This window comes from Impatiens glandulifera, chromosome 7 (assembly GCF_907164915.1).
Source record: "Impatiens glandulifera chromosome 7, dImpGla2.1, whole genome shotgun sequence".
NCBI classification, from domain to species: Eukaryota; Viridiplantae; Streptophyta; class Magnoliopsida; order Ericales; family Balsaminaceae; genus Impatiens; species Impatiens glandulifera.
Genome location: NC_061868.1, coordinates 5,994,500 through 6,066,588, shown reverse-complemented (window position 1 = coordinate 6,066,588; position 72,089 = coordinate 5,994,500). Strand labels below are relative to the sequence as shown.

The 72,089-nt window shown below is 31.0% G+C and overlaps 5 protein-coding genes across 5 annotated transcripts; all 5 read left to right on the top strand.

The window, feature by feature from the left end:
• Positions 1-38,809: 38,809 nt before the first annotated feature.
• LOC124944556 (glycerophosphodiester phosphodiesterase GDPDL4-like) lies at positions 38,810-48,249 on the top strand. The gene is made up of 10 exons (XM_047484844.1): positions 38,810-39,099; positions 40,335-40,628; positions 42,090-42,205; positions 42,308-42,806; positions 43,420-43,458; positions 43,616-43,897; positions 45,222-45,364; positions 45,616-46,099; positions 46,936-47,006; positions 47,749-48,249. Exons 1-10 carry the CDS (start codon positions 38,991-38,993, stop codon positions 47,965-47,967), a joined length of 2,256 nt encoding a protein of 751 aa, XP_047340800.1. The 5' UTR covers positions 38,810-38,990; the 3' UTR covers positions 47,968-48,249.
• A 3,157-nt stretch (positions 48,250-51,406) lies between these two features.
• LOC124946236 (glycerophosphodiester phosphodiesterase GDPDL3-like) lies at positions 51,407-56,673 on the top strand. Its single transcript, XM_047486803.1, has 9 exons — positions 51,407-51,448; positions 51,534-51,957; positions 52,046-52,158; positions 52,241-52,742; positions 52,842-52,880; positions 53,282-53,563; positions 54,463-54,605; positions 55,229-55,712; positions 56,119-56,673. The coding sequence occupies exons 1-9, from the start codon at positions 51,407-51,409 to the stop codon at positions 56,415-56,417; spliced, it is 2,328 nt and encodes a 775-aa protein (XP_047342759.1). The 3' UTR covers positions 56,418-56,673.
• A 951-nt stretch (positions 56,674-57,624) lies between these two features.
• On the top strand, positions 57,625-59,636 carry LOC124946235 (exopolygalacturonase-like). The gene is made up of 4 exons (XM_047486802.1): positions 57,625-57,756; positions 57,838-58,149; positions 58,815-59,330; positions 59,409-59,636. Exons 1-4 carry the CDS (start codon positions 57,625-57,627, stop codon positions 59,634-59,636), a joined length of 1,188 nt encoding a protein of 395 aa, XP_047342758.1.
• Positions 59,637-61,488: 1,852 nt separating this feature from the next.
• LOC124946131 (putative MO25-like protein At5g47540) lies at positions 61,489-64,539 on the top strand. Its single transcript, XM_047486697.1, has 11 exons — positions 61,489-61,956; positions 62,028-62,189; positions 62,255-62,373; positions 62,489-62,563; positions 63,127-63,220; positions 63,323-63,382; positions 63,647-63,715; positions 63,777-63,875; positions 63,964-64,008; positions 64,084-64,186; positions 64,318-64,539. Exons 1-11 carry the CDS (start codon positions 61,693-61,695, stop codon positions 64,401-64,403), a joined length of 1,176 nt encoding a protein of 391 aa, XP_047342653.1. The 5' UTR covers positions 61,489-61,692; the 3' UTR covers positions 64,404-64,539.
• A 3,934-nt stretch (positions 64,540-68,473) lies between these two features.
• LOC124945711 (probable cytokinin riboside 5'-monophosphate phosphoribohydrolase LOGL10) lies at positions 68,474-69,797 on the top strand. Its single transcript, XM_047486191.1, has 4 exons — positions 68,474-68,757; positions 68,836-68,964; positions 69,038-69,222; positions 69,296-69,797. Exons 1-4 carry the CDS (start codon positions 68,581-68,583, stop codon positions 69,642-69,644), a joined length of 840 nt encoding a protein of 279 aa, XP_047342147.1. The 5' UTR covers positions 68,474-68,580; the 3' UTR covers positions 69,645-69,797.
• The last annotated feature ends 2,292 nt before the right edge of the window (positions 69,798-72,089 follow it).

The window sequence follows — 72,089 nt, the reverse complement described above, 5'->3', positions numbered from 1 at the left end:
ATTATATAGTATTTTATTTTTTCAATATAAAAACATTAATTCTCTTTTAATTCAAATAATAAGTTAATATGAAAATTTAATATATAAATAATACAAAATAATAAATAAGATAATTAAAATGTTAAATAATATAACTTTTATTTGAAAACTTAAAATCTCAGGAAAAAAAAGCAATAATCATACAACATTTTAAGATAATTTCGTAAATATTTTGAGTTAATATAACAATAAATAAATAATATAGCAAGTTGAACCAACTGACTAAACAAATTTTTACAAAATATTATGAACGATAGTCAAATGTTCATGTGACAGTTGTAAGCAACTCCCAATTTTTGTTTATAAAATGATAAAGGTCCATCTACCAAAATATTGAAAAATATGTATAAATCATGAAAAGATACTTCTAAAAAAAATTGATTGAAAAATCAACCTCTTATTTTGGAATTGTGAGACCAGTAGCCGAGTCTTGAACTTGGGTCGTTTAGGTGATATGCGGAATTTATTACCACTATATTACTACTACTTATACTACATGAACTTATCAAATTAACTATATTATAGGAATCAGCCGGGCCCAAATCCATGCTTGCCCCGGTTTGGTTCTGCCACTAGGCGCAGGCAACGACAGGTTTTTATCCACGTCCCTTTTTTTTACTATAATATGAAATCTACACTTTGACACCTGAGATTCTGTAACGAGTAGATAGTGCAATTTGAGTGACATTTTATTCGACAAATGAAAAACAATTAAATGTATGATGTTTTTATTTCTTTTGTTGATATGGATAGGACATTATTAATTTGAGAAAAAAATCACCAATATAATTAGAGAATATGAGTAATAATCAATCCATTAAAAATTGTGAGTGTTATTTGAATTTAAAATATAGGTGACGACAAATTTAATCTAGCTAAATAAGATGTCGTAACAAACAAAAATACACGATAACTCAAATATAAGTGATAAAAAATAAAGACTACAAGTAAAATATATAGAACTTCTTATTTTATATAAAAAAAAAAAATTGTTACTAAATAATGAGGTTCCAATTGAAATGTTGACAAACTTTAATTTATATATATTCAAAATAAAAACATACAAGATATTCACTAGTTGAAAAGCTCAATCATAACTGCATGATTAAAAATAACAAACCTAAATAAAACCAAATAAATTTTACATAAGAACAATTCAATTTTTTATTTTTTTTATAAAGAATTCTAAATTAACTCTAAATTTGTTAATCAAATAATTGATATACATCTTAATAAGAGAAATGATTTGGGAAAAGAATTTAAGTAGGAAATTTGAAAAGAAATGAAGTACAATCTTATTTGCTGAAAAATAATAAAAAAAAAATATTTTTCTCTCTTCACACTTTTATATTTTTTTTCTCATTATCTCTTCCAAATTTTCTCCCCTTCACTCCTTTATTAATAATTAGTAGCTTAAACACAACAAACAATAAAAAAAATACAAAATAAAAATCCCTTTTAAAAATTAATAATACCAAACAAAACCCAATAACAAAATAAAAGGATAAATTGAGAAAAATTACCTTCTTCACAAATATATATATACCTCCTAGGCTCTTACTAATCAATCCAGATCTTCTGCTACCGATTCCTGTGTTCCCCTATTGCGGACCAATCAAATTGCAACATTATTATTATATTAATAAATCAATCTAGGTAGGAGAAGGGGAGGGAGAATCCGGAATCCGGGTTTCATTCCGGATTCACCCCAGACGCCGTTAACGGAAGGGCCAGTTAACGTACGGAATTAATATATTATTCATATGCTCCAGCGAAGATCACTTCTCTCCAGGCCCCATGTGAGAGGGAAGGGTGAGAAGCGAAGGGAGCGAAGATTTCCCCGCCTAGGAGCCCTGTCCTTAATGTAAACCTCCCAACTCACCCATGAGAAGACCGTTTGCCTGTCATGAAAATACACTTACCGTTGTATGTAAAGACCAAAATTACATTGAATTTTATATTTCTGTTTATTAAATATTAATTCAATTTATTAAAAACGACATGCAACGAATAAATCTTCGCTTCAATTATTTCATTCTTATTTTTTATTTACGGGGAGACGCTCAGGAGCTAAGAAATCTTCGATTCAATTATATTTAACCTGACATGCATATAAACCCCCCAACTCACCCATGAGAAGACCGCTTGCTTGTCATGGAAATACACTTACTCATGTATGTAAAGACCAAAATTACATTGAATTTTATATTTCGGTTTATTAAATATTAATTCAATTTATTAAAAATGACATGCAACGATAAAATCTTCGCTTCAATTATTTCATTCTTATATTTTAATTTCTTTATGAAATGTTACGAGCATACGATTTGCATTATTAAATATTAATTAAATTTATTAAAAATAATATGCAACGAATAAATATTCGCTTCGATTACTTCATTTTAGTTTTAAATTTTTTTTGTAATTTTTATTTAAGAGGAGATGATTTGTAGCGAAGAAATATTCGCTTAAATTACATAATTTAATATTTTAAAAATTTTCAATTTTAAATTTACGAGGATACTGTTTAAAGCGAATAAATCTTCGCTTCAATTATTTTTAATCTGACGTTCATGTAAAACCCCCTTCCCTCCCATGAGAAGACCGATTACCTCTCATGTAAATACACTTAATGAGGGAATTTACATGCAACGAATAAATCTTCGCTTCAATTACTTATTTTTATATTTAAAATAATTTATGAATTTTTTTACGAGGATACGATATAGAACGAATATTTCTTCACTTCAATTACTTATTGTTATAATTTCAATTTCCCGCTACAATCCCACTCTTCATTTTCATAAGCAACTGTTCATATTCTTCAATCTCTATCTCCCGGCGATCATCAAATATTCAACGTTGAAACCCTAGAGAGTTCTTCTATTCTACAAGGATTTCTTCTAAAAATGTCAGAAAACCAAGGCAACAACATGGAAGTGGATACCTTCGACTCCCGAGAGGTCGTTTTGTCAGTTTGTAACAGCATAAACGAAACGAAACTGCCCCCAATCCTGTATCCAACGTCAATCCCCACAATAAACCAGAGAGGTAGGTTAATCTTATTGTGTTTATATATTTTCTACTAATTTTACACCCGTTGATTCCATTTATTTAGTTGAATACTGATTTATGTTATTCCACCTAAAATAATGACTTCGAGGTTTAACTTGGTTACATATGAAAGGAAGAGGAAGAGAAATACGAAGACGAACACGAAGACGAATACGAAGTCATCAACTGCTGAATCAGTTTTCACAGTTGCTATCGAAGCTACTGATATTGCTGCAGGTACTACACATGTTGATGAGATTTTACCACCACCTTTTCCCACCCAAAAAACCAATGTTATTCCTACATCCACTCCACTAGTCGATGAAGAGTTACCAGCACCACCTCCAGAAACCACTAATATTGCTCCATGTACTACACCAGTCGATGAAGATTTACCACCATCTCCCCAAAAAACCAAAACCATTAAAAAAGGAAAGTGGCATTTCTAACAAGATCATCCCCTCATGGCCTTTATCAAATGATTCCTAAATTGAGCGTAGAACAGAGGGAAGCTGTGAAGAAAATCGGGTTTGATTCTCTTCTTACATTGGGTGTCTCCACTTGCCTAGGGAATTTTTCGAGACACGTAATCAAATCTTTTGACCCGGATAAGAGTTCTCTGGTATTGGCCAACGGTGAGGAGATCCTTATCGATGAAGATCTCGTCCAGCTCGTGATGAACCTCCCGAGAGAGCCAATGAACGTAGTTGAGTCCGCTGGGGGGACAAGACTAAGGACCCTGATTTTTTTAATTTCTTGAGGGATTGGAAGACCAGATGGACCGGGGAAGACTCAAAAGCTCCTGAAACACTTTCTATGATACCCAAGATATTAAGTAACACAAGTGCAGACAACGATTTCAAAATCGACTTTGTTGTCTCAAGTTTTTTATGTCCAGTTCAAAATTCACGAGCCAGGTAAACATGTATTCAAACCTATTATATATCTAATTGTATTGTGATTACTCACACATGTATTTTATTCATTTCAGGTTCAAAATTCTCAAATCCTTAATGGATGTTGATAACATAAAGGAGCTGAACTGGTGTCACTTCACACTACAACGGTTGGTTGAAAGTGTAAGAAGTTGGAAAGAAAAAGAAAGTAAAGATAAAATCCATATTTTGATGGACCTATAACCCTTTTATTGGTAAATAATTCCTCTCTTGTATATGATTTATAGGTATCAAATATTTACTAACATGTTTCCCATTCCTTTACTTTAGATTTACTACCTAGATGGTGTTTTTGTGGTAGGTGTACGTCAGCCTTATGAAAGGAAATTTCCAATCATCTCTTGTTGGGATGACGTCACAGTGTTAGAGTTTACCACCTTAGAAGCTCGTGCCGGGGGCTTTGGGCTGGGCAGGGCAAGGGCGCGCCTAGCAGATAAAGAACCTGAGAATCCAGTTCATTTGGTGGAAGTAAATGAAGACGATGATGAGGTATGTGGAAACAAGAAATTGACTCACATTTGTCTATAGTTTCTTGTTTTCGAGACTAATAAAATATGTTTTTCATAATCTACAGATGTTGACATCCAAAATCTTGCAAACTTTTAAAGATACAGCCCAACATCTTAATTACCTATCAGGGGAGTTGGAGAAACGCAACATCGATCCGAAGCCTTTTTTTAGGCTGGTTTTCTGAACCTAAGAGAGTCTGAAGGGTTCATGATACACTTGAAGGTGGTTAATGATGCTGAGGTTCGTGTAAGTGGGGAAGATCCTCCAAGTGAGGCACTTGGGAATACTTTAGAGAGTGCGGGCTTGAAAATCAGTAGTCCCCTAGTTGAATACACCTGTGAGAATGCAGCTGAGGAAAATCAACATAATCCATCACCCCGTGCAACACTGAATGAATTTGAGGATTCAGTTGAGCACAATGAAGATAATCCATCACCCCGTGCAACACCGAATCATTTTAAGGATTCAGTTGAGCACAATCAAGATAATCAGTCACTCCCTCTTCAACCGAAACATCTTGAGGATGCAGTTCTGCACAATGAAGATCAATCACTCCCTGTTCAACAGAAAGATATTGAGGATGCAGTTCTGCACAATGAAGATCAAGCACTCCTTGTTCAACAGGAAGATCTTGAGGATGAAATTCTGCTCAACAAAGCTTAGTCACCCCTTGTTGAACCAAATGATAAGGGTGAACGAAAGAAAGAGGTTGAGGAAAACAAAGCTCAGTCACCCACTGTTGAACTGAATGATCAGGGTGAAGGGAAGGAACAGGGTGAGGCTTCTAAAGCTGTTGAATCTTTTGAAGATGAAGATGATGGGGGGGACGCATCAACATTAAAGACTATCCTAAGAGGAAGATTACAAAAATTCCCGTGCACCTTCGATCCCCTTACATGAAAGAGGTTGTGGATAAGTTGGACTACAAAATAACCAACAAGGAACAGAGATTGGCCGATTTTGTGTTTTCTGAAGACCTGGTTGAAAGGTAAGTTACTTAGCATGCTTTTAGAAATTTGAAATATGAAAGTAGTTATGTTCTTCTAAATGAATCTATTTTGCAGTGACGTTCTGTACGAAGGTGCACCGGGTAATATTACCCGTAAACTATTTCAAACAATGAAACTGCAGGAAGAAATTGCGAGCGAAGTGGTGGACGCTTGGGCCATACTTGTGCACTACAAATTCAGTAGGTTTCCAAGGCATGAACAACGAATAATTTGTTTTTCATCAATATCACATGTAAGTGCTTCTCTTGTTTTTGTGCTATGTATCCTTTAATGTTCATGACTTTGATACTCTACCCTTATTTTGCAGGTTAATCTTCAGTATGATTGCACCTTATTTTGCGAATCCCTTGAAGAAGACATGAGAAACTTCAAGGTCATAAAAGAAGACTTCATTTTAGCTGACCTGGTATGTACATATCCCTCAATTCCAAGTAACGAGTATGCAATCAAATAATAAATGTTTGTGTTCTTTTTACAGATATTCCTACCTGTCGTCCATGCCAAACATTTCTTTCTTGTATGTGTGAATATTGCCGCTAAGCGAATCGATATACTAGACAACTCCGGTCGTCCGCATAAAATGAAAGTTCTAGACAAGTATACCAATTTGAAGAAACACCTCGATAGTTTTGGGACTTTCTTGGAAAGGCAAGGCCTAGAAATAATTGCTGCAAAAGTTAAAAAATACAGGATAACGACCCCAAAGCTGAACTGGCAAGACAATACAAACAAGAAAGACTGTGGTGTATATTTAATGAGACATATGGAAACATATAGAGGAGCGGTGAAGGATTGGGGTATTGACATCAACGAAGAAAATGTAAGTGTTGTACCATATGTTAGTCTATGACATTTAACAATTTTATATGTTCTTATACTTTCTCTTGTTCTTTTGAAGGCCGAAGAAGTTTTGAGTACATTGAGGATCAAATATTTATACAAAATTCTTATGTATGAGCACAATGTCAATAGGTTTAAGTTAAAGAGGGCAATTAGATCAAGATTTTAGAGATTTGTATGTGTTATACGGAATTATACTTGTATAGTAATTCTTATGTGTAACTGGTCAATTGACATTAGTGTACTAATGTAGTTTATGGAATAATAACTTATAATTTATTGATGTTTGTTATGTCTTTTTGTACCCATATTTTTAAAATCAGAAACGAAGTTATCTTCGTAACTATATGTTTTCAAATTCATAAACGAAGATATGTTCTTAACAATATATTTTCAAATTCAAAAACGAAGATATCTTCTTATGTCTTCTTGTACCCATATTTTTAAATTCAGAAACGAAGTTATCTTCGTAACTATATGTTTTCAAATTCATAAACGAAGATATCTTCTTAACTATATATTTTCAAATTCCTAAACGAATATATCTTCTTATGTCTTCTTGGGTACAAGCCATATTTTTAAAATCAGAAACGAAGATATCTTCGTAACTATATGTTATCAAATTCATAAATGAAGATATCTTCTTAACTATATGTTTTCAAATTCCTAAACGAAGATATCTTCACAACATGTAATGCCCCTACCGGAGTTATGTAAGGATGTGAATTCATGAATGAAAAATCATTTATTACATCAACTACTGTTGATAAACATCATCACTCTCACACCCTCACTCTCACTCTCACTCTCACTCTCACTCTCACTCTCACTCTCACTCTCACTCTCACTCTCACTCTCACTCTCACTCTCACTCTCACTCTCACTCTCACTCTCACTCTCACTCTCACTCTCACTCTCACTCTCACTCTCACTCTCACTCTCACTCTCACTCTCACTCTCCACTCTCACTCTCACCTCTCTTTCTGTTTTGACACTCTCCTTCCCAAATCTCTCTCTACCGGTGTCTACACTAGATTCATTCTCTTCATTCATTTAGTGTAATACTCATAAGATGGAGGTAGAGATGGACTCAGACATGCTGGTTTTATCGCAGCAACATCTGGAGCGATACTTAAGTCTGATCAACGATGACCCTATCCCTTTTAGTGTCTATCATGTAGATGAGATTCTATCTCTTTTACGAATAAACGTTCACGACGGAATGATGGCCCACATGCAAAGTAGATGAAATACGCACTCTCGTTCTTTTGTTATTGGGGAAATGCACATATGCCTGACGATTGAGGACTTCGTTTCAATCCTTAGGTGTGGGAGTCTTGCACTCATGATTTTGCCTGTCAATCATGAACCTAATAGTGCATTCGAAATTTTCCAAAGCTTCTATGGAGGTACAATGTTTGACGCTATTTTGTTTACCCTCCAACATGGATTTCTCAATATGACAAACATAGACGAGTACATTTGGCGTGTCCAGGGAGCTGAGAGGACCATCAGTCACACACAAAGAAAACTAATCATGCTTGTGGTTCTTGCTCATTTTTTTTGTGTCCGACTGCAGGACGACGACCTTCGGATAGGCTCCTGGAGGTAGTTCATGCACTGATGGGAAACGCCCCAAACATGGATAGTCTTGTACTTGCTGAGACATTACTTGGTCTTAACGAATTTATCCCAGAGGCAAATAACTATTCCCGCCGTGGATCACCTTTGGTTCTTTACCTCTGGTTGTTAGACAAATTGCATTGGTTGCCCCGTCCTTCAATTCCCTACCCTTCCTTTGCAAATCTGCAATTGCAAAGGGTCGCTGAAATTGTGCTTCAGAATTCTATTTCTGATATTCACCCAATTCGGTTCATTGTTCCGTAGTATCTCTTTAGTCAAATGATGTACGAGATGAGGGTTCTCCATTCATCATTGTGTTGGGCCTGGAGGGAACTACCTCCTACTACACAACTGTCATATATAGACAATTTGGCCTACAGAATCCCCTACTTTCGAATGGACTGAATCCTCCGGAGGACTTGATGCATATTCCTCATCATCTTTACCTAGAGTACGCATCAATAATAGATAATTCTTTTATGGTTTCATTCCCCAATCGATGGATCAATGCTGTGAACGAAGCAATTCAGCTATACATTCCACCCGTCATCGAACAAGAGGTCGTGTCGATGACAGGACCGATTGACGAGTCATCCTCTGATGAATCAGACTAGAGCTTAATTTATATTTTGAACCGCTATTTGGTTGCTTAATCTGTGTAGTAATTATGTAAACGGATTATAAAATGTTTTTGTGTAGTAATTATATTCTGAAGTTATATAAATCGAATCATTGTCATTATGTTTGATTGTTTAATTGCAATTTGGATGTCATTTTCAATTCAAACTATAATGTAAAATAACTAATGTGTTCATGTAAACCCCTTATAATGATATATCGAAGCGTTGTTCGCTTCATAACACCGTATCTAATCAGTAAATCGAACGAACATATCTTCGTTTGTTTGTTAGTGTATTACTTTTAACCAGGTGTTTGAAAACGAAGAATAATTCGCCTGATAATTTTATTTAAATAATATTGTATTTGTGACACGTTCATGTAAAACTGTAATGATTTTATGAACGAAGATTGATTCGCTTGTTAGTTTGTTTATTAAACCAACCAGTGTTAGGAAACGAAGTCCAATTCGCTTGTTACTAAGATTTGACAACGACAACATTGAACGAATATGGATTCGCTTGTATAATAAATCTCATCCATGGTTAAATGATTGAAGAAGCGCCAAAACATTTTACATTACATGTCCCTTCAGATTACAATTATGGCAATGATTGCAATTATGGGAAACGTGTACTTAGCCAGAATTACATATTATAATACTTTCTTATTTATTCATTCGTTATTTTATAAATGTTTAATGAAATCTGAATGAAAATATATATAACAAATATTTTTTATAATTCGATGAACAAAATTTCATTACAACGTTTCATAAACATTTCTACGTTTCATAAACATTTCTACGTTTCATAAACATTTCTACATTATAATAATATTCATCTGCATCTCCAGCTTCAATGCATCTACATTGAAGCGACCACAGCGGATCTCTCACGCATAACTGTGGTCATACACCTGTTGAGTTATCTCTTGAGATGTTTTCCATCCCAAGGAATCTCCAAAAGTTGGCTCTTCCCACCAGCAGTGGACACGTATGATCTTCATTTGATCAGTAGTTTCTACTTGAAGTATGAAGAATTTGTAGTAACTGAAGATGTTTTCCACGAGTTGATCTTCATTGAAGAAGTTTTCCACCACATAGAATCTCCCAAAGGATAGATCCCAACAAAATATCTTAAACAAACACACACTCTCAACAACAATGCTCATGCTCACGAATTTCATGTGGACCAAGATTGTTTATGTAATCCCTACATTTATAGCAAATAGAAAAGTTTATTTTAATTTTTTTTATATCTATGCATTCAAAAAAAGTAAATTTCTCGTGATCAAATATCAAATCGGATCAGTTTGCAGTCCTTTTGTCACATCATTCATAAATTATATTTTATTATTGAAAAAGTAATAACAATAGCATTTGTGTGTTTTTTATAAAATCCCAAATTTTATCAAAATCACGCTCAATCTTCTAATCATAAAACAAATAATTCAATATTTTAATTAACATTATATTAAATAATAAATCATTTCTATATAAATAAAATTATATTTAATAAATAAGTATAAAATTATATTAAATATAATATTATTTCTATATGAAGAAAATTATATTAAATATAAATAAGATTTAAAATATATTTAATTAAAAAAATTCAATCGAAGCGCCAAAACATTTTAATAACCCACAAATTACCAAAATTAACATGAATTTTATATTTCCGTTTATTAAATGCTAAATAAATTAATTGGAAATGACATGCAGCGAAGAAATCTTCGCTAAAATTACTTCATATTTATGTTTTAATTTTTTTTAAATTTTTATTTACGGGGATATGCATTTTCTAAAAAGAAAATTTCCCGTGAATCAAAAATCGAATCGGACCATTCTGCAGTCCTTTTGACAAGACACATCATTCATAATATATATATTTTATTAATGAAAAAGTAATCACAATACCATTATGTACTGTTTGATCTTTGTGTGTTTTTGTATGAAATCCCAAATTTTTTCAAAAAAACGCTCAATCTTCTAATCAAGAATCAAATAATTCAATATTTTTATTACCATTATGATATTTCTATATAAATAAAATTATATTTAATTTAATAAATAAGTATAAAATTATATTAAATATAATATTATTTCTATATGAAGAAAATTATATTAAATATAAATAAGATTTAAAATATATTTAATTAAAAAAATTCAATCGACGCGCCAAAACATTTTAATAACCCACAAATTACCAAAATTAACATGAATTTTATATTTCCGTTTATTAAATATTAAATAAATTAATTGGAAATGACATGCAACGAAAAATCTTCGCTAAAATTACATCATGTTTATGTTTTAATTTTTTTTTAATTTTTATTTACGGGGAGTCGTTCAGGAGCGAAGAAATCTTCGCTTCATTCCTTTTTTACCTGTCCTACATGTAAACCCCCCAACCAACCCATGAGAAGACCGTTTGTCTGTCATGGAAATACACTTACCCTTGTATGTAAAGGCCAAAATTAACATGAATTTTATATTTCCATTTATTAAATATTAATTCAATTTATTAAAAATGACATGCAGCGAATAAATCTTCGCTCAAATTACTTGAAATTTATTTTTAATTTATTAATGAAAATTATAATTTAGAGGAGATGATTTACAGCGAAGAATTCTTCGCCTCAATTATTTCTAACCTGACGTTCATGTAAAACCCCCTACCCTTCCATGAGAAAACCGTTTACCTCTCATATAAGTACATTGACGCATGTATGTAAAGACCAAAATTACCATGAAATTTATTTTTCCATTTATTAAATATTAATGAAATTTATTGGAAATGACATGCAGCGAAAAAATCTTCGCTCAAATTACTTGAAACTTATTTTTTAATTTTTTACTTGAAACTTCATTCATATTTTTAATTTATTAATGAAATATTTTTTTACGGGGATATGCATTTTCTTAAAGTAATCATCAAATATCAAATCGGACCAGTCTACAGTCTTTTTGACAGGAAACATCATTTATAATTTATATATTGTTAATGAAAAAGTAAAAACAATACCATTAGGTGTTGTTTGATCTTTGTGTGTTTTTGTATAAAAACTCAAAATTTCTCCAAATACACGCTCAATTTTCTAATCATAAATCAAATAATTCAATATTTTAATTAACATTATATTAAATATTAAATTATTCCTATATAAATAAAATTAAATTTAATACATAAGTGGAAAATTAAATTAAATATATTATTATTTATATATAAAGAAAAATATATTAAATATAATTAAGATTTAAATTATATTAAATTAAAAAAATAAAATAAAGCGCCAAAACCTTTTTGTCATGTCAATTCACATGTCTTGTATGAAATAGTCTCAGTCTGTGTGAAACCCGTATACGGCAAGTCATTTCAACTGCTACCATCCAATCAAATGTCAATCCTTCAGATTGTATTATATATGTTAGATTTATTGATCGAAGATTTCTTCGCTTCTTCCGCATTTAAACGCGAAGAGTTGCTCACCTTTTCGAATGTCTTTTTTTTTCATAATGCTGAATCATATAAAATATTTCCTGAGCGAAGATATATTCGCACAATCCGGCGTTCAACGCGAATATTACTTCGCCTATTCGAGTATCTTTTATTCTGATAATGCTTAATTATATGTTAAATTTCATGAGCGAAAAATGTTTCGCCTCATATGAAGTTCATGAAAAACTACTTATTCATGTTTGTAAAAATCGAAACGGGCTCATGAAAATACATTCACACTGAGCACGTATTTAGAAAAAAGAATATCTAAAGCCCGACTCTGGTCGTTATACACCCAGGTTACTCTGCTATTTGACCTAGCGCTGTCGTCTTCGTTCGTTCGACTCCGAATCCATTTCTCTTCCGGTTAGTATCTTCTGCGACTGCAAAAATGGTAAGAAGTGTTGACGGTTGCATGCGTGGGTCTTTTTCGTTTGCTTATTTGAATTCGTTTGAATCTAAATGTGACTCTATCATTTCAGAATCAGGATTCCGATAAGCAAATAGTTCCATATACTGAATCGACGACGGAAGTTAACACACTGAGGTAATTACGCTAATGTTATAAAATGTACATATTTGCTTATTTTTGGATTATGTAGTTCATCGAATTTTTGGAATAAACGTGTGCAACATGTTAATGTAGTGTTAAACAAAGGAAAAGAAAACCCGAGGCATCAGGCACGCCCACGACACCATTGGATACTCTGGCCACAGCTGCTAATGAAGCACTTAATGATAACCAGGTTAAGAAGAAAAGAAGAAAGACTCGTGACCCTGATGTTGATTTTAAGAGCAGAACCTCTCCATCGCGCCTTCATTACCTGGTTAACAGGTTATCCGAAGAACAGAAGGATGTTGTGATGGACATAAGATTTGGTTCCCTTCTTTCACTAGGCATATCAAAATGCCCTCTTGAATTCTCACGGTGCATTGTGAGTCTCTTCAATCCCAGAAGGAGGAGCATCGTCCTACATAGTGGAGAGAAGATGCAGATTGATGAAGAGGATGTTCAATGTGTATTGAACATCCTTAGAGGGGAATTAGAAGTGGTAGAGTGTTTAGGAATTCGCACGGACAACAAGGAGTACAAGGACAATCTCACGGCGTGGAGAAGAAGATGGGGATTCGAGAACAGTGGAGGTCCTTCTACCTACAAAATGCCGGACAAAATTCTACAGAATACAGCCGGAGACAGTAACTTCAAGATGGACTTCGTGGTGTTTGTGGTATCTAGTTTTTTGTGGACATCCCAAAATCCACAGTGCAGGTATACCCAAACAACTTAGCAGTAATTCTGTAATTTCATTTAGAACTTCACTGTCATGTTAAATGATTTAAGGCACTCCTTTTTTATATACAAATTCAAAGTACTGAAATCCCTACAGGATGTATCTAAAATCAAAGACTACAACTGGTGCAAGTTTACTTTAGATGGACTAGTTGACAGTGTTTATAAGTGGAAAGAAAAAAAGACATCATATTTCCATGGACCATTAACGTTTCTTTTGGTGAGTGTAGAAATTTATTTGTTGTAGGTTCTAGCTTCATAATTTTTCTTTTAGTTTAACGTAATATATATTTGTTTATGCTAATGTATCAGTTGTGCTACTTGGACCGGGTGGTTGAGTTCAAGGTAAACAGTCAGATCTCAAGGAATTTTCCTATTTTGGGATGCTGGGACGAGAAGAAGATGTACGACAGGGTTGATTATGAGGCTGCCTAGGGGGGTTTGGACATGGTAGGGTAGTTGCTCGCATAGCCATTCTGAATGAGCAACCACCGATTCAACAAAATGTGGAGCCACCACTACCACAAGCTGGGGATGACATGACATCCAATCTTACTAAGCAGCCACCAATTCCACAAAATCTTGCATCATGTTTGAGGAAGGTTGCGGCCGCTGCAGACAAATTGGCACAAGGGGCTAAATATCTAAATGAGATGCACCAGATTAACGCAATGTAACTTGTACAATCCGCCTTTGAGCCATTTGCCACTGTACTAAACTCCCATTCAATCTTGAGGGAAGGCTTACAAAGGAGCTTGGACAAGACAAAGCATCATCAACCAAGAGAAAAAGGCATTACCCCCAACACCAAAACCAACACCCAAGCCAAAGTCAACACCCTTCCTCCCAACACCCATGCCAACACCAAAGTCAACACCACTCCAACATCCCAAGCCAACAAGAACACCATAACCCCCACCACCGAAATCAACACCAAAGCCAAAGCCAACATCCTTCCTCCCAACACCCAAGCCAACACCAAAGACAACAGCCCAAGCCAACAAGAACACCATTCCTCCCAACACCGAAACCAACACCAAAACCACCACCACTCCAACCGCCCAAACCAAAGCCAACACCCTTCCTCCCAACACCCAAGCCAACACCAAAGCCAACACCACTCCAACAGCCCAAGCCAACAATAACACCATTCCTCCCAACACCGAAACTAACACCAAAACCACCACCACTCCAACCGCCCAAGCCAAAGCCAACACCCTTCCTCCCAACACCCAAGCCAACACCACTCCAACAGCCCAAGCCAACAAGAACACCATAACTCCCAACACCGAAACCAACACCCAAGCAAAAGCCAACACCCTTCCTCCTAACACCCAAGACAACACCCAAACCACCATCACTCCAACAGCCCAATCCAACAAGAACAACATTCCTCCCAAAACAGAAACCAACACCAAAACCACAACCACTCCAATGGCCCAAGCCAAAGCCAACACCATTCCTCCCAAAACAGAAACCAACACCAAAACTACAACCACTACAACCGCCCAAGCCAAAGCCAACAACATTCCTCCCAACACCCAAATCACCATCACTCCAACAGCCAATCCAACAAGAACACCATTCCTCCCAAAATAGAAACCAACACCAAAACCACAACCACTCCAATGGCCCAAGCCAAAGCCAACACCATTCGTCCCAAAACAGAAACCAACACCAAAACCACAACCACTCCAACCGCCCAAGCCAAAGCCAACAACATTCCTCCCAAAACAGAAACCAACACCAAAACCAACACTCTAACAACCCAAGTCTTGCCTCCTACCCAAATTATTCAACAAACAGAAGAAGCTGGACCATCAAAGGCCTTAAATGTCTGCAGAAAAGTCCCCCGAAATTTGAAAACGGATTGGTTAACCGAGGTCATCAACACTGAAACCAACAACAACTCCCCTTCATTGGCGATAGTAAAAATTGAAGAAGAATGCATCTCAAGTCTACCACTGCCACTTCAATCTGCCTCGTCTCGTCCACAAATGACATTGAATGAATGGCTTGGAGCATTGAAATTGCCTCTAGTATTGAAAACCCCATATTACAGTAAAATGTTTAGGGATGTCAAAGAAATGACAAACATTCAGAAGATTTTTGTGGGTTTCATATTTGCGACAGGACTTGATAAAAGATAATGTTTCCTGGACATTCTTACTTATTCCTAAAAAATATACTTTGTACCCCATTCTGAAACATATTTTCTGGTTTTATGCAATGAAATGTTATTTTTGGGTGAGAGACTAAGTCTACACGTGACGCGCGGGGATATGCTTACAATGGCTAATCAAACCTGGGTAGACAGTATGATTATTGACGTTTGGTCGTACATGTTGAACGACTTCTGTAAGAGAAATGTAAAACGTCGTTGCAATAAGATTTTCTTCACAACCACGGTCACCGTAAGTTGTACTAGCACTATTGCTTATCAATTATGTTATTCGTGTGACACTAAAGACTATGTTGTAAACAGATTTTCGTGCAAGTGGGATAACTACCAAAAAAGAATTCGATGATAGGTTTTATCGTGAAGGTCGGGCTTTCCAGATTTCGAAAAGGGACCTCTTGGATGTGGACCTCGTAAGTACATCTCTCGCTGTGATATCTTATAATAGCATGTACACCTCTATGCAATCTTATTTATTTTGATTCTATTCACATATGTTTTTCCCAATCATTGATGAATCTCATTTCTACTTGGTTTGCTATAACTTCATACAAAAGGAAATTCAAGTAATTGACAACAGGGAGTCACATATGCAATCGCCATTCGAGAGAAGATATAAGAATGTCAAAATCTTGGTATGACACTAAAATTTGTTTTTGAACTAGTTCAATGATTGAATTACTGTTATCACTAAATTACATTACATCATGTTGTTTGTAATTATGTATCAGGATGACTACATTCAACGGTTTATGAACGACGTAGACCCCGTTCTTACTGAAAAGTATGGCAGTTTGGAAAAGACATGTTTGAAATTGTCATGGCAGGATTCCAAGAATTACATTGACTGCGGCATTTTTTGCATGAGACACATGGAGACGTATGAAGGTCAGATGAAGGGTTGGAAAAGTGGCTTCGGCGTTAAAAAAAATGTGCGCGCACAAATAAAGACCTTGAGGATGATATATTGTTGGCGTGTCATTGGCTCTGAGCTCAACAGAGCCAGGAACAAGGTCTACGAATCTTGCAGTAAATGGATTAGTCAATGAATTTGGAAATGTATACAAATTGTGTAATTAAAGTTTTCAAACAATTTTAGTTGACATTTGTACAATAATGAAGATGCATACAGATTGTGTAATTAAACGTTTCATATAATTTTAATTGACATTTGTACAATAATGAAGATGTTGTGTAATTAAAATTTTCAAATAATTTTACTTGACATTTTTACAATAATGAAGATGTATATATACAGATTGTTTTTAATGAAATTTGATTTTCAAATACTTGTTCATTTATGTATTAAATAAATAAATTAATTGAAAGAAACATGAAGCGCATAAATAATCGCTTCAAATACTATTTTTTATTTTATAAATTATGATGAAATTTTAATGTAAGGAGTCGAGTTGGAGAGAATAATTCTTCGCTTCAATTATTTGTTTTATTTTTTACAATTTTATATGACAACTTTTCATTTAGAGTAATCGAATTGGAGCGAAGAATTCTTCGCTTCATGTTATTTTAAACCTGGCGTTCATGTAAAACCCCCACCCCACCCATGAGAATCCGGGTTACTTCACATGTAATTACACTTATTCTAACATGTAAATACCAAATTTTAAAAAAATATAATACTTGTTTATTTATGTATAAAATAAATAAATTAATTGAAAGAAACATGAAGCGCATAAATAATCGCTTCAAATACTATTTTTTATTTTATAAATTTTGATAAAATTTTAATGTAAGGAGTCGAGTTGAAGAGAATAATTCTTCGCTTCAATTACTTGTTTTTATTTCTATAATTTTATATGAAAACTTTCATTTAGAGTAATCGAATTGGAGCGAAGAATTCTTCGCTTCATGTTATTTTAAACCTGGCGTTCATGTAAAACCCCCACCCCACCCATGAGAAGCCGGGTTACTTCACATTTAATTACACTTACTCTAACATGTAAATACCAAATTTTACAAAAATATAATACATGTTTATTTATGTATTAAATAAATTAATTAATTGAAAGAAACATGAAGCGAATAAATATTCGCTTCAAATACTTATTTTTATTGTAGCGAATAATTATTCGCTTAAATTTTAGGTTTTTATTTTTAAATTTTTAATGAAAATTATAATTAAGAGGAGTCGACTGAGAGCGAATAATTATTCGCTTCATTTACATGTTTTAATTTTTAGAAGGAAATTAGTGTTGTCATTCATTTTGTATTACATAAAAAACATAGCATGCATACATTCTACCTTGTTCATGGTTTCAAATCAAATATACATACATACAAATACATATTAGATTTCACATGAAACTGGAATTCGATAGTTGAGATGACAAAAGAACAGTGAACGGAGTATTGGCGTCCATGCTGAAACTTTCGTCCCATTGTTGAGGAGTTGAGAACTGAGGAGTTGTCGTTGGCATTGCATTTGATGGCTGGAACTGTATATCAATTTAAAAGTATGTTAATAAATGAAGAGTAATAACCCAATTATTAGTAAAGAAGTTAAGTGAGCAAATTCATACCGGATTTTGTGATTCGCTTGTTATTCTTGTTGATTTTCTTTTTCTTGAGTTCTTCTCTAGTCCACCTTTCCCTCTCTTACCAGACTTTGTTGGCTTCTTAGTTTTGATTCCTTTCGCTTGAACATGTGCACCCTCGGCAGAACATGATACACCAGTTGGTGGAGTTTGCATATTTATACTCACTTGTAATTTTTTATCCACAAACTTACACTGGCTAAGCATAATTTCTTTGACATGCCTATACGTGTCATCTCTTTCGGCTGCCTTTGTAAATAAATGCATGGACAAGCCACACAAATCTCTGTATCTTATGTTATGAAGCTCACTCGGATCAACATTACTATTGTCCACGATTGGATCAGTTCCAAATAATCCATCTTTTGTTGTTCTTGTCCACCTCTTCAATATCAACGCAGGAGGAATCTTCAACACGTCAATCGTAGTGAAAATCTTTAGGATGTGAGCACACAAAATCCCGCCAAATTCAAATTTACAGCAGCTACACTTAATATTCTTATCATCATTCTTATGAACTGTAACTGTATGAGAGCATCTCCTAGTGTGGGGGGTTTACCTTATATTTTCTGTGTGTGTCGACATCCTCTAACATTTCTACACCACAATCATGCGACATAAACCATTGTTGTTCAAAGCACTTAAATACCTCTAGAGTGTAAACTTTGCAGGCATCCTTTAAGATCAAAACTGGATAGTTCAGACTTGGTTGGCTGGTAATTGATTTGAAATCAGCCTTCAACACATCATATCTTCTTTCATCGATTAGTCTTTCAAAGTGTTTGAGAAATTCTAAAAACTTGTGTTTGTAGGAGCAGTACCTTTTCAACACACTGTTCATACTCTCACTTCTCTGTGTTGTCGTCATATCAGCACAAAACATTTGTCGTCCATAGACTAATGCTCACTTTCGCCTAATGCAAAACATACGTTTCAACCAGTCGTTGTTTTCAAGCCCGTAGTTTGTCAACATTTGATTCCAAGCTTCAACAAACTCTATCTCTTCTTCAAAATCATATATACATGAAGAAAAATCCTTCGAAAATTCTCTGAAATTATGGAACACGGAGCTTAGATGTATGACTGCATTTTGAAATATGTGCCAAATACATAGACGATGATTTGTTTCGGGCTATGTAGACGCCAAGGCCTTAGCCATGGCCGCGTCTTGATCTGTAAGAATGGTTTTTGGTTTTTCCCACGCATAGCTTTGGTGAAAGTATCAAACAACCATTCAAAAGTCATTAAAGTTTCATCGTATAATAGAGCTGCACCAAAAATAATAGATTGTTTGTGATGATTCACACCTACAAAAAGCGCAACTGGACGACCTTCCTTATTCTTCTTGTAGGTCGTATCAAAACTGACAACGTCTCCGAAGTATGAATAATTAGACCGCATGTTGGAATCACACCAAAAAATATTCGTTATCAAATCGTCCGCATCAAGTTGAAAAGTATTATAAAAACCTGGATCATTTGATTGTTTTTCTGCAAATACTCTAATACATCCCCTGTATCCCCAAAATTACAGTCTCTGGTTCTTTTCGTTCGCAAGTAATTTTTGTAATCCTCAGGAAGAAAACTAAGATTCTCCCTTCCACCGATTTATTTAGACATTAGAGCATGGGATGTCTTAGGAGGAATTCCCACGTTAGTGGCAATCTCGATATGTAAGCCTGCAACTGCAGAAATATTCCTATGGCATCTATACAGGTGAGTTTTCTTTGGACTTGCAAGAGGATGACAATGCTCACTAATAAAATTTACCACTTGGAACTTTCCATTCTCTGCCCTCTTTATCCTCAATTTCGCTTCACAACCGAACATTGTCAAAGAACGGCTACGTCTCACATAGACATCACGTTTGTCTTTTACCCGTTCACCCTGTGCACTACAACAAAAAACTCTATCCAGTATTTTACCATCGTTGTCAACATGTTTTGAACTGCGCCTTATACCAAATCCTATTAGTTTAGCGTATGCTAAATAGAATACGTAGCCTTCTTCTTCACTCTCAAATTCCCTACCTAAATGTGGAATTAAGTTGGCTTCGATGTCCTCCAAAGGTTGGCCGTTTTCATCAAAATTCAATTGACGACGACAACTAGCAAATTCGCTGTTAAATTTTAGAACACATAGAAAATAAATCTTCATCTCACCAAAACTTATAGATGATTGTAAAATGAAGGAAATATAAGCGAAGAGCGCTTCACTTCACTATTATTCACATTTATCCAATAAGCGAAGAGAGCTTCGCTTTACAAGCTATTATCAACAATCCTATAAGTGAAGAGCTCTTCGCTTAAATATGAACGAAAACATCTTATAGTATTAGAGAAGTTAAACAAAATACCTTAAATCATTAATATCATTCTCGTTCATATCATTCTCGTTCATGTGTATTCCTTCCTGATAATCAACAAGAACAGAACATTTCATGTCGAGTATTCAAAAAACATAAAAAACGTTGTGAAGAAAAGTAGAGAAGGAAGATGACATTCAAAAACGTACCATTTTAATTTAGGAACAATCCTGATATTATAATGAACTCTCCGGCGAAGGAAAGGTCGATGGTAGACAATGGAGTATCACTCCGGCGAAGAAATGGTCGACTGCTTCTCAGACAGGTGAGAGAGAAAATAGTAAAAATCTAGCAGCATGACTATTAATCAATCAAGCGCTTCATCAGAAAGCGAAGATTGCTTCACAATATTATTTGGACAATTGAAAAACATATATAAATTTATCACATTAGGGGCGCTTATTACATAGATTGCTATGTATTAATAAATTAATACAAATTTATATTTTAAGTTATACATTATTTCATGTTTAAAGATTTCGTTTATGATAATGTTGCTGTTTAAAAAAAATACAATTCTAAGAACAAAAAAGCGAAATCTGGAATAAAAAATAACATTAACAAATTCAAGAATGCCAAATATTCAAATATTCAGTAACAAATTCAACCAACACATGTCTATGTAAACAAAGGCTGCAAATCACAAGCAGCAATGGATTCAAGCAAGCTTGTGTGAGGAACACCAAATACATCCAAATATATTGTCAAAGGATTCACTGCCTCAAATACCCAAACAAGTTCATTAACATCGTGCCGAGACTTGTCGTATACAACTATAGTTTTGTCGTCATCGGGCTCAACAAATGGATTCTCCATTTCTTTAGTCGTACCTCCTCCAACTATTACAAACCCCATCAGATCATGTTTGTAAGTTGGGATGAATTCCCATGCAAACATAAAGGTGTAACTGTCGAACAGTTTCGGCAGCTGAAATAAAATACAAAACATTTTCAGTTATCATGGAGAATTGAAGATATGGAGGAGGAGGAGGAATCAGAAAAAACTTACATTGTTCAAATACCGCATTCTGCCAGCTCTTGGACCGCCCACAGTCCCATGATTATCTCACTGCACCTCGTACGGTTCCTCGTCGACGTAACATTTTGATCTCAATGATGATTTTATCCCTGTACAAAAGCAATTTGTATTTTTAGTTTCATATATGTGAAAATGAGTATTGCGTTAACAGTTAAGAGTTAAGAATAATAGAGTCTCACAATCAATGGTAAGGACCCAACTCCCGTTCAATATTGCCTTCAATACTTTGATAGTTCGACCACATCCACCATTAGCATCGGTGGATGCTATGACGTGGGTTACATCGTCTCGCCACCTCATTATCACCGTGGCACCACATGTGTTAGCGTATTATTGCATCAAGTGTTGTGTAAGAACAATAATAAATATTTCAGATAAACATGATGAAAACTTACACAATATGAAAAAAAAGGGATATATGTCAAGAATAGTACTATATCTTCACTTGTTAATTGATTTGGGCATAAAATTCAGTCTTTGTCAAAGTTTTGGACGGATGCATTGTCAGTTGCCTGCACATGCATGAAAAAAAGTCTTTGTTAGTATTTACTAGGGTTTCGTGGAAATAATATACAAAACCCTAACACTATGTACGTTTTCCTAAATACGATAGATTTTCATTGAACGTGACATTTTGAGAGTAGGGTTTCCTAAAAATTAACGAGACAACGACATCCCATAACATAATTTAGGGTTTAGTGGTTTCATAATCCTAAATATGAAAAGTTTACTATTTAGGAGTACGTACCATTATGGAGACGTGAAGATGTTGCTTCTGGTCTGGTCGACGGGGAGCCGGATGCGAATCGCCGTGAAAGGAGGCAGGCTTGAAGAGAGAGAGATGAATCGGGCAGAAATGATTATAAAATAATCATATTGGGGTGTATATATATTCATGGAACCTGGGCGAACAAGTCTTCTCTTGAAAAACGACTATTCATTCCATTTCACATGACACCTAGACTAGGGGCGAATAAGTATTCTCTCGAAAAGCGACTATTCATTCCATTTTACATGGAACCTGATCTAGGCGAACAAATCTTCTCTCACAAAGCGTCTATTCATTCCATTGAATCTGGGCGAAGTGGTATTCGCTATAAAAATGAATTAATTAATGCGAATAAGTCTTCGCTTTCAATCGTCTCATCGTAAATAGAAATTTCATAAAAAAATTTAAAAAAAGAATGAAGTAATTTGAGTTCTTCGCTGCATGTCATTTTTAATAAATTGAATTAAGATTTAATAAACCGAAATATTAAATTCATGTTAATTTTGGTATTTACATACATGAGTAAGTGTATTTCCATGACAGGCAAACGGTCTTCTCATGGGTGGGTTGGGGGGTTTACATGAACGTCAGGTTAAAAATAATTGAAGCGAATAAGTCTTCGCTTCCGAGCGTCTCCTCGTAAATAAAAATTTCATACAGAAATTAAAATATAAGAATGAAATAATTGAAGCGAAGATTTTATCGCTGCATGTCATTTTTTATAAATTGAATTAATATTTAATAAACAGAAATATAAAATTCAATGTAATTTTGGTCTTTACATATAAGGGTAAGTGTATTTCCATGATAGGCAAATGGTCTTCTCATGGGTGGGTTGGGGGGTTTACATGAAGGACAGGGCTCCTGGGCGGAGAAATCTTCGCTCCATTCGCTTCTCACCTTCCTTCTCACATGGCGCCCGGAGAGAAGTGATCTTCGCTGGAGCATATGAATAATATATTAAGTCCGTACATTAACTGGACATTCCGTTAACGGCGTTTGGGGTGAACCCGGAATGAAACCCGGATTCCGCAGTCTCCCTCCCCTCTCTCCTACCCAGATTGATTTATTAATATAATAATAATGCTGCAATTTGATTGGTCCGCAACAGGGGAACACGGGAATCAGTAGTAGAAGATCCGGATTGCTTACTAATCCCTTCTATTTAAGTTTAAAATATGAGAGTCTCATTTTAGAGAAATTTTTAAATAATTAAACTTTATTATTTTAAATTTACGGTAATAAAATTTTACGATTTACAAGTTTATAAATAATTTCGATTTTATGTAAAATAATTTTATAAATATAATTTTTTATAGTCTCGTTTACTTAATATTATTATTTTTTAATTAATTTTATATTTAAATATATATATTATTAATATATAAATACTTAATTATATATAATAATAATATATACTTATATACTTACTATTTTTTAAATTAAATTTTTACCCTTTCAAGAAAACCCTTTAAACTCTATTGAGTGGTTGGGAACTCTATTTATGTTGAGTAGATTAAGGATGACAATTTGAAACCGCCCCGCGAAAACCGAACCGAATTGCCCCGTTTGGGATGGTTTTTCCCCGAAACCGAACGAGAATGGGGCGGGGATGGTATTTGTGTCCCCCGCCCCGATCTTCCCCGATCCGCCCCGATCTCACCCCCGATTATGCCCCGAACACTATAAATATAGTTAAATCATCAATATATTTATTTATTCACTATATTTTATAAGAATAATAAGTTTGCTTCTTTATAATAATTTAAAATTTCAACATATTACAATATATATTATATTAAAAAATCCATTTATATAATTTTATTGGATAATTTTATTATTTAAAAAATATATATTTTATTAACGGTGCCCCGCGGGGATTCCCCGAAACCGAAAAAAACCGAACGGGGCGGGGATGGTATTAAAAAAATCCCCGAAATAAAAATGGTGCGGGGATGGTAAATGCATTCCCCGCCCCGAACCGCCCCATTGCCATCCCTAGAGTAGATAGAGTGATTTATTTTTAATTTTTTTTTATATATTTTACCTTTGATAATTTATTACTATGAGGTTTGTGCCTCTCTATTTAGTAGTTGCGAACACGGGAAATAGTTTAAGTAACATAAATGTAAAAACTATATAATAAAAATAATAATATTAATAGAAAATGGTTTAATTAATCAAAATAAAAGATAAACTATATTATAATAAGAAAACAATAATATTATCATATTGCTTTATATTACATTTTTAATAATATTGTGATTGAATTTCACATAAATTTTATTTTATATGACCATAAATATTTACTTAAAATTTCAAATACATTTTAAGCTTGTTTGAAAATATATAACAATTGCTATGTAAGACTTCACTAGTTAAAAAGTGAAAGTACATATATTAGAATGATTGAGTTGAAAAATGAAGTTTATTGTTCAAAAAAAATCTACTCATATTGCTTTACTTATAATTTAATTTATTATCTTCAAATTCTTTTGAAAAGGCATTAGGTTAGTTGAATTTTTTTAAATTTATCCTGGTTCTTGTAGCTCTCCAAAGGCTTGTTTGGTGTGTGGTTTTTTTTATAGATTTTTTCAGGATTTTATTTCAAAATTCAATCATCATTTTATCTATCATTTTAATCATCTAATTATTTATTTTATATATTTAAATATCAAAATTATCTTTTATTAACTATAAAAAAAGAATATTTTGGTAATTTAACCCAAACTACTAATTTTTAAAAAGTATTTATCAAACAAATTTAAAAAAAAAAAAATCATTTTCTTAAACAAGCCAAATGAGATCACTTTTTTAAAATATGAGAGTTAGAGTTTTAAAACTTCATGACTATAATAGAGGATAATGATTATGATTTAAGTAAAATGTTAAATTAATTCAAATCTAATAGTTTTAAATTTATTCTTAAAATCTTACAATTCTTTTTATGTATTAATTTTTGCAATCGAATTATTATAAGAAGAAGACTTGATTATATGGTGGCAGCTTGATTATATCATTTTATTTTGTGGTGTGTATAAGAAGAAGACTTGACCGTTGAAACTTGTAATTACAAATTTTCTTTGGTCTATGGCTTTTTTATTTTTTTTATCTATAAAATAATATATAGCTTTAATTATTATATACTATGGTAGGTAAATAGAATGAGAACATTTCGATAGAGACAAAAAAAAATTTAGGATTAAAAATTAATTTGTTGAGAAAAACCTCTCACAAATAGCACTTTTGATTTTTTATCCTAACAATTTTTTTTGACAAATTTATTTATATTTCTTTGTTTTTTGTTTATGTCACATATATAAACTATATTATTTTAGGTCAAATTGATAGGGATATTTGAATGCAGAGTAAAATATCTATGGAAAAAAAAAATGAAAGTTCATTAAATGTAAGAAAATACTTGTAATATTTTGATGACTTTCTAGAACTTCAATTGCGACGACTTGTTACGATGTTTACATTATTTATTACGTCTTCGACCTCTTCATAAACATCTATAAAATTATTTTCAAACTAATTTTCACGCTAAATAGGTTATCTTTGACAATGATATTTGTGAACAATAATAAATCCTCTAAGTGTTGATACAAATTTTCTTTGTTCTTAATCTCATTAGAACTATTGAAATTAAGTAGTATAATTAAATATAAGATTTTATATTATATAATATAAAGAAAAAGTAATTTTAACATTAATAAAAATAATTAATTAATATGTATAGATATTACATATTGGATAATGTATGGCGTGAGAAACGAATAGAATATTTAGCCAATTATTTTCCTCCATTATTTCATGTCTTTTTCTCATCTATTAATTACTTATCAAATTAATAAATAAATTGAGACTTTTTAATATTTTTTAACCCACTGGGTTAGTTTAAACAAAATAATTTGTTTAAAAGATCAAGCGTCTCCAATTTGATTGCTGGAGATTGGGTTAGTTTTCTAAATTAAAAAAAAATTCTTAATATTGTTGAAGACTTTTAAATAATTTATTATATAGTTTCATTTGCATCTTTAATTAAATTATTATAATTTTATTTTTTTCAGTATTTTCTTTATTGAATACAAAATATATGTTAATTATTGAACCCAAATAATTTATCTTATCAGTAATATAATTTTTTTTAAATTGAAAATTACCTACATCAAACGAGCCCTTAATCACGATGGTTGATTTTTAGATTTACATCATCACATTGCTCCATCCATTAACCAAAATACTAAAATACTCTATATTTTAAATTATTAATTTATATTTATCATTATATATTAATATATTTTAAAATTTATTACCAAAAAAAAAAAATACTCACCTCAAAATTATTATCTTATCATCTGAACCAGGACTATATATAATATATTCTTTTACTTATTTATTATAGAAAAATATTAAATGTGCATAAATAGGTCAAACTAAAAGTGCGGGTCCATAATTTAAATAGTGTTGGTGACCTTTTTTTTTAATGACAATTATACCCTTGCGTAACGCAACCTCAGTTGCCTGACGCAACCGATCTTTTTTTTTTTCGTCTCACGGTTGCGTGAGGCAACTCAGACATTGTCGTCCAAAAAATTTCATAATTAAAATTTTTTGAAAAAAAAAATAAAATAAAATTGCGTCACGCAACCTGAAGATGCGTGACGCAGTAGGGATATTTTCGTCAGAAAAAAGGGTCACCAACGCTATTTAATTTATTCACTCTCACCAAAAACAATTCACCCTGTTTTTAGGGTTATTAAAACAGAGTTATTTGCTCAAATTTCCCACAAACCAAAATAATTGGGTTATATATTAACCAAAGTGGTAGTCATAATCGGATGTGTGGTAACAAGTCAGGCCCATAAGACTAACTTTTATATAAGTCAATATAGATAAAATTTTAAGCTTGTTAGAAAAAAAATGGTAACAATTGCTATATGTAATAATGATTTCACTAGTTAAAAAGTGAGTAAATATATTAGAATATTGAGTCCAAAAATAAAGTTTAAAAAAGCATTAGGTTGGTTGAAATTTTTTAAATTAAAAAAATGTTTAATAATATAATCTCTCGGGAAATTTAACGAAATGATTATAAAAAGACTCTTAAATGCGCGTGTGACCAGCGCATAAATTTAATTGCGCAAATGACTACTACAAAATATTTTGACGAAATTACCCCTGTCACGTAACGTAAAGGGCAGGATAAAGGGCAGGATTGTCTCGCGAAGGAAAAGCCTGTGAAAAGTCCATAATGATTGTGTCATTCGCGTGACGATCGTGTCCTTCGCGTGACGCGACGAGGTAATTTTACAGGTTTTTCTTTCGCTAGACGATCCTTCCTTTCGCGTTACACGACATAATATTTTCGTCAAAATATTTTGAAATAGTATTTGCGTGGTCGCCATGCATTTAAAGTCATTATTAGAATCATTTTATTCAATTTCCCAATCTCTCTATTAATTTACTTTTAATTTACCCTGATTTATAGCTCTCCAAATGAGGGCACTTAAATTCATGAATTTAAGTTTTAAAATTTTACAATAATATTAAAAAGAGGATAATGATTCAAGTAAACTCTTAAATTAATTAAAATTTTATTGTTTTAAATTTATAATATTAAAATTTTACAATTCTTTTTTAATACTAATTTTTTCCCATAGAATTATTATAGATATCTTTCAACCTAACATAGTTATTTTTTATAAGAGGAATTTAATGAATTTATTTATGTTAAACATTTGCCATTATTGCTTGATTTATTTATTAGATTTTACGAATTTATAAATTATTTTAATTTTATATAATAAATAAAATTAATTTATATTACAAATTTAAAAAAAAATGATACAATTTAAATAGATTATTTAAATAGATGAACTCGTATAATTGATTTTGTTATTATTATTATTTTAATTTCAATTGTTTATTATTATTTTTAAAATTAATTTAAAACTTAATTATATATAAAACTAATAAATTGGTTCAATTTGAAAAGTCAGGATTAAAATACAGAGGATTTGGGTTTGGAAAATAAAATTATTTAAAAATTATATTTTTTTTAATATCTTATATTAATTTATATTAAATAATATTTTAAAATATATTTTAATTATTTATTTATTAACAAATTTAATAATATTTCAGTGTTTTCAAATAGTCTTAATATTTAAAAATATATATATTAAGATTTTACTAGATAAAATGATTTTAAGCAAATTATTAATTTTGAATGTTTTTTAATAATTTTATATTACTCTTAGATTAGATGCTCGTAATAATTATACAAGATTAAATTATATTAATATTGAACAAATTCCATAGAATAGTGCTTGACCAAGTCAATATATGGTGGCAGCTTGATTATATCATTTTATTTTGTGGTTTGTAAAAAGAAGACTTGACCGTTGAAACTTCTAGTTACCAATTTGCTTTGGTCTACAGCTTTTATTTAATATATAACTTTAATAATTATATACTATGCTAGACAAATAGAATATAGACAAAATCTGTCGGATAAAAAATTAATTTATAAAGAAGGTGGAATTCAAATGACTCTCGTAACAGCCTAAAACTGTTTTGGTCTCGTTTTAACCTCAAAACGCTTTTAGATGAAATCGATCCCGTGATATTTTGTTCTCTTAAACTAATTTTTACCATTGATCTTCCTTGATGGTTTTAAAAGAATTTAGGCGTTGTTTTCAAAGAGGTAGAGTCCATAAGTTATTTAAATAACTTGACTCAAAAGTATCGTATCATTCTACGTCTCCTCCGTCACATCATTTAATTCATTACCAAAAGTACTAAAATATTATTTATTTTAAATTTTTATTTTTATTCTATCATTATATATTAATAATTTTTAATATTTTTATCAAAAATATATTACTTTCAAAATTATCATCAATCAATTTAAATTTTAAATAAACATGTTATTTAAATAACACGAATTCTAACCAAACCCAAGTTCTTCTCATTTTTAACCTAGTAATTTTATTGGTTTTCCACATATTTATTATTTTCTGTTTATATCATGTAAAATATATTATTTTAAAAAAGACATTCGAAATGCCTATAAAAATATCTAGGAAAAAAAGGAATCAACTCCATTAAATATAAGAAAATACTTTTAGTGACTTTTTAGAACTTCAATTGTGACTACCTTTACATGGTTTAAAATGTCTTTTTGAGTTCTTCATGAATATATGCCAAATCATTTTTATTTTTTTTAAACCAATTTTCACGCTAATAGGTTACATTTGACAATGATGTTTGTGAACAATAATAAATCCACTAATTTATAACATTTTTGGGGCTAGTATACATTTTCTTTGGTCCTAACTTCATATGTACCTTATTGAAAATAAGTTTATTACTGTAAGTAAATAAATAAATAAATATAAGAGAAATGAATAGAATATTTAGCCAATTATTTTCATCTACTATTTTATCAAAACAATCGTATCGTTTCAAGTCTTTTTCCTCAACTATTAATTACTTATCAAATTAATAAATAAATTGAGAGAGGCTCTAATCTAGTAATCTTTAACTTTTACATTTGAATATTATCTTTTTATTTTAATTCTTTCATTTTAAATTTTAAATTTTAACACACTAGGTTATTAGTTTAAACTATATGGGGAGATTTTATTAGTTTTCTAAATTAAAAAATAAATATTTCTTAGTATTTGTTGAAGACTCTTTTAAATAACTTATTCTATAGTTCCATCTACATCTTTAATTAAATTATTATAATTTTATTTTTTTATAATATTTTATATATTGAATACAAAATATATGTTAATTATTGAACCCAAATAATTTTTCTTTTATCAATAATATAATTTTATTTCAAAATAGAAAATTATGTACATCAAACAAGCCCTTAATCACTATAGTTGATTTTTTTATATATTTTTTTAAGTGAGCTACCCTACATAAAAGGGTGTAAAGTATAATAAACCCAAATTTCTCAAGTCAATACAAAATACCTTTTCATTGAATTTGTTTTCAGTTTTCACTAGAGAATATAATTTAATTAGCCCATTTGAAAATGACATTTTCTAAAGTAAATTGTAGTTAGTGTTTGGATTTAAATGATAACGCGTTATTATTATTTTGATAAATAAATACATTTTTAGTAAATTAGTTAGATGAACTCAGAGAATTGTTTTTATTATTTTTTTACAAATAAATTGATATGTGCGTATATAACTGGATCCCAATAAAAAGATTGCCAGCTAAATTTAAAAAATTATAATTTTTTGTTGTATGGCCACAATTTAATTTGATAATGAATCATACATAGTTGTGCTTTATTATAAACTATCTTAATTTTGAAATAAATTAAGTTACAAATTATTGAGTTCAATTTTGTAAGATATAATTAAATTTTGTATTTCAAATAAATCTTTATTATATGTCAAACTAAAATTAAAGATTTTTTTTTTTATAATTCTTTCAATTTGTTATATCATGCAACCACCTAGAATTATAATTGGTTGTAAAAGTTTGTTAAAAATATGAATATATTCAACATGTTATTAAATTTACTTTTAAAATAACTAAGTACGTACAAGTTTCAATGTAAATTTCCTAATTTTATTTAAATATTTAGCTATGCTTTTTATTTTAAATGATCTCAATATTAAGACTCCAATTTGTACCTTTGAGAACATGTGCATGTAATTTACCACAAAATTATGAGTATTTTTATTTAGTTATATGTTATTTAAAAATACCAAAATATTTTTGTCACAAAATAGTGAATTTATTTTTAAAAATAAATTAAGTATAAAATCTTCAAAATAAAGCTTTTGTACTTAGTTTCTTTTACAATTTATAAAAAATTAGGACAAAATCTCTTGTACAAACATAAAAGGTATGAAATTCAATCTATATTTTTGTTTATTTGTTTTTTTTAATTTTTTTAATAATCCAATAAGGTAATTCAATTGGTAAAAAGTTTTCTTAAATAATCAAAAGTTACGTGTAAGATTTTCACCTAAAACTAAAAAAGTGATATTAATTTTCTACACTAATTAAAAAAAAAACTTCAATATATATTATCATAAATAAAATTAGAGTTGGATTATATATAATAGTCTTAATTTATACTTTACGTGTGGGTTTAGTTTTTTTTTTCTCAAATGTATGGGTTTAGTTTTTTTTTTTTCTCAAGTGTATGGGTTTTTAGATTCTTCCTAAGTTCTCATCTACAATTTGTATTTCAATTTGATTTGATTAATGCAAACCCTAATCCTAGCTGTCATGGATTAACTATAACATTTCCAACACAACTTTTATTAAACATGATATGTTTTCACACATAAAATGAATTTATCTCCTATTATTTTTTGTAACATTTTGCTTTTTAAAATATAAACATAATTTAGAAACATGGATTTGGAGTGTTTCAGTTTGGATTAAAATTAGTTTGAATAAAAAAATTATAAATTTAATTTATTTTTATTAGGTATCACTTTCAAATATTAATTTAAATAAAATAATATTTCAATATATATATATATATATATATATATATATATATATATATATATATTCAATCATAAATTAATAACATTATTTTGTTAAAATCTAACTTATTTTGTATTTAAAAATTTATTTATGTGCCTTATATATTCACTAATCTAACTTATGAGATTGTTATTTTTTTAAAAATCAATAAGAAACTATAGTCTACATTCCACAATCATAATCATATACTTTTCGCTTCAATAAAAACAAAATTGCTATGTTTTTGTTAAATAAGTTTAATATTCCACCTTAAAATTCACAAAAATATATAAGCATTAAATGGACGAATCATACAAATTGTGCATTTTGTTCAACCAGTCATTGACCTTGAAGATCATGGGATGACTTAATCATATCCTCCCAATTTATGGTCAACTACATTGTCAAGTCACAAAAAAATATCAACCTTATCCTTTCAATTCAAATGAAGATTATTGAGGTCAATTAAAATATATATATATATATATATATATATATATATATATATATATATATATATATTATGTGATTTAACTTGTATATAACTTATTTAAAACTTGATAAAATATATAGTAACATAAATCATTGACATCTTTTTTCCTTAATAAATTAATAAAATGGTTGAAATCAAGACAAATGACAACAAAGAGATTAACAACATGTACAGTTTGATTTTATTTAAATAAACTTGTTTTATTTAAAAATATTGAATTAGGATAATTTTGAGAACGTCAATTTATTTTTTATAAAATGATTTAAAAAGTATTAATATATAATGATAAAATAATTTTTTTAAATAGAAAATATTTTAATAAATTAATTAAGTGATGCAATTAATGAGCACTAGTGAAAAAGGGACCTTTACCGACATAATTTACCAAGAGTTTTATAAAACTCTCGGTGATGGTCTCGAGAGAAAGAAATATTTCGTTATTAAAAATAGATTCTGAGAGGTGTGTAAAACCTTCGGTGATATAAGTTTTCACCAAAAGTTTTTCAAATAACCATCGGGTTTGACTCTCCCCAAAAAAACAGAAAATAATTCTAAATATTGAGTTGGGGGTAATTGCGAAGATTATTCAAAGAACCCTCGGTTTTAACTCTCCTCAAATGAGTAGTTGCGAAGGTTTTCAAAAAATCTTCGGTTTTGACTCTTCCCAAAAAAATTGAAAATGATTCTAAGTGTTGGAACGGGGTAATTGCGAAAGTTTTCAAAAAAACCTTCGGTTTTGACTCTTCCCAAAGGAACTGAAAATAATTTTAAGTGTTAAGAATGTGGTAATTACGAAGGTTTTTCAAAAATCTTAGGTTTTGACTCTTCCCAAAAAAACTGAAAATAATTCTAAATGTTAGGAATGGGGTAATTACAAAGATTTTTCATAAAACCTTCAGATTTAACTCTTCCCCAACTGAAAATAATTCCAAGTGTTGAGAAGGGTAATTGCGAGTCAAACAAAACAAGTATTCTACGCCCCTGATATGTTATCACGACCCGGTTGGAATATTGTGACAAAAATAAATCCACGATTTATAAATATATAGTTAAGATTATTTAGCTAAATTTATGTTTTCACTTTAATGTTCTTGTTACTATAATTATTCTCCAATTTATTAATGATAAGTATTCAGGGTGGGTGGTTGGGGGTATACGAAGAACACCAAAGAGACTAAGTAAGCCATTTTAGAACCTGCTTGCACAAGTAGGTAACCTTAAGATCCGAGGAGAGTCTCCTAGAGATACAATGTATGTTGTGGACCCGATAGCTACTGCTGACACAACAGGTGTTACACATGAGCATGATGAGGCTGAAGAGTTTATTGAGAGTACGTTTGCTGAGTTGGAGGATGATGCGGAGGATCAGGAGGAGGAGGATGGTCAGGAGTGGGAGGATCATGAGCACCATTCCACTTCTGACCCATCATCGACATGTAACATTTTCACATTTATTTATTGTTTGTATTTATTCACACCTAATATTGAATTTGATATTTTTGAAGAATTTTCCGCCCGGAAGAGACGGGGGAAGAACAAGAATATTTCTCTATCTAGGAGGCTAACGGGGACGAAGATTGCTCTGACTTTTAGAGAGGTAGATGGGAGGCCCAACGGCGACGATGGTAGACACATGTGGTCTAGACATTTGGGGTCGATGGTGCGGGACCCCTTAGTAATCTCACACCCTCTGCTGAAGTGGAAGACATTAAGTGCTGACCAATTTGATTCACTTTGACTTGTTATGACAGTGATAAAATATTTAATTATACATTAATCATTCAATTTTTTTTATAACATTTGAATGTTTTATTTTTCAGGATCCGTTCGAGAGTACAAATAGTTTTATTGATCAACATTGAGCGACCGAATTAGCACACGCCAGACAGATATGGGATAGGTGGCGCTCTGATTTGAATAGAGATTATATTCGGTTCATCAAGGAGACGAGGCGACGGTACTTGCCAATCCCTTATGAGACTACAATCCAACTGATTGGGAGTTCGTGTGTCGGAACCATTTCTTCACGAATAAATTTAAGGTACGGTTTCATAAGTGAAATAAAATTGATAACACTTGTTCTACCTTCATTTTTTATTTTAAATACAGAAAAACAATAGTATCAATGTTGAGAACATGAATAAACTAAAATTTCCACATCATACTGGAAGTAGGTCGTTCTCACAAGTGGAGGAAAAATTGGTATGTACATTATTTCAAATAACTTAATATAAAGAATTTAATAATTTTAGAAATCATTTATTTCAACATGCGGGTGAAATAGGACGGGTCCCCACTTTCGTTGAAGTTTTCAAGAGGACCCGTACCCCGAAAGCAATAAAAGAAAACTCCAACCCGATACTAGACGAAAGAGCGCAAGAGAAGATTGTAAGTTAATTGACTTTAATAAAATTATATATAGCTTTATATAAATGAAAATTAATTTCAAATGTGCAGGAGGAGATGAAAGAAGTTAGAAGCAACGAACCATATATCTTTCACTTCGAATTGATGGAGAGAGTGTTCGGGCGCCAAATGCATAGGACAATGATCAGTATGAGATTTGACGTCCAACCCACACACTTTCGAAAGGATCGTCGGAGTGGCAACAATTCTCAAAGATTCATCGATCGGTTGTTGGAAGAGAATGAACATCTAAAGACATTTGTGAAACACATGGTGTCGACAATGGAGGAGCTTCAAAGGAGGGATATGAAAAGAACGCAAAAGGATAGCAAAATGACGCAAAGAATAGATAAATATGAAGAAAAAATGAATTCTTAATGAGACATTATCAACCCCTCCCCCAGCTAGTTAGTACATTATAATTGTTTTTTTTAACAATTGTTAACGTTTTGGTTTGACTAATAACATGTTGTTTGGTTGGTTTTTGAAAAATTGTAAACGTTTTGGTTTGACTGATAACAGGTTGTTTGGCTGATTGGGTTTGGTTTAGAATTTTGGAATTATGAATGTTAGAATTTTGGAATTTTAGAATTCATAATTTTGGTTTATGAATGTTGGTTGAACATGTTTGGTTGCGCACACAAAACGATCGGCCTTTTTGAGTCATTTACAGGGACAATACCGGGAGTTATTTGAAATCTCTTGGTTTTTCTTGCTAAAGAAAAATTGAGAGTTTTTTAAAAATCTCTCGGTTTTTCCCTAGCAAGAAAAACTGAGAGTTATTTGAAACCTCTCGTTTTTTCTTGATAAGAAAAAACCGATAGTCTTTTGAAAATCTCTCGATTTTACCCTAGCAAGAAAAAACGAGAGTTATTTGAAACCTCTCGGGTTTTCTTGCTAGGGAAAAACCAAGAGTTTTTGAAAATTTCTCGGTTTTTCCCGATTTTTCATTTTGGTGGTTAAACCGAGAGATTTACAAAATGTCTCGGTAAACAATCAATTAGGTTTACTAAAAGAGGCAATATCAACGAATGCCGAGAGTCACTCAAACTCTTATATTATGTCTATACCGGAAGATATAGGATCATTATCGAGAGATTATACTCTCGGTAATGACCTTTTTTCGAGTAGTGGAGAGATGGTGAAATAATGTTTGATTATGATTAAATTAAAAAAAAAAAATCAATCCAACAAACTTTAAGGCATTGTTTGGATTGGGGTTATTTGAATAAACCTGGAAAGAAAAAAAAATTAATAATTGATAATGATTTTGAATATGATAATTTTGTGGTAAAATCATTTAAAATGTATTAATATATATAAATAAAATAAAAAATAATAATTTAAAATAAAATGTATTTTATTATTTTAGTTAATGAATTAAGTAATTTGATTTATGAGAAATGAATTAAAATATTATTTAAGTAGTTTGTTTTATTTAAATAATCCAAATCAAACATAACCTAATAAAAATAAGAGAAGAAAATTTGGGGGAGGGAATTGAAAAAAAAAATGACGTGACATCATCCGAGAAAAAATAAACTTGTGAGAAAATAGATAATAGAGATAAATTATTTTACTTTTCAACAATCAGATTACGCCATTCATTATATCTCTTGATTTCCCTCCTCCAAATACTCTTATTTAATATATTTTTTAAAAACAATTCCTCCTAAAATAAAACAATTCAATTCACACAATTGATTTATTTAATATTATATCATTAACATATTAATTATTATATTATTTAAGAATAATTAAATAAATAACTATTTTAAAAAAACTAAATTAATTTTCTAAATAGGATTTTTTATAAAAAAAAAAAATCTTATTTTATCCCAAAATAATACGTTCAAATCATTTCAATTTGACTAATGATTGTTTTTATCAAGACATTAAAATACTTTGTAAAGAATCTCAATAAATGTTCTTAACAAATCCACTTCAATAATTGGAGCTGTTTAGGTTAATATTTATTTGAATAAATTAAAACCAAAAGAACTTGAATTTTTTTTAAAATTCAACTGAATTTTTTTTTTTAGAAAACTGAAACTAAAAGATTATAATAAAAGTTAAATTTTACAACTAACGTAAGAGTTGATACATATACTTAATTATATCATATTTTAAGGTTTTATACATTTTGTTTGTAAGTAAGAAATGAATAGCTCTAATAAATTAAAAAATATTAAATTAACACCTATACAAATTTAATTCTGTAAATGTTATAAATGAATTCATTATTACTTGTGCATTAAATTGCATGCAAATTAATTATAGAAGACTATTAAGTATTAACCCAGTCAACCATCCTTTACTATATCACTGTCTTAGATGGGACCCACAACATGAATTTAAGACTTTTTTTTTTTTTTTAATTAGCCGTGTTTGATGTGGATTATTTGAATAATCAACTAAGTATTTACAAATAATATATTCTTTCAAATAATATGATTTTTAAGTTAAATATTCATTTTATCATTATTTTCCTTATCACAAAAAAATAAAATATGCAACAAATAATTTAGTTTGAAAAATAAAATTATTTTAACAATTTTAATATATTTTGAAGAAAATAATAATTTGATTAAGTAAATTTATTTTATAGACTGTAATCTAAATTATTAAATTAAATTTGATTCTTTATTCTATTTTGTTACAGATTCTTTTATAAATTATAATTTATATTATTTGTAATTTTTTAACAAACATAAACTATTAAATCCTAAATTAAAACGTGATAAGTGGGAGATCTTAGTAATATATATTTTTGAATCAATACAAGTGCATTTAAAATTATATAATTTGATTTTATTTATACTATATATTAGAATATTTTTGGTATAAAATTTTCACTAAAAGTTCAATTTTAATTTATTATCATAAGTATTAAAGATTAAAGATAAACTTATCTATTAAGAATGGTCCTACGCCAGCATGACGAGTTTCCTGTTCTATCTTGCGTTCTATTTCAACCAATAGGAACATTCCACGTGTCCGAATGTTTCTTTCTCAGTTCTTAGCTGTCAATCCAAAGGAGATCACTCAGCCGATCGGCTTGGCTTGGCTTGGCTTGGCTTGAAGCAAGCTTCGACCAACTTATTAAAATTGTCATATGATAATATAGATAATTAATCATTTTAGTAACTTATAAATAGTGTTTATAAATAAAAAATATATATATATATATTTTAATGATTAACTATTTGTTTTATAAGCTTAATTGTGTAGGTAACTAAGTTTACATTTTAAGAGAAACATAATTTTTTCAAGTTAAAAATGAATAATTCTAGTCACATGATAATAAACAAGTTTAAAAATAAAAAATCAATAAACACACAAACTTTGGTCTTGTTTGGTTGAAATTTTATAAATAATTATTACATAATTATTTTACACCTAATTTTTATCCATCTCATCACACTACTCAATTAATTAATCAATATACTAAAATAATTTTTATTTTTATCATAATATATTAATATATTTTAAATTAAAAAATAAATAAATAAATTTCTCAAAACTAAGATTATTCCTAACTTCTTAAATAACTAAATATCATACCGAACAAAATAAATCACTTAATTCATTAATTAAAATACAAATATTTTATTTTATACAATATATTAATCCATTTTAATTTTATTTTATAAAAAAATCTTAAACCACTCAAAATCACCACCCAATCTTTTTAACAACAATCATTATTTTTAAATAATTTACAAAATATTTAAAAAATCTCACTACTATCAAAGACTTTTAATGAAACCTGATTTATATGATAATTAATGACTTCTACTTATAGAATTTTGAGGTTTTAAAGGTATAGGCTTTGTTTAATGTAGGTTCATTCCTTTTTAACTTTTAAGTTTGGAATTTTGTTTATTAAAGTTAAACCCGGATCATTTAAACAGAATTAATAAAGTAAAAAATGAGAATTAATATTATTTGCATGAAACAATTTCTTCACCAAACAAACAAACAGGACTTAAAAAAGATAAAATATTAAATCATTTGACAGCCATTGAAGAGGCCAGCAAGCATTAAAAAGAGCCACCACAACCAGACTGTAAGCATTTCTCTCTCATCTTCTTCACCAAGAACAAACTCTCTCTCTGGATTGTTGCATCAAATCTGATAATTTCGTTAAGAAATCTTTCAAAATCACCTCAAATTTTCCACCACTCACTTGCCGTTGCCGTTGCCGGTGATATTTTCCGGCAATGTGGAAGTTTCAGCCACTTTTCTGTCTCCTACTACTCTGCTTCACTGCCTTGACTGATGCTCAAGGATCTGGCGATAACACGACCAGCTTATGGAAGACCTTAGACGGTTAGCTTCACTTCACACTCTCTTCACTCCATTTCGTTATTCAGTTTCTTGATAATTGCAACTTCATTTATAGATTCAGCTTATACGGATTGATATTTAGTTTAGTTCTTCAACATTTCAAATAATTTAGAGTCTGATCGGCAGCAGTTAGGTTCCAAAACTGGAATATTCTGCTGGAATTAGTGGATGTGAGCTCTCTCTCTCTCCGAATTTAGTGAGCTTGATTGAAGTCGTGAATTAGTTTTCCATTCAGAGGAAGATTTCCTACTGTAGATTGCTTAATTCATGAATTAGATTAGATCTATGGACGTTAACTAATTCTACTTGCTATAACCTGCTGAAATTCAGATGTAGAGTAGAGTTAGGAGTTAGGAGTTCGTCAGTTATGGTAATAAATAGGTATGAGGTGAATCTATTGATATATGAAAGTTGATAATCTAAAGTGTGGTAGAAATTAGAATCATCATCTTGAGATGGCTACTTATTTACTTTCCGGAAATGGTTGAATTATTAGATCTCAATTTTTGGTGTATTCAAATTTGGTTATAGAAATATTTCCTTCTTAGAACATGAGATTACCATTAATAGTCTAGACTTTGTAATATCTTCAATTAAATTTGGTATTTGAACATGTTTGAGTGCAGTTTCATTTTGGTGTAGAGAAATAGTGTGGGATTCTAGTGATCTGATTTGAAGGTTGAACAGAAGCTGTTAATTTTCATTATTATACTATAAATGGCTAACCATTGTGTTGTTAATCTCTGAACTGGAGTTAGACATTTTTTGTTGTTAAAAAATGTATAGCATATTGAGCCTCTTAAATACATAATTGGCTCCTATGCAGTTGGAATCTTTTCTGGTGAAGATTTTTCCCATTTGTCGTGTAGATATATAATTGGCGCTAATCTTATCATGAAAAAGTATATTACCCAGGTCTTGTTTGGGGAGATTTGGATTCTATCTAAATTTTGATTCTCTCCAAAATCACTTTTATTAATGATACTGGTTTAATATATAATTTGATTTATTTTGAAGGTAGTGATTGAAATGTAAGAATTACCATTTTGATGAATGTATATTTTTTAATCACAAAACTCACCTGGGATTATTATCTAAACCAAATCAAGCAACCCCTTCATTTTCCTTGATTTGATTTATTTTTTTTTAAAAAAAATCTCCAAGGAGGTGGGATGTAGGATTGAAGTCCAATGCTAGTTTATTTGCTGTTTCTGCAGGAAAGCAACCTTTGGTGGTAGCACGTGGTGGCTTTTCGGGGCTTTTTCCCGATTCAAGTATACTTGCCTATAAACTGGCTGGTTTATTTAGTTTACCCACTGTGGCCTTCTGGTGTGATGTGCAGCTGACAAAAGATGGTGCTGGTATTTGTTTTCCGGACCTTACTCTGCAAAATGGTACTGACATTGAGTTTGTTTTAAAAAACAAAGAGGCCACATACACTGTTAATGGAAAATCGGTTCAAGGATGGTTTTCGCTGGACTTTTCCCTCAACGACTTATCAAACATCATTTGTAAGTGAATTTGCTTAATATTCTTCTTTTGCTGCTGTAGGTGAACCTCAACTCATTACTTGCTTTACATGCCAACTTGATGCAGGAGAATATTACTTTTTTTTGGCATTAATCATAAGTCAAAAATGAATATTATGATGCCTTAAGTGGTCCATGTGTGGCGGTAACAAATTAAGTTATTAACATTTGGATACTGCTTGACATTACAAGTTAATTGCATTTTCAAAGTATCTTCTTGTACCTAAGCAGTATGTACAGAATTATTGCTGTCCATTTTCCTTCTACTTGATTCGTCTATCCAGTTTACATGCATATTGCCTTTTATCCATGATTTTCTTATTGCATAGTCATATGTTAAAAAAATAACCTTGTTCAAAGGAACTGCAATGAAGTGCCTCAATTCATATTCCGCGGAGTTGAGACTAGTATCCAGTGTGTAATTGAAAGGATCAACATGACTCATCTACTTCCTAAAACCTTGTTGAATTGGGTATAGTGATGTGTGTCGAGGAAACATGTAACTTGCACACATATCCTGGAAGACCTCATAGATTGTTTGAATGGGGATATTCCTTGAACTTCAGAAGCACAGCTTTAGCCATTCAAAATTTTCAGTTCTATAAATTGGCAGTAAAGGTGTTTTTTGTCAACTTTTCCACAACCGCCCCTAGAAACACAAACTTTGTCTCTTTTCCCAGTTCAAAATGTTAATATTGGAGACTTCAATATGATTTTGTGATCCATTTGAATCCCATGACGGCAATTGGATTGTTCTGCTCAACTAAATAGAAACTCACACATCACATTATGTGTTCCAATCACTTTCTAAAAGTCAAACTCTGGGCATGCCCAATATGAATCCTTTAATGTGCGAAATATCCGGATTTATCAATCACTAACCCAGTTATGTACTCATTCCTAACTCTTTAAGTCTACCAGTTTCTCCACGCATCTTTAATCTAGGATGCATATATATTATTTTGTTCTGCTTCTAGTAGTTTGCTACTCTTGTCCAAGAGTAATGCCAGATGTACTAGTTCAACAAGGTTTTTGTGTCTTCATTTTTTCCCTCAACCTCTCGGAGATTATCAGTATAAAACATAAAACTGTTTTTTTGTGTATCATCAAACTGTTCATTCTGCTCTGTTAAGTGTAATAGATGATCCATCAACCTCAAATCAGAGGTTCAATAATTACGCCGGTCACTCTAAGAGTTATATTCATAATTTGTTATTAAGATGCCCTCGCTTGTGCTTTGGTTGGCTTTTAAATTTTGGGTTGATTGATTATGTACTGTTTGATTAGTTTATTGTCTGCAGACTGCAATACATAATGTGGTAGATAAAATCCTTTGAGCCAAATATTCAAAGACAGTTAATTTAGTTCTGCTTAGCGTTTCTGCTTCAATTACAGTGAGCTTTCAGTTCTATTAACCAATTCATTTTTTGTTGCTTTGAAAAGTAACCCAGGAAACCTTATCTCGATCTCCATCTTTTGATGGAAATCAAGGGTCAATTCTTACGGTGCAAGAGGTGAATAATTTAAGGAATGGGCAAGGACTATGGCTGAATATTCAAGTAAAGTTTCTCCTGTACAATTTGGTGTCTTTGTTTTAATACATTTTTGTATAGACCTTAATACCTTAAGCTAGCCTTATTCTGGTTTCATTGCTAATGCAGCATGATGCATTCTTCAGCCAAAATAAGTTGAGTATGAGAACCTTTATACTTTCCACATTGAGAACTACCGTAGTAGACTACATCTCTTCACCAGAGGTCAGCTTCTTGAGGAGCATAGTAGACCGCAAACCCCCAAGAACAAAGCTTGTTTTCAGATTTCTTGAAAAAGATGACATTGAGCCTTCAACCAACCAAACTTATAGCACTTTGTTGGGAAATCTTACCTTCATAAAGACATTTGCTTCCGGGATTCTTGTTCCTAAGGGTTACATATGGCCACTAACTACTGATCAATATCTACTGCCGAGTACATCGCTTGTTTCTGATGCTCACACAGCCGGTCTTCAAGTATTTGCAGCAGATTTTTCAAATGACATTACTTTTGCCTATGATTTCAGTTATGACCCTCTTGCCGAGTATCTGAAATTTATTGACAATGGTGATTTCTCCGTTGATGGCGTGCTTTCTGACTTTCCAGTGACTCCATCATCAGCCATAGGTAAGTTATTCTCAAAAAGGAATTTATCATAATACATGCCTGAAAACTTGATACTTTACTAATTGCTGAAGCTAATTTAACTATATTCCCAGCTATCTAGAAGATAAGTGATGTTATGCTTGTACTTTTCCTTTACATGCCAAGAATGCCATGATCTTAGTTGAGATATAAATGTTGATAGAAACAGCCCTTGATCCATAGGGTCTAAGAAGAATCTATGTCAAATGTAGAGATCAATATTTGGATGGTTTTATGAGGAATCCTCAGTGGTCCTAGAAGCAGGGGCTATTTTTCCTTTCGAGATAAAAATGTAAAAAAAAATTCCAAGTGATTCAGCAATTTATATCTTCTACTCTTCTTGAAACTATGAACATGAGATGTGAATGTGGAATGTCTCTTTGTCAGTTAAACAATCATGCGCCATTTCCTTCTTGAGCTATTTTCAATCAAATAAATGAGCATTTGCACATGAATTTAAATTGACCTGCACCTCATCTAGGATTTTGCAACTTTTGCTCCTTTCTATTTGTTAAGTTGTACCACCAGTAAAGCTCTAACTTCGTCCCCTTTGTTAGAATACATCACACTAACGACCATTACTTACCTATTACAGATTGTTTCTCTCACATAGGCAAAGATGATTCAGGACAAGGTAAGCCTCAATTCTTTTTTTTATTCTTAACTGATACTTCTTACTTCATCACTAGATATTGATCCACTTTATTTTCAGTTGTTGGTACAGAGGCCATAAAACATTATTAACTTTTTTTCCCATGTTACACTAACTTGCTTTCCCTATTTTTGTCCAGAAAATCCTTTGATCATCTCATTAGGTGGATCAAGTGGAGACTATCCTCCTTCTACTGACTTGGCATATGATAAAGCCATTGAAGATGGTGCAGATATAATTGATTGCATTGTTCAATTGACAAAGGATGGAATTCCAATTTGCTTAACTAGCATAGATCTTACAGTGGTAACAACTGCTGCTTCTACTTTGACCAACATAACAATCTCTATACCAAAACTTAACATAGTAAATGGAATACCCACCTTCAATGTCACATGGAGCGACATACAAAAACAACAGCGTAAGTTGAATGCAGTGTTTAATCTAATTTATATGCTCGCTTATTTTTTTTTACTATTTTCCTTGCATTCATGAATTTGTTGGCTAAGTCAATGCTGAACACTGAGTTAAAAAATCATTATATTTGGGCTGCTTTCCGAAGGGTATCAACTGATAACTGGGGTGCCTTTGATAAATATTTTTTGACTAAGAACAAAATTTGTGTTTGGACAATAAAATAGGAAGCACAGAATCAGTCTTTGTTAAAATCCCTTCTTGCTCCTCATCATTGAGCCTACTGGTTTCACTTTCTGGCTGGTGATTAAGTGGAGAACAACTGAAAGCTTGTAGAATTGGTAGATGGACTCAAACTGATTAGTAGTGGATGGTTCTACTGAGGGGAGAAGCTGGAATGAACAGAGAAAAGCAGATTGTCTTGTACATAGTTGCTATTTCCACATATGTACAAATACCCAAATCAATTTATGGATAGTGTCGTAATCAACATATGGAAAGGGAACAACTGAGGAATTAGCATATAAGAAAATTACATAATTTTTATTATAAACTACACTTCCTCTCAATTTGGGCAGTACATGTTTTACGTGCCCAACTTGCCACAAAATTATCAAAACTAATTCTTGGTAGGGCCTTTGAGAGTGTGCTCGGAAATTTGTTTGCGTGATGAAGTATACGAAAGCTCCACAAATCCTTTTGAAACATGAAGTGTTTGCCAATTTCCATGTGTATAGAGTCCTGTCGCGATGACCATGATTCTTTGTGGGACTAACCTAGATTGTTATTTTCACACTCCCCTCAATCTAGGTGATAGATTTCATCCCAAATGAGAAAGCTAAATAAATATCCATATAAAATACATGAAAAAGTAAAAAGCAACATTGATAGAGAGTGAAATAAGCTAATTTGTGATACTAACATAGATTATTATTCCACCTTTTCGAAAATAGTCGTGGTTGCATGAATATGACACAATATCTTGCCAACTTTCTCAATGACTATCCAAGCTCGTTCAGCCACTGCATATATCTTCACATATTCCAAGTACAAGGGTCTAAGCTTATCCTAGCGTTGATTCAGGTCATCACTAGTTGTTTCTTATTTCTCTGGTAACCGGTTTTCCCATTGGTGAATAATTTGATCCTCATTTTAGTATAAGCCCCTTGTCTGTTTATTTTTCCTGAACTATTATGCCATCCCTTGAAAATGACTATTCTTTTGACATCTCTATGCATACATGTAACAGAAAATGATTGATCATTTTTAGCATTTGCAGAAGTTTTGTAGGTGAGACATGTTCATCTAATTAGTTATCTTAAATTTGACAGCCTTTCTAGTCAGCCCATATCAAGGATCGGCATTATTTCGGAGCCCAAAAGAGCTAAATGCTGGAACATTCCTGACCCTCTCTGATTTTCTGAACAAGGCGGAGAATTCCAGCACTATTTCTGGTGTACTGATTTCTATAGAGGTGAGTTACTCTATGTTATCTGCACACACAGTTCAGACTTTCTTTGATTTAATTATCAAATTGCATAGCAAAGTGATGAAATATTTTGACATGGCAGAACTGACTTAATGATTCATTTTTCATTTAAGAAGCATACTGTTCTAATCACTCTTTAGATGAGCCATTTCACATTGTTCCATTTGGATATACATTGACTTTATTAAATATTCATACATTTCTTTGTCCTATATTATATATATATATATATACAGAATGCTGTCTACCTAGTTGAAGAACAAAATCTAGATGTAATTGGTACAGTTCTCAGTACCCTGACCAATTCAAGTTATGGAAAAACTTCAAAGAAAATTATGATTCAGTCATCAGACAGTGCAGTTCTCAAAAAAGTCAAGGAGAGTAATAGCGCTTATGAACTGGTCTACAGAATCATACCTCTTATTAGTACTGCTGATAATTCCTCCATTGAGGACATCAAGGATTTTGCACATGCTGTCACCATATCCAAGTCCTCTGTTTTCCCTTCTACAGCTCTGTACATCAATTCCATGACGGATGTTGTCGAAAAGATGCATGCATTTGGCTTGAAGGTCTACGTACGAACCTTCAGAAATGAGTACTTGTCTCAAGCATGGGATTTCTTGTCCGATCCGACAATCGAGATCAACTCATACGTCGTGGGTGCTGAAATTGATGGCGTCCATTCAGAATTCCCTGCCACAGCAGCTAGATACAGAAGTGAGTATCAAATGTTCTTTATTAGGCCTTGTTTGATCTTGTTCATTGTTCTTTTTGGGTTATTTGAGATTAACCCACCATCCCATTTTTTACATCCCTTCATCAATCACATCATTAACCAAAATACTAAAATATTTTCTAAATTCATTTTATATCCTTAATGTCTTTTTACCCAAATAACTCACTCTTCAATAATAGAAAACAAACAAGGTTATCTTGAAATAACCGAGGCTTATTCGATTTGAGTTATTTCCATTTATTCTCAAATAACTCACTGTAACATCATTTAAACCCTCCATCAATCATATATATTTTTATATTATCAACAAAAATACTAAAATGCCTTTCTATTCATTTTATAATATATAACACAGTAACTCAAAATAACATTGATTATAACAAAGTAAGAATGCTTTGAGAAAACAAATTCAAACAAACATTTGATTTGAATACAAAAACACATCATAAATCAAAAACTTTATCCTGATAAAAAAAAATATTTATATCCCAAATGCTTTTTTATACTCAAATAACTCAATTTTCAATAATATACCTAACAAGGTTATTTTGAAATAAACAACCAAAATTGTTTATGATGAATTTTTTTTATATTTTCATTATATATTTATACCTCTAATATTTTTTTTACCAAAATAACTATTTTCAATAATATACACAGAACAAGGTTATTTTGAAATAACCTACTTGATTATCCAAACATTCAAGATTAGTTGTTGTGCAAGTTAAACAAGGCCTTAGTTAAGTAGGATTTAGTTTCGTAGCTAATCTTTTATTTACTTACAAGTTTTGGTTAATCATAATTGCACTTTATTCAGAGAACCGATGCTTGAAAAGGAAGCCAACGCCACCTTACATGAGCCCAGTTCAGCCAGGTTCTTTATTAGGGGTGAGCAAATGGGTAAAACCAATATATTTTGTCCGATTCGTATTAAATGCAAATTAAATTTATCCAATCCGTAATTAAACCACTTTACTAATTAATACGGATATGGATTAGATTGAATATGGTTTGGACAATTCAAACTAAAATATATTTATATTTGTAAATATAAACTTGAAATTATTCAATAATTTCAAAATTATTCAATAATTTCAAATTAATTAGATTATTCAAATCCAATCTGAATTAAACTCAATCCGAATTTAATCCACCCCGAAACAGTTAATCCAATTTTATAATTTGGATTCGGGTCGGATTAGTACGTCAAATATTCATCTCTTGAACTAAGAAAATCTAATTATTTAATTTTATTATTTAATGTTTAATTATAAAAAAATTATTAAATTAAAAAATATAAAATAAAATCTTGTTGATATATATATTTTATATATATATATTATATATATATATATATATATATATATATATATATATATATATATATATATATATATATATATATATATATATATATATATATATATATATATATATGAAGAAAAATAAATTAAAAAATAAATTTTTATTTAGATAGTTTGGATAATCTTAATCCAATTTGATTTTAATTACACGGATTCAATCCTATTTCAATCCAATTCGAAATATTCAAATTAGTATTTCGAATTCGGATCGAATTTCAGATTATTCCACTCAATGCTCATCCACCCAACCCTATTATCTATTGCAGCTTCTTACTCAGTTGCCACCGGCTGAAGCACCTTTCCCGGGCCTGACAGAATCTGATGTGGCGGAGCCAGCTTTTCCACCCGTCACCTTGACAACTGGACCTGGAAACACGTCAAACCCAGCTCCATCCCCAAGGCCAAATGGGCAACCCAAAATGGTTGCAGGAAATATTCTCATTTCTTGGACTGTCATATTCTTTGCAGTTATGTCAATGTTCTGAGAAGTTGTGAGCCATGGCATCCAAGACTTATTTTCCTTTCTTTTGGGGTGGGGGGAGGGGACAACAACCCTATTTTTATTGTAATTTAAGTTAAGTAGTTGAGTGTTCATTCAAGGGATTCTATAGTGAAATCCCCCCCTATTTGATGTGTTGTTATTATTGTGTTGGTAAATGGTAATTCTTTTGTGTAGTAGTATATGTTGAATAATACACTTGATGACAACATTAGCTTGTAGTGACACTATTTGTTTCTATCTGATTTCGGGTGATCAATAATTGTCACGGCCTTTCTATTTGAACAATAACTGCCTAGTTCGGGTTACATGGCTAAGAATTCTTGGCCATCATTTTTACATGTTGATTTTACAAGGCTAGTGACTTCTTAGTCTTCTTCTTGTTTATTAGTTAAGAATAGGTTCAAAAACAGAGTTTTTTTGGGGGAGGATTTTGGGTTTCTTTGTGTTAGCATGATTTGTATGGATTGACCTCAAAGTTCTCAACTTGCCCATTACTTTTAGCTTCATTGTGAGTTGGTTTGAGTTCATATTTAAAGATGAGGTTTTGTCTCAATTTAGAAGGCTCCAAGTCTCCTATTATTAAGTCGGATATTTTTGTTTAAATAATGGAATTCTCTAGGCATGGCAACGGTTACCATTGAGGTGGGCGTCCAGTCGGATAAATTATGAACATTTCGGGTTGCTCCACCTCGAGCAGTACCCGATTAGTTATACACCGAAAAATATGGACTATTTTATTTTTCTTATTTTCAGTTTTTTTTTTATAAGATAAAACTTTAATATTATGTTTTTATAAATTAAAAAAAAATCTTTTTATATTATCATTTCAATTTTTAGAATTTTTTTCTTCAATCGAGGTCGGATAAATTAGTTACTTAACACAATAGTATGAATGTATCGGTTCCTTCTAATAAACTAGATATGACCGGGTCATATGGTTGTTCGGTTTGGAACTAATAATTACGAGTCACATAGATACCAAATTTTTTAGGGCAAGTTCAATTTGGATAATTCAATACCTGGAATTTTGCCATGCCTAGTTGCCTCATTCGGATTCAAACACACGGTCAAGCCCAACTAAGAGACACGATTCGAGAAAGTACCCTCCCATTTGAAGTGAAGTGGATTTGCTCAGGAGTCAAGAGCATCTCATCAGTTGTTCAACCTAATATTTCAAGTCATTCGAACATTCAACCGTCTACCAACCTCATCCTATTCACTTAGAAGAAAATGATTCATGCCTACTTCAACTCGGAGTTTTCGAATGAGATGTTTTCCCGTTTTGGATCGATGCAAACATACAAAAGTCAGTAAGTGGAAAATATTTAAGACACTAATTGACTAAGTAATTAAACCATGCACACATTTGAACTAGTTTAAGAAAAGTTCAATTGATACCAACTCTAAAAAAAACAATTATATATTTAAAAGACCAGTCAATCATAACCCAAATTTGACTTTCAAATATAAGATCGTATAAAAAAAACAATTAATTGTTACCCTAAGTTTCTACCTCTCTCATATCAAGTCATAAAATTATAATAAATAATGACCATTTAGAAAATTAAGATGTATCGTATATATATACACACGTCAATAACGTCATGCATCTAAATAAAAATATTACATGTTGGCATAAGACTCAACAACTTATTATTTTTTAATATTGTGGATTTTCTATTCCATTTCCAAATGAAATTTTAAAGAAGTAATTTATAATAAAAATAAATGTTCTTGGTGGGAAATGTATTCGAGAGATTGAGTCAAAAAAATATATTTAAAATACAAGAAAAATTAGATAAAAAAAAGTCTACAATTATCTCTCACGATTGAGCAAAATAGAAGAAAAGAAAAGAAAAGCTACAATTCTCTCTATCTTCTATCTTTCATTTCATTTCAATCAATCCCTTCTTCCAGATCTTTGTCGGCGCCGTTGCCGGCGTTGATATTTTCCGGTGATGCGGTGGTTTCAACCAGTCTTCTGTCTCCTTTTACTCGCGGTCTCCGGCGATGCTCAGGGATCATCTGCTAACACCAGTTTGTGGCAAACTTTAAACGGTTCTCTTTCTATTACCCTTTTCTCATTTTATTATTTTTATTGATTTTGTGTTTTGTGAGGATAAACGAGTCGAATTTTTATTGGAAATCTACGAATAACTAACCGCAATAACATTAAATTGAAATGGGTTATTATGAAGTATGAAAATTGAATTATATGGTAAACAAGATCACAACTCACAAGGTAGGATAAACTAAAAAACTACAAATAAGTAACCATGATAAATGGTTATTAAGGTATGAAATTGAATTATATGGTAAAATTATTTTTAATTAATAAATTGATGAATGAATGAAATAATATCAATAATAACTAGCCTAAGTAATATTTTTAATGTTTTCAATGTTGTCTCCCACCTATTCAATTATCATATTTTTGAAGTATAAATTTTTCCTTTTACATATTCTTATTTGTGTTAGTTTATTATTTTAATATATTTTTAATTTATTTATTATGATTCTTGTTTTAAAGAATATATTCAATTTAAAAAAATAAATATTTTCATTGTCTATAGAAGAGAAAGTTTAAGGGATTATTTTTTTAAAAATAATTTGAGTTATTTAAAAAGTAATGATTAATGATAATTTTGTGAAGGATGAGATTTTTGATGAGATTTTTTTTGGTAAAATAATTTAAGAATTTAATATTTAATGATAAAATAAAACATAATAATTTAAGATAGATGAAATTTAGTATTTTGATTAATAAATTAAGTAATTTGATAAATGAAAAATAAAATAAAATTATATTCATTTATGTTAATTTATATAAATAAAATCAACCGAATAAGTCTAAATGAAGAAAATCAAATCAAATGACAATGAATTTCAAATAAGACCCGAAGAAGGTTCCAAATTTATTTGTAAACATTTGTAAAATCATATTTTTTATTTTATGAAAAATACATTAAATTTTATTTTATTTCTAATGAATTATATGTGGGTTTAGTAACTCTATAATTGATATTATAATAAAAATTGGAGTTTAAATTCTAATCTTAAGTTTTGTATACTTTTTAATATTAAGAATTAAAATTCCAATTAAATTCACTCTAATATAATTTTATAGTTCTTAATTTAATTTTTGTTTAGCTCAAATTTTTTTTTTTTTTTATGTTTTTTAAATAATATAATTTATTATTTCATCATAAAACACAAATAAAATTTTTAGTCGATAAGTTTTTTTGAATTTAAAATATTGAATTTATGTCTTTTATTTTTTTTATTTAATAAGTTAATATTTTGAAAACCAAACCTACATAATAAAAACAAAATTTTAAAGTAGAATAGAGCGAGAATAAATCTATTACCGTTTCGCCCCATTACCATATATCATCTATAATGTTTATAGAAAATCGGAATCGATGACCTCCGGGAGACTCTTTGAACACTTCATCCGAACCGATGTACTTGACGATGAACTACTCAGCTAGGTCGATGAAACCTTCGCTGTCTTCCTCTTCTGAGGTCTGACAGAATAAATCCAATTAGTTTACATGGAGTGATTATAACCACATTATAATCAATCAACAAACCCAAATCAAACAACACCTGATCAATTTCCTAGATTTTGTTCATGTTTTCACTTTAAGATTACTCAAATTCTTTTCTGTTTCTACAGGAAACCCACCTTTGGTTGTATCTCGCGGTGGCTTTTCAGGGCTCTTTCCTGATTCAAGTGAACTTGCCTATAAATGGTCCGGACTTCTAAGTTTACCCAATTCATCCTACTGGTGTGATCTGCAGCTGACAAAAGATGGTGCTGGTATTTGTTTTCCGGATCTCATACTGCAAGAAAAAACTGATATTGCAACTGTTTTCCCAAATAAGAACTCTACATACACTGTTAATGGTGTATCTGTTCAAGGATGGTTTTCTCTTGACTTTACCCGCAGAGATTTATCAAACATCACTTGTAAGTGAATTAGCTTCATTTTCAATATCTTATGTGGTTTTAGATCAGATTCTATTGACTAATTCATCATATTCGTTGTTGTGAAAAGTAACCCAGAACATTGTATATCGACCTGAATTGTTTAATAATATATGGACAATTCTTACGGTTCAAGAGGTGGTTAAGTTAAGGACCGGGCAAGGACTATGGCTGAACATTCAAGTAAAGTTTCTCTTGTGCAATTTTGTGTGTTTGATTACATTTTGTTTATAGACCTTATTCTGGTTTCATCATCGTTACGCAGCATGCTGCATTCTTCAGCCAAAACAAGTTAAGTATGAGAAACTTTACGCTTTCCTTACTGAGAACTGCTATAGTGGACTACATCTCTTCGCCAGAGGTCAGCTTCTTGAGTAGCATAGTAGCCCGCAAACCCACAAGAACAAAGCTTGTTTTCAGATTTCTTGAAAAGGATGGCATTGAGCCTTCAACCAATCAAACTTATGGTACTTTGTTGGGAAATCTTACATTCATAAAGACATTTGCTTCCGGGATTCTTGTTCCTAAGGGCTACATATGGCCTCTAGATACTGATCAATATCTACTGCCGAGTACTTCGCTTGTTTCTGATGCTCACACAGCCGGTCTTCAAGTATTTGCAGCAGATTTTGCTCATGACATTAATTTCATACCTTATAATTTCAGTTATGACCCTGTTCTTGAATATTTGTCATTTATTGACAATGGCATCTTCTCCGTTGATGGTGTGCTTTCTGATTTTCCAATAATTTCATCTGCGGCCATAGGTATGTTAGTTGTACCACATCAGTAAACAATCTCGAGTTCTCCTTCCCCATTGTTAGAGTACATATCTCATACTAACCGCCATTGTTTCCCTATTACAGATTGTTTCTCTCATATAGGCAAAAATGCTTCTGAACAAGGTAAGCAATATTTAACACAACATATCACAAAGTTAAACAGTGAAATGCTTTTTTGAATTAAGTTCATTTTGATAATGGTTATCCAAAATCACTTAATTATTTTGATTTAATTCAAATTAAGCTAGAAAATCTGGTGTAATTCGAATGTGAATTACTTGTTAACTTTGAGCTAAACTAAGCAAATTACATCAAGGGTAAACTAGTATTTAAGTACTTTCACGACATTAGCTCCACATTTTATCAAATCATCGAGTACTTCAAATTCAGATATTTTCATTTGGTTTATCCAACATTTATTTTCAGTATTCAGCCTCACTTAACTTTTAGTTTTATTAACTGATATCACTTCAGACTAGTATTAGTCCCACTAACTATTTGCTTTCCTCTCTTCCTTTGTCCAGAAAAGCCTTTGGTCATCACATTAGGTGGATCAAGTGGAGACTTTGCTTCTTGTACTGACTTGGCATATCAGAAAGCCATTATGGATGGTGCAGATATAATTGATTGCCCAGTTCAAATGACAAAGGATGGAATTCCAATTTGCTTAACTAACATAGATCTTACAATGACAAGTGATGCTTCTTCTACTATGACCAATTTGATAACAAATATCGAAGAAATCGGACTACAAGATGGAATACCAACTTTCAATGTCACATGGAGAGACATACAGAAACTAAAGCGTAAGTTGAAGTTAGTATTTACATCACTAATTTTTTTTAATTCTTTTTACTATTTTTTTGTTGCATTCATTCATTTGTTTGCTAAGTCTGATGTTTTATGCACACTGTAGAAGACTAGATTTGGAGATTACTCAATGTAATGCTTCATTCATTAGTTATGTATACTTATATATAGTGTTATGATACTTAGAATATAGGAAATAAAATCTCATACTGCTATTTCACTAACCATGTCATCAACATATACGACGAGAAGTATACATCCTATATCTATTCTGCAATAGAAAACATAATAAGCAAAGACATTCATTCAAAAACCAAATTTTGTTACAGAAGTACTGAATTTTCCAAACCAAGCACGATCATCAAAGTCTACAAACTCTTCCAGATCCAATGAGAAACAAATCCGGGTGCTCCATATAGACATAGTGTGTGAATGTTTTTTTTAACTTCTAATACAGTTATGAGACACTGTTAAAGAGATGAGTAACCACATCAACGCCATTTTTGTTACTTGGAGAAAAAAATCCCTCAATAGTCAATGCTATAAGTCTGAACATAACTTTTAAACGAGAACTGGACCCATCAAGATTAAGTTTGACAGTGTACATAATCTATAACTTGTTTGCACAGAAGTTGGAGTCAAGTAGTTAGACTTTTTGAGAAAGTATAATGTTTACAATGTGATGAATCGAACCTTATGTTTATTTGATAGATATTCCCCCAGAAAATTGAGATGGAATATCTTTATGTCATGTAGCTTTAACCTTGTTTGGTTATTTTTGGTTCTTTTGGTGTATGCATGCATTGTAGCAGAAAAAGATTGATCATCTTTTAGCATGTGCAGAAGTTTTGTAGGCGAGTCATGTTTATCTAATTGTCTATCTTAACTATGACAGCCTTTTTGGCAAGCCCTTATCAAGGAGCCTCGTTATTTCGAAACCCAAGATACAGAGATGCTGGAAACTTCATGACACTGTCTGATTTTCTGAATGTTGCTGAGAGTTCCAGCAACGGTTCTGGTGTACTGATTGTTATAGGGGTGAGTTACATTAATATCTTCTCTACATACTTTTCTTTCTTTCTTTTAATTTCCCATGCATTTTGATAGATTATGAGAATAATCTTTATATTAGGAATAATCACATATATTATTTTATATTCCTAATATAAAGATTATTCTCATAATCTATCACATTTCTTACTTTGACGTAAGTTATTTCATGAGTAAACCCATAAACAAGCCCTTATAAAGTATTCGCCAGGTTTGATAGCCGTCCTTCAACTATGAAAATTTAATGGGTTTTTTTTCATTCAAACTATCAGCCATATAGTACATTTTTTTGGCTAACTGGACTCTTTTGATTTTTATTCGTGTCAGCCTCCTGTTTAGGGAAATAGGGGTTTTAATGCTGACTTAGATTAGAATAAAAGGGTTCAATCAACAAAAATAGTCCTACACGGCTGAGAGTTTGAAAGAAAATAATTTAGTTAAAAATTGCCCTTTTATAGGGTAATTCTTTTGTTTTAGTTGGTATGGAGGTTATTTTTCTCCATCATAATCCAATTATTTCTCTAGATGATTATGATTTTTGACATACATAACAAACTTAGATTTTTTAGGATCATCCTTACTTGTGCTTATTTGTTATTTTCTATTTGCAGTATGCTCCCTACCTTGCTCAAAAACAGGGGATTGATGTAATTGGTGCAGTTCTCAATACCCTAGCCAGTTCAAGTTACACAAAAACATCCAAGAGAGTTCTTATTCAGTCATCAAGCAGCTCTGTTCTCACCAAAATCAAGGAGAATAATACCTCTTATGAACTTGTCTACAGAATAGAAAATCCCATTAGCGACGCCGATAATTCCTCCATTATGAATATCAAGAGGTTCGCAAATGCTGTCGTTATAGGCAAGTCATCTGTTTTCCCCGATGTTCAATTGTACCTCACTGGTATGACGGTTGTCGTGCAAAAGATGCATGCGTTTGGCTTGAATGTCTACGTACGTACGTTCAGAAACGAGTTCGTTTCACAAGTGGGGGACTTCTTTTCCGATCCAACGGTTGAGATCAACACATATACTTTGGTTGGTGAGATTGATGGCGTGATTACAGAGTTCCCTGCTACTGCAGTTAGATACAAACGTGAGTATCAAATATTTGATGCATCTTTCTTTCCATGGTCAATAACTTCATCTTTAAAATCATGAACTAAAATACTAAATAACTTTACTTTTATCTTTTATACTTTAAAAATATTAGATACAAGTGATACATTTTTTTGTCATTTAATCCAAGGCCTTGTTCCATGGTGAGTTATTTGGATTTTTTTGAGTAGAAAAAAACATTAGGAGTATAATTCTATTATCATTTTTGTAAGAAATAGAGTAGTTTTGAATGATATGATTAACGAGAGATTAATGATGAGGTAGTGTGTTATTTGAGATTAAATTCAAGTTATTTTTCAAATATTCGGATTGGGAAAAGAAAAGCTACATCAAACAAACTCTTGTTTTCTTATCGGTGCTGATATTGCGATGTTTTGTATCAGATAATCGATGCCTGAAAATGGGCACAAAGCTGCCGCCTTACATGAGCCCAATTGTACCAGGCAATCTAAAGCAGCTGATTCCTCCCAAAAATATGCCATCTGATGCACCACCTAGCCCTGTCTTGAGTGAAGCTGATGTGGCTGAGCCGCCTTTTCCACCTGTCACTGTCACCAATCCCCCGCCGCCACCACCTGGAAACACTTCCAACCCACGACAAAATGGGCAGCCGAGAATGGTAGCCAGAACCATTCTCGTTTCTTGCATTGCTGTATTCTCGACAGTTCTTGCCTTGTTTTGAGAAGCGCATTTCTGAAAGAAAAAAAAATACATTCTATTGAGTTTGTTCAGGGTTTCTATTGAAAATACATTCTTACCACATGTGTTGTTAAATGGTAATTTTTTTTTTTGTGTAAAAAAATAAGTTGAATAATATACTTCATTGCATTAGCTTGTAATTATTGTTCCTTAACATGCAAAGTTTATAAACATTAATTAAATTGTTCATATATTTTATCTGAATGATGCATTTTGGTAAGATTGCATATGAATTTGGACATTATATTTCATTTAAATACACTATCACTCAGATTTGTTACACATATATGGATTTAGATTGTTTTTTTATCTTTTTTTTTTTCAAATTTAAGAAGTTAGCACAAGATTCAATTAATCTAAAATTAAAAATATATACTTAAATAACTTTTGTATTTTAAAATTTATATTTATAAGCATGGGTTGTTAATGAACTTATTTGTTTCTCAAATGAGAATAAGTTACAATAATATGGAAATAGAAGATTTAATTATTATCATATATCATGAAATAAAGTCTTTGAAAATTAATTCTAAATATGTTATAAGCAATTCTTTCACTCTTCATATAATTATAAAATAATAAAAATTTGATATACATTTTAGGAGATTTTTTTTTTTGTCACTAGACAACTTTATACAATTTAGATAGTTATCTCACCTACCACATTATTTTTACCAAATAAAATTGTTTATATTATTAAAATTATTTTGAATGTTTCTTAATTGAGATTCAATCATAGCTACAACCACTAATTCATTTTTCAATTAAAATCATAACATAAATTTACTAAAAACAATGGTTAAGACCTATTTTCTATATTTATTTATCAACATTATTAGAAATGATCAAGTGGATAAATAGAAAATAAAGATACTCACCTAATAAAAAAAATGGTTTATTTTACTCCTAATTAGCGTATCCTTATTAACACGCCATTTGCGATTGTATTCTAGTTAGGTAAAATAAAACGAGGTTAAATTTGAATGACAAATCAAAACAAAAATTATAACAAAATACAAACTATCTTAATATAGCTCATTTTCTAAAATGATATAAAAAGATACGAAGTTTTATTATTATTATTTTTCAAATTTTCCCTAGTAAAACTATATATTTTTTTCTCTATTGATCTATTTATATGGCTTGCAATAGCCTCCATTTCAATATCCACTGAAAAAGAAGAAAAAAAAATGGGCTATGCCATGAAAACAATTTCACTCATTCTCTTGAGTATGATAGTTCTTGAAGTTCAAGCACAATTTTACACTTTCAATGTCAAACGATTGGGAGCTATTCCAGACGGGATATCTGATTCAACCGACGTAAATTAATATCTCATTAGAGTTATTTAATTCCTCGTTTAAAAGTAACGCGATTAACTTTTTTTTTATGTGAAAATGAAGACGCTTTTAAATGCATGGGAAATGGCATGTCATGGAAATATGGAAGGACAAAGGGCGATTTTCATTCCACCCGGGGTTTACTTAGTTCGTCCATTGGTATTCGTTGGCCCGTGTAAAGGACCCGTTAATGTTCATATTTCTGGTATCCTTAAAGCTCCCGAAGGGATTTTAGGTGGTGCTGACAGTTGGATCGCCTTTCAAAATGTCGACGGGATGAAAATCTACGGTCAAGGATCGTTGGATGGACAAGGGGCTTCGGCTTGGAGTCACAACAATTGCAAAGGGAACCCTTTTTGCAAGACTTTACCGGTTGTAAGTTTTCCTCTCAAATTATTCTATTAGTTTCATAATAAGTAACATAAATTGATAAAAATGTTTTTATAATTTTTGAATATATTTAAACCAAACAAACCTAAATGAGGGTTCCTTTTTGGCTACCTCAACTTAGGACAGGCTTATTTTGCTTCTTTAAAAAAAAAATAGTTTAAATTACTTAAAATTATTATTTTGATTATTTTTAGCTAAGAATTGATATTAAATATATGAATAAATTGTGTTAAAATGATTTAAGAACTTAACCAAGTTTTTTATATCTCTATTTTGTCAAAGTGATAAAAATAATTCAGCACGATTTATAAATTTGACCCAAAAAATCATTTTTTCATACACTTTCTATATTTTTTATCCACTTTATCTCCTAATTCTTTTTAATATACCAGCATTATAGTTTTCATATAAAAAATAAACAAAATTACTTTAACTTCCTATTTTAATAATTGTAAAAAGTAATTATAATTGTAATAAAATATCATTTTTGATTTGTTATAATAAAAAAAATAATTTAAAATCTAAACTAGAGCAACACATGTTGAAGAAATAAATGATATTAAAAATGGGAAATAAACTAATATTCAGATTCACCACAAAATATAGAATTTCAATATAATATTAACGTAAATTTTTGCTTGTTTTTGCAGTCATTAAAGTTAATTTCTGTATTAAATGTTAAGATCAAGGGATTAACTTTCCTAAACAGCAAATTTTTCCACATCAACATTTACGAGTCTTCAAATATATTGTTAAAAAACATCAACATAGTCGCTCCTGCCGACAGCATCAATACCGACGGTATCCACTTAGGCAATTCGAATAATGTTCGGATATACAACTCGATAATATCTACTGGAGATGACTGTATCTCCTTAGGTCCGGGCAGCACTGACGTCATTATCTCAGACGTAAAATGCGGGCCCGGGCACGGGATCAGCATAGGAAGTCTAGGAAAATACGCTAGAGAAGAAAACGTGAGAAATATAACGGTCCAAAGGTGCGAATTAACTGGCACGACAAACGGTGTCAGAATCAAGACATGGGCCGAGTCTCCGCCTAGTGCCGCATCCGACATGTTGTTCAAGGATATTGTCATGAATGATGTCTTGAATCCGATATTCATTAATCAAGATTATTGTCCTAATGGTAATTGCAATAGGAAGGTAAGAAAAAACATATTAGTAAATTTTTTTAATTTACTCGTGATTTAAAAGATTAATGATAATATTTTGTTTTGTTAGGGTAATTCACGGGTTCAAATAAGCAACTTGATTTTTGACAATATTCGGGGAACTTCGAGCTCGGATGTGGCGGTTAATCTACAATGCAGCCACTCGTCTCCTTGTTATGACATTCGTCTCCACAATATTGACCTGAGGAACGCCGACTCTGGTGGAGAACCGATTGCATCGTGTTCGAATGTTATAGGAACGGCATCGGGCAAACAATCCCCTATTCCTTGCATTTGATTATGGCATTATTAACCAGCTTAAGATTTTAAAATGAATTCAACTTATGGTTTCTATTTGTATTTTCACTGGAAAACTATATAATAAATACTATTATGTTTATAAAATTTTCAGTGTATAAATGATTAACTTATTTTTATTAATTTTAATGTAATAGTTTAAAAAAATATAAAATAAACCCATCTCGCGTTAAAACTGGAGATTTAATAGATTAATTCAAAATTTAAACTAAACCAAATTTAAATTAGTAATTTATTCGATTTGGTTCAAATTGTATTCTTTATAATTGATTGAATTGAGTTTGGATTAAGATTAATTAAATTACTCGATCAAGATATATTTTTACTGAACCCAAACAATAATAATATATTTTAACTCTTTCATGAGATTGAATTATGCATGATTTTATTAGTTATTGGGCATATGCTTGATTTTATTTGAGTTAGTCAAGGTTAGGGTGAAAAAAAGGTCAAGTAGGAACATGTATGATTGCCCAAGGAGGTAGGCGGGTTAAATATAAAAAACGGTATTTATTTGGAATAAGTTTAACATTTAGACATATTTTGATAATTGAAAAGAAATTTGATTCATCATGGGTTCATTGAGGTCACTCTAGGTTCATGAAAAGAGAAATAAGTGTGTGGACGTATAAAATCAAGAAAGATATGTCATGATCGCTTAAGAAGATTCTTAATTTAAAACAAGAAGCTTATCATATGATACAGATTGTCTTCGAGATGGTCGTGGGTTCCTATTTTGGCATTCGCCATGGTTTGAAAACTTACCTATCTGCCTATAAAGAGAATTTGAGCGAGTTCGAATCCGTAACGAGTGTCTTATAGCAACGTTTCGTGATGTTACTGAAGGGGACTTTTAAGGTGTATACCTTGTGAATTATGTGAGGGATTTGCAATTTAGGGAAAGTCTATATGATTGTGTTTGGAAGATTGAAAAGGATGGTAATTTCTTTACTAATTGGTTTGTTGACATCATGTTGTTTGGTCCTCTAAGATGATTCTTAAACATCAATTCATCATTTGACTTGCCTTTCGTCAAAAATTAGCTACAAAGGATCACCTTCAAAAGTATACAAGTATTCCTAATTCTAGATGTCCTTTATGTAGAGAGGAGGAGGAATACATTAATCATCTTTTCAGAGAGTGCTTTTTTGCGTCTAATCTTTAGGGCAGATCTTTTAATCACATAATTCTCTTCAATTTCTCGAATAAGTGACAAAATATGAAAAATCATGCTATTACTAAAGTTATGGGAAACAAGTTCTATGCTAATGTTTTCATATGCTTCTTCGGTGCCATTTACTTATTTGTTAACCCTTATTTGTCGTATCACAAAAATTTTGAATGAGAACGGTTTCATATAGCTTTTTTTTTTGGGTTGAGAACTTATCTATTTAAAAAATTTCTTTCTCTAATACATTACATTATATTTAACTATCAAATCACTTATTTCATAAACTAAAACACTTTTATTTTATTTAAAAAAAAAAAATTTAAATGTAAAAAAATATTACACTAATTTAACAAATTAAAAATCCATAAAATCTACTCTTTTTTTTTTCTTATTGACAAAATTTTAAAAAAATCCTAAAATATCAATACGAAACAAATCTGAAGATTCTGACAAAAAATAAATAAAGTTAGGGTTATGTTATGTAGCATTTTATTTAATTTTTTTGAGAACGAATAATATTTTTTTTAAATGCAAAATTGAATTAAATAGAAAAAAAGGACATTTAAAATGAAAATATAAACAAAAAAAAACAAACATGGAATGAATTTTAGATGGGCGGGAAAATAGGAGTGAATGAATAAAAAGCTCAACTTTTTCTGCTAATTCAATGGCAGATTCAGATTTTCTCCCTTTCTAATTTCTTCTTCTTCATCTTCTTCTTCTTCTTCATCCTCTGTTGTAGAATCGAGAGATTTATATTTCAATCATTGGAGGCAGAAAAAGGATAGGAGAAGATTGCTGCTCAATCACTTTTTGCTATTTTCTGCAAAGCAATTCTTCTCCTATCCTTCATTCTCTGCCTCTCATGGACTTATCTCCAATAAGCAACTTAGGAGGAACCTGTATGGGTGCCGCCCCTGTAGAAAAACTCGACAAACCCGACAAACACAAATCCTCTTCTTCTTCTTCTTCCACCGGTCTCAAGAAGCTCTTCGTTCGTGCCATATCCGGTAAGGCTCTCTTCAAACACAAACCACGCACGCCTCTCGAAATCATCCGCCAGACCCGCGAACTTCTTCTTTATCTCGATGCCGATTCTCATGAAGACTCACATAAGCACGCTTCCAAGGTTCAATTTGATTGATTGATTGATTGATTTCAATTCTAGCTTCAGATTGTGATTCTAGTTTTCGATTTCAGATGGCGGAATTGAATAAACTATTGAATGAGATCAAGTTGATCCTTTATGGAGATAGTGAATCGGTGGCTAATCCAGATGCATGTGCATCAGTTACTCAGGAAATCTTTGGAGAGGATACATTGCGACTGCTGATTGTTTCTATTCCAAAGTTGGATTTAGAGGTTTGTCTGTTGCATCTAGGGTTTTTTCTAAAGTTCATAACTTGATTTGTTGTTTATGTTCTTAGGGCCGTATTGACGCCACTCAGGTTGTTGCCAATTTGCAAAGACAGCCGGTTCAGTATCGTCTAATTGCATCTGATTACTTGGAAGCTAACCTAGATCTCATGGATATTCTAATACTTGGGTAAAACTAGATTTCATTTTGGATTTGACTGTTTTTATGCAAATCTTGATTTCATGTTTGTAAAGGAAGATTGATTGATTAATTAGATTGCTTTTGATAACTTAATCTTGTTCAGTTATGAAGATCCTGTTCTTGGTATACACTATGGTGTAATGCTAAGAGAGTGCATTCGTCATCAGGTAGTTGCAAGGTAAGCTATCAAAGAAACATGTTCTTGATTCTTTTTTGTCTTTTCAAGAAGATGATTTGCTTCTGCTCATAGACATACATTTCAAGAACAAATTATTATTACTATTTTATAAATTCAATATAAGTTATGACATGAATTGTCATAGATTATCAAGATGAATAAACCAACTCAAAAAACTACTATCATGACATTCCATCAAGAGAAATGAAATAAACAGTGAAAATAGTTGTGATTTTTGACAAAGATCTATCAAAACTAACCCACATCAATATATTCTAATTCATATCCACCACTCGGACCTTATTACCCGGTTTCAAGACCAAATTAGTATGATCTTTTACTTATATTTTATAAATAGTTGTGATTTTTGACAAAGATCTATCAAAACTACCCACCCAATATATTCTCCTATATGGTGTCAGATTTGTTCAATTTATGAACTGTTGGTCATGTAAAAAGATGCTTTTAATCCTTTCATGTTTCTTGTTCATTTGATCTGATTTCTTCTTCTCTATGGCTTTATATGTTTTAAGATTCCCACTTTGTTTTACTTTTTACTTCAGGTATGTTTTAGCATCAGAACATGTGAAGAAATTTTTTGATTACACACAACTTCCAAATTTTGATGTTGCTTCAGATGCCTTAACTACATTTAAGGTCGGTCCTGATCTTTCTTTCACTATTTCTTAATTAATAACAATACAAATTAGGTGAAGCACTAACCTGAAAATTGAAATGGTATTTTGTTTTTTATTGTAGGAACTTTTGACCAGGCATAAGTCATCAGTTGCTGAATTTCTATCTAAAAATTATGACTGGGTATGTTTCTGATACTTAGACTTATTGTATGTTTGCATATTAGCCCATTTGAAAACACATTTTGGGTCTCGAGCTAGACCTAGAGATTTGCGCGAGAAAATGATGATAGATTTTGTTCTGTTGTATCTTATTGTATGTTTTTTTTTTTTTATAATTTGCATGAAACCTACCTACAGAAGAAAAATGTCAGTTAATTTATGATATTTTACAAATGGTGCATGTTTATTAATATGATCATCATTTTCCTTTTGGTTGGCATAACAGTTTTTTGCTGATTTCAATTCGAAACTATTGGAATCTGCTAACTATATCACAAGAAGACAAGCAATTAAGGTAATGTTGCATTACTTGTTGTTTTAGAAAATCAAATAACTAATAGATGTTTATTTGGCAGCTGTTATGTGAAATTTTGCTAGAAAGGTCAAATACATCAATTATGGTACAATATGTCAGTTCAAAGGACAACTTGAGGATACTAATGAATCTTATGAGAGTATGTATTTAGTAACAGTTATTCTTCTACCTTAATATCATTGAGGATGTTTTTCTTAAAATAAATTTGTGGTTTTTGGTTGTTGCAGGAGACAAGCAAATCAATCCCAGTAGATGCATTTCATGTGTTTAAGGTATTTCTCTACACATTTATATGTTTCTTTTATCAAAACATAAATAAAGATCTCATTTGCATGGTTTTGCAACAGTTATTTGCCACAAACCCAAACAAACCAGCCGAAATCGTGACGATACTAATTGCAAATAGAAGCAAGCTTTTGCGCTTCTTTGCAGGATTCAAGATTGACAAAGGTAACAATAGTTGGTTTATCGCAATTACAATTACAATTACAATTTCTTTTACAAATTAACCCACTCGAGATGTTTGATTTTAAAATAAAAACTGATTTACTTTGATTTGGTTTGGTTTGGTTTTGGTATAGAGGATGAGCAATTTGATGCAGATAAAGCTCAAGTTATGAAAGAAATAGCCGAGCTGGAAGGGGTTGAATCCTCTGGTGGGTTGTAATGGTACTTTTTAGATTACTATTATTATTATTAATATGTTTTTATTCCCTATTCTTGTGATATATAATATTCTATACTAATTCAGACAATAATGGTAGCAGATTTTGTGGACTACCTTATTCTTATTATTTTGACATTCAAGGCATATTTCATTGAAGGGGTAGGCATATTTTTTACCAATAAAATTAAACAAAAAATTAAAATTGACTTTTCAGAGCAACTAGTTCAAAAATATTGTTATAGTATGAAAGATAGATTATTAATATAATAAAGTGGGTTTGTGCTAAAGTTTATATTGAAATTCATTATTATATATCTAATATTTATTAGATTGAAATAATGATATTGATTAATGTGATTGTTTGAAGAAAAAAGTATTGTGAATAACTTATTAACATAGTTTATTAGAGTTATACAATACTAAAATGGGATGTTTTCATAACATGGTATTATGAGATAAAACAATACTCATAAAATGTTTTTTTTATAACCATAAAATGTGAGTATTAATATATATATACCTGCTCCAATTATCATTTGGGTCTTGAATTTTTTGACATTTTTATTATTTAGAGCTCAAATTTTTATATAGACTATAAAACTTTTCATTAAACCGAATGTTTGGTTTGACATTTTTATTTTCAAATTATATGTCACCTGACATTCTTTACAAGTTATTGTGAAATAAAAAAATAAAAAAAAGTTAGAAGTCACTATATTACACATGACAAATTTATTCTCAACCTCTCAAATAGTCAACTTAATATCTCGATCAACGATTTTGACATTATGCTGAATATCTTGACCAATGATTTCGACATTTCGCGGAATATCTCGACCAACGATTTCGACATCCCGTTGAATATCTTGACCAATCATTTCGACAATCGCTGAATATCTCGACCAACGATTTCGACATCCCGCTGAATATCTCGACCAACGATTTCGACATCCCGCTGAATATCTTGACCAATGATTTCGAAGCTGAATATCTCGACCAACGATTTCGACATCCCCGTTGAATATCTTGACCAGTGATTTTGACAATTCGCTGAATATCCCGACCAACGATTCCGATAGCAAAGGTAAACATTCTTCACTCGTCTCCCTTCTCGATTTATTAGAGTTTAATTTAGAATTTGATTTCAGATTGATTCAGTTTTATTGTCGGAATCGTTGATCGATATATTCAGCCGATGTGGACTATTGTAATTAAGGTAGGAGTCTTTTCCAACCATTGAAAGTTATCTTTTAGACATTAGGAGTTCTAATTATCTTAATCGAGCTGGGGTAGCTTTCGATGTCGTATCAGTCTCCTCAGATTCTATTCATTCAGTCGAACCAAGTACTCAGATCTATTAATTCAGCGGAACTAAGTACTCATGTGTGAGCGCACTAGGCCTATCTAATAGCATATTTGGATAAGTGGAGAGCAATAAAAGGTTTGGACGAGAGAAAACTTGTCAATTGTCAAAAATAAGAAACCAAAAGTTTGATGCACATATTATATAGAGGGGTGAGAATAGAGAGAATTTGGAGAGGAAATGATGTGATATCATGTTATTGATTGAAAAAAATGTGAGAGAAAAGAGGGAAGAAAAAGAAATTATTTTATATTTTTAGCCAATTAAATTAAGCCACATTATTTTTCTTTAATTTTTTCATTCAAATTCTCTCCCAAAATAACTTCTTTATTATATAATATCCATGACAATCAAAACTAAGACCTTAAAAATACTATATTTTATTTTTATTTTCTTGGAAATTAAAAAAACTAACATCACATCTCATCGTCCCCGTTTTAACCCAAAACGTTTAACTAGTGGTTTAATTAGGTAAATAATGATTATGTATAAGTCCAGATCAAGATAAAAAAATAATCAGAAAAAAGAACAATGAGGCTTTCTATTTAAATTGTTGATAAAAAAAACAATAACAAATAAGAATGATTTGTGTAACTCGTTTGGTTTGATTTCAATTTCAATTGAGATGAAAGAACAAACCAAATGTTTTTGCTTACTTTAAGCAACACCCTTTCCCTTCTTCTGTATTTTCTTCATGAGAATCACAACAAGAACAAGGTCCCATATATGTTAAAAGATACATAGGAACCTTTAAACACTTTTCTATATAGATCTTGATCTTGATAAACCAATGAAGGAAAAAAATCAACATACCCATCAGATCGACCACACTGGCCAGGTCTAGATGATATAGGATAACAGCTAATTAACAATCGTCCACCAGCAAACTGTTCCTCAACATGAAGATCACATAACAACACGGCCACTCTTCTTTGTCTCTTCAATAACAATTTCTCCTTCCTATGTTTACACATACACCATTAAGTTAAATTCAATCAATCCAAGCGATTCAGCTAGTACCGGGTGAGAAAGGTAGACTGGGGTGAAAACAACTCCGATGTTACTCGTGAGAATTGAGATCAATCCCATGATGGGATGATAATGTGTTGACTAATAAACCAGTAAAAAATGTTAAATTTCATTAACGTTAAATGTTAGGGAAACAACAATTAAAATCACTCCAACGTTAAATGTTAGGGAAACAACAATTAAAATCACTCCAATATTATTAGTGAGGGTGAGATTCATCCAACAAAGAAATGGGTTGACTAAAACAAAAATAATAAAAAATCCGAGGAAATGTTGGCCGAAAGAAATAAAAATATCAAGAATTTAAAAAATATATATATTATTAAAAATATAAAAAAACAAATCTATATATATATATAATAATGCTTAATTTTTAAAGTGTCTGAATTGCCGGGTCGAGAGCTGTGGTTAATTTGGATATATGTGAGAGTAAATGGATACTTATGTCGGGTGGGTTGACCCGCCCATAAACTTAAAACGGTTAAAAATAAAATTGAAAATGCTATAGGTATGGTTCGAACTTGCAACCTAACAAAACAAGTACAACCTTTTAACCAACTAGGCTAATAACACTTTATATTTTAAATTCAACCCAAAATTTGATTAACGAATGACATTTTAACAATACAAGTTCAACTTTTTAACTAACTAATCTAAATATATATATAATGATGCTTAATTTTTAAAGTGTCCGGATTGCCGGGTCGACAACTGTGGTTAATTTGGATATATTGGAGAGTAAATGGATACTTAGGTCGGATTGTGGGTTGACCCTCCCATAAACTTAAAACAGTTAAAATAAAATTAAAAATGCTATAGGTATGGTTCAAACTTGCAACATAACAAAAGAAGTATAACCTTTTAACTAACTAGGCTAAAAACACTTTATATATTAAATTCAACCCAAAATTTGATAAACGCGTGACATTTTAATAATATAAGTTCAACTTTTTAACTAATTAATCTAAATATATATAATGATTCTTAATTTTTAAAGTGTCCGGATTGCCGTGTTGAGAGCTGTAGTTAATTTGGACATATGTGAGAGTAAATGAATACTTGGTTCGGATTGTGGGTTGACCCACCCATAAAAATTTACCGTAATATTTTTCACGGTTTTTTATATTATTACTCGTGCAAATGTACATGATACATACTAGTTATTATAGTTCTCTTTAATTTAGTATGAGAGAGAATTTGATTTGAAAAATTGGATGAAATACCCTAATAAAACCCTTATTTGGGAAAATGAGTAGCGCCTAATAAAATTTACGAAAATGATCGATTCCCCTGTCTTATGACGAAAATATCGTGTCGCGTCACGTGACGAAACTTTAATTCGTCGCGATGACGGTAGCGTCTCGCGACAGCACCATCGTCACGCGATGACACACTCGAAGAATTGTTGTTTCGTCGCGCGTTACGTGACGGATATTTTCGTCTATAAAATAGGGAGTTATCATTTGTGCCATTTTTATTAAGCGTGATCATTTACGCAATTAAGACAATTATTAAGGTGATTTTATCGGATTTTGAATTAGGGCAATTCAAAACCATGTTGACAAAAATTATTTTATGCCCTTTAATTATTGGGCTTCGATCGTCGTCGGCCCAATTGGAATGTAAGTAGCGGTTTATAATGTCAAAAATCCTATCATCTTCTCTTGTTATAATCACCGGCGACGGTTTTCGATGGATCTAATGCGAAGTTTTCTCTTTCTAAAGAAAGCTTCCATGGAATCAGACAACAACTTGACCATCTGAGACATAACTGGTTTACCGACGATGACTGCTTCCAGCGGTTCTCACTTCATCTTCCTCCAAACCTCATTTCAATCATTAGTAGATAGAAATAACGGCATCAGTAATATCAAGTTTGTGAAATCAAAGCCTCGATCGACAAAGATTTCGTGTTGCAAGCGCGGATCGATCGATTTTGACGAGAGAACGAGTCCGATTGAGGTACATTCTAGATCTGATTTCCGTTTTACTCATTTCATTGATAGAATGATGTTAATCTGGATTTTGAATGAAAAAAAGGTGAAAAGAGAGATAGAAAGATGCTATGAACTTATACAGAGGCTTGGAAGAGGAGTAGTGTATTTAGGTTCTTCAAGAATGGGAGCTGATCATCCTCATTACTCCAACAGTCTGGAATTAGGAAGAGAGGCAAGTTCGTCTTTCTATAGAGAATTCAACCTAATTTTGTAAGTAATAAACATGAACTGGTTGATTAGTGCAGATAGCAAATCTCTTATCATGTACATCATGGACGGGAGTCGGTCCAGGTCTAATGGATGCTGCCATTAAAGGTGCAATGCAAGCTGGAAAGCCAGTTGGCGGATTTAAGATTGCTAAAGAAGCTGGAGAATGGACGACAACGAATATCCATCCTTATCTTCCATCTGATACGTATCTCACTTGTCGGTAATATAGAGAAGACATTACTGATATTCGAAAACGAAAGCTTTCTCTAACGATGAATGATGATTGGTTTCAGGTTCTTCTCGGCTAGAAAACATGGATTGGTGGATGCAGCTGTTAGGAATGATGAATCAGATAGAACAGCTGTGATTGCTCTGCCTGGTGGAATTGGGACTTTGGATGAGATATTTGAAGTAATGAGTCTGATTCAACTTGAAAGAATTGGATCAGATTTTCGTGTTCCGTTTTTGTTGATGAATTACGATAATTTCTACTCGAAGATGCTTGAATTCCTTGAGGATTGTGAGCGTTGGGGGACTGTTTCGAAAGGAGAAGTGGATTCGTTGTGGAAGGTATGTTCGAATAATTCTGAAGCTTTAGCATATTTAGCTGAATTTTATCATCTTCCTCAAACTCGAATTTGAAAACAAAAGAAGAAGAAGATTTTGAAAACAGAGGAAGAAGAAGATGATGAATAAGAAATGTATCATTCATTGTTAAACAAGTCTAAACAAACTTAGACTTGATTAAAATGAGAAACAAACACTAGTTTATATATATTATTAGTATTAAGATCATCTCTATCCGGGCAATTTTTGAGTGCCCGACCTACCATAAATATAAACTCAAATGCAAATATTTTTGATGTAAAACTGTCTAAATCGTCTAAGAATATAGAGAAAATAAAGAGATTTCGGGGATATTTGTACGAGAAACTAAGACTTCGAAGATGAATAGTTGAAAATTATTTTTTTATACTATCTGTGGAACAATCTTTAAATTTTTTGAAATGTCCCATACACATGATCGAATTTTCAACTCACTTTAACTTAAAATCTTTGTGAACAACATTTTAGTTTGACATCGGTCTGGTTCAAATAATTAATTACAATTTGTTTGAATAATAATTTTGAAAATTAAATAACTAATGTTTTAATCTTTCACAATATTTTATTTGGAATACAACCTCTAATTATGGCAAATGAAAGTTTTTTTTATGAAAAATAAATAAGAAGACTGAACTTTCTATTAGGAGCTATAAATATATAAGTTGCTTTAACTATTTGACTATCATTTACCTTATAAGAAAGGACTCCTAATTATAAGAAAGGTCTCCTAATTAGCTATTCTCTATTACATTACACTCTTTTATTATAGGGATTTTTCAATTTTTTTTTTAAATTATATAGTAGGTGGTACTAATTATATAATATATAAATTATATAGTAGATAATTAGTGTTTGGTTGGAATAATAAAAGAGGTATAAATTATATAGATTTTATAGTTTTGTGTTTAATTTTATTATTTTATTTATATAAATTATTTTTATATTTATTTTATTTTAATATTTTTTATTTATTCTATTTAAACTAATAAAAAATATTTAAATATCATATTAATATTTTTTAAATAAATAATAATTCTATATGATTATATAGTTTCTTTATATATATATATATATATATATATATAATTTCTTATATTTTAATTCCTATATTTAAATAAATATTTATCAATAATTAATATTATTAAACATATAACAACAAAATCATAAACAAATTACTAAACCTCAACTAAAAAAAGGAAGGTTCATGAAATTATATAAGAATTTAGGTACCTTATATCTTGATAAAAATTTATTGCCAAGCTAAAAATAAAACTAGCTAATGACCGATTAAGTTAATATGCTATTTAGTAATCTAACCTAATAAATAAATAAAAATGCAGTTAAGAATTTAGGTTAAAAATAAGACAATTTTATACCTAGTCATATTTGTTACAATTTTATACCAATTCTAAAGTATAAATTGAATATTTTAACATCACTATATATACAATCTTTTTCAACCAAACATTAACTTAAAATTCCTATAGATATTATTATCATATATCTATAGTTCTACCATTAACCAAATATAGTCTAGATGAGTCTATCTGTATATATAATCTTTTTCAACCAAACATTAACTTAAAATTCTTATAAATATTATTATCCTATATCTAGAAGGTTCTACCCTGAACCAAACATAGGCTAAATGAGTCTATGTCTCAATTTAACATTAGGGGAAGGTTACTCTTTGCTTAGAGAAAATGCTAGGGAACAATTGACAGTGAGGAAAGTTGTGTTTAAAATGAGACCATTGGAGTCTCTTTATTTTTATTATTTTAAATTTATCTTTTTAGTTCTTGGATTTATTTTAGAAAATATTTTAAATGACTTTTAAATTATAGAGTCGTTACATAATTTTTCTAAAATCAGAAAAATATTTTGCTTAATTATACACTTTTTAGAGATTTGTTTGGGTTGGTACTTGGTTACAATCGGAAAAAAGCCTCTCGGCCTTACTACTTCGTGCCTCCGATCGACATTATATATTTAAAATTTTTGTCCAATTTTAAAATTTTATTGTTATACAATTTTAATATATAGATTATTTAAATAGTAATCATTAAAATTTTAAAATTTAAATTATAATTGATAATCAAATTTTGATTGATTTTTTTACCTGAAAATTAATAAGAAATTTTTAGATAGGTCAATAATTTTATTTTTATTTTTGAAATTTTTAAAGAATTTGTAAGAGATTTTTTATTTATAATTTTTTTGTTATTATTACTTTTATCAATATACATGTGTAAAACACATTTTCTCCTATTAAATACCTTTTTTATTATTATTTTTATTAGGCACCTTATTTTTTAAGTAAGGTAATAATTATTCCTTGCCTATTAAATAGGTAATTTATTTATATTTTTGTAAAATTATTATTTATTTTTTTAAAATATAATAATTATTTATTTTTATTAATTATAATATTATGTATTTATGAGTATATTTTGAATATTATATATTATTTAGTTTTTTCTT

What these genes read in the sequence shown, in the direction of transcription:
- LOC124944556 (XM_047484844.1), top strand. Translation starts at nt 38,991, where the DNA reads ATGTGGAAGTTTCAGCCACTTTTCTGTCTCCTACTACTCTGCTTCACT. An exon ending in CGACTTATCAAACATCATTT is followed by an intron (nt 40,629 to 42,089) that starts GTAAGTGAATTT and finishes TGCTTTGAAAAG; the next exon opens with TAACCCAGGAAACCTTATCT. An exon ending in AGCCAGGTTCTTTATTAGGG is followed by an intron (nt 47,007 to 47,748) that starts GTGAGCAAATGG and finishes TATCTATTGCAG; the next exon opens with CTTCTTACTCAGTTGCCACC.
- LOC124946236 (XM_047486803.1), top strand. Translation starts at nt 51,407, where the DNA reads ATGACCTCCGGGAGACTCTTTGAACACTTCATCCGAACCGAT. An exon ending in CAAAAATGCTTCTGAACAAG is followed by an intron (nt 52,881 to 53,281) that starts GTAAGCAATATT and finishes TCCTTTGTCCAG; the next exon opens with AAAAGCCTTTGGTCATCACA. An exon ending in GTGTACTGATTGTTATAGGG is followed by an intron (nt 54,606 to 55,228) that starts GTGAGTTACATT and finishes TTCTATTTGCAG; the next exon opens with TATGCTCCCTACCTTGCTCA.
- LOC124946235 (XM_047486802.1), top strand. Translation starts at nt 57,625, where the DNA reads ATGGGCTATGCCATGAAAACAATTTCACTCATTCTCTTGAGTATGATA. An exon ending in GGATATCTGATTCAACCGAC is followed by an intron (nt 57,757 to 57,837) that starts GTAAATTAATAT and finishes GTGAAAATGAAG; the next exon opens with ACGCTTTTAAATGCATGGGA. An exon ending in ATGGTAATTGCAATAGGAAG is followed by an intron (nt 59,331 to 59,408) that starts GTAAGAAAAAAC and finishes TTGTTTTGTTAG; the next exon opens with GGTAATTCACGGGTTCAAAT.
- LOC124946131 (XM_047486697.1), top strand. Translation starts at nt 61,693, where the DNA reads ATGGACTTATCTCCAATAAGCAACTTAGGAGGAACCTGTATGGGTGCC. An exon ending in ATGCCTTAACTACATTTAAG is followed by an intron (nt 63,221 to 63,322) that starts GTCGGTCCTGAT and finishes TTTTTATTGTAG; the next exon opens with GAACTTTTGACCAGGCATAA. An exon ending in ATGCATTTCATGTGTTTAAG is followed by an intron (nt 64,009 to 64,083) that starts GTATTTCTCTAC and finishes GTTTTGCAACAG; the next exon opens with TTATTTGCCACAAACCCAAA.
- LOC124945711 (XM_047486191.1), top strand. Translation starts at nt 68,581, where the DNA reads ATGACTGCTTCCAGCGGTTCTCACTTCATCTTCCTCCAAACCTCATTT. An exon ending in GTCTGGAATTAGGAAGAGAG is followed by an intron (nt 68,965 to 69,037) that starts GCAAGTTCGTCT and finishes TGATTAGTGCAG; the next exon opens with ATAGCAAATCTCTTATCATG. An exon ending in GATACGTATCTCACTTGTCG is followed by an intron (nt 69,223 to 69,295) that starts GTAATATAGAGA and finishes GATTGGTTTCAG; the next exon opens with GTTCTTCTCGGCTAGAAAAC.